Here is a 62,622-nt window from a genome sequence, read left to right on the forward strand (position 1 = left end):
CTTCTCTATCCCTAACCCTTCCCCTTCCTTCTACTTCTATTCACCCTCTTAAATCTTATTGATTTCCTCCTTTCCTATTTCTTACCACTTCCTATCATTCTCTATATTCTTGTCCTCTCTTATCCTCTCTTATCCTCTCTTATACTTTCTCCCAATTACCTTTTCAACCTAACCCTAACTCTATCACCTGTTCAATGCTTCATTCCCCTCACTCCTAACTCCTGCACTTTTATCTAAAACTTCTCTCATCTCTTTCCTATCTTCTCTTTCATTTTCTATTCTTCCTCTCTCCATCCAACTTCAATCCTCTCATCACTCTCTTACCCTAACCCTAAATACTGTTCCTTCTATCTCTACCCTTCCTAACTCCTTCTATACCAACCCTCATTACATATCTTATGAAACCCCCCTACTATATCTATATGCCCCTTACCTTTTGGAATAATCATCTTTCTATTCTTTATTGTCTTTCTTATCATCTCTTTGTCTCTATTTCACTTCTACTGACTATCTGCTTCTTTTACCCTCTACTCTCCCCTTCTTACTTTTCTTCTTCTTTACCCTTTGTTCTTTTCTTTTCCCTACTTATTAACCCTAAAACTCTCTTCTGCCTGTTCTTAACCCTAATATTCTGACATCTGCTATTATTATCCATCTCTTTTCTATTCTATATCTATCCTCCTCCATTCATCCTCATCTATCCCGCCTATTCATCCTATTTCCATCTCTTGTTTTGCCGCCTTCTGCTCTATATATACTCAAATATTCTTCTTATTATATACTCTTTACTCTATACTCTCCTTTATCTGCTGATCGTAAATATCTGCTTGATCCTCTATGCTTCTTCAATCGAACCTCTCCTTCGCTTTACATAACCCTAAAATTCTAACCACTCTCAACGTCAATCTTTCTTTACTTTGGTCTTCTATAATGAAATCTTTGTCTTGATTTCTTTCCATCCATCTCCCTCTGTTTAAACCTTACCCTCTTCACTCTTGCTATCTCTGACCTCTGTTCTCTATCCATTTCTCGCTTTTTCTCTCTATTTATTTTTAACTAATAACCTCTTATTCACCTCCAATATTTCCCTTTTGTTTCATTCATCTCTTTCTCTCTTATCTCCTCTTTCTCTTCTTAACTATTCTTCTGTTTTCTTATCTAACTCTAACCCCCTCTTCTGTTATGATCTTCCTTTTCTTTATCTCTCTTGTCCGCCTGTAACCTGAACCTAACCCTAAAACCTTTGCCTCGCTCTCTCTTTATTTATTGTTCTATCTATCAATTGTTTTTTGCTTTCGTTTCGCGTCCTTCATTGAATGCGGCTTTCAATTTCCTAAATAATAAAATGACTTTATGCTAAAAACGCGTTCTATGTATGCATTTCTATACTTGCTGTGTCTCTTGATACCTCTCTCTCTCTCTTGCTTGTATACTATTCTCTTACTGCTGTATATATTATGGTCCCTGATCTTTAAATATGTCTTTAACCCTTTTCACTTCTTAATTTATATTCACTCTTAACTATCTTTGTCTGAAATAACCTTCAATCTTCCTCTTTTATCCTCAATATCTACTTTATATCTACTTATGACGAATACCCTTCTGCCCTAACACTGACCTGTTTTCTTTAAATCTAACCCTCACCCTTGTCTTTTATCTATCCCTGACCCTTTTCTTTTATCTATCCCTGACCCTTCTCTTTCATCTATCCCTAACCTTTTTCTTCCATCTATCCCTAACCTTTTTCTTTCATCTGTCCCTAACCCTTTCCTTTGCTCTAACCCTGACCCTTTCCTTTTCTCTAACCCTCACCCTTTCCCTTCTTCTACTTCTATTTATTTTCTATCTTACTACCTGCTACTACTTTCCTCCATCTTCCATACTCCTCCACTCTCTTATACCTTCTCTCATTCACCCCTTTAACTATTTCCCCTTCTATTACCTGTTAAACCCTTCATTGCCTTCACTCTATACTCCCTCTTTTTCACCATCTTCCTCTCTACTTTCTCCTCCTTATTTCTCTATCTAACCTTAACTCTATACTCTTTCTATCTTTTTCTATCTCTTTATCACTTATCTTATACTTTCTCTCCTTCTATACCCTATTACACTGCTGACGTTATCTACATCTTCTTTACCTTTTGGAATAACTATTCTTCTATTCCCTATTATATCTAAAATTTCCTTTTATCTTGATTTTACTCTTACTTGCTATGTAACCCTGAATCCTATACTCTCTTTCCTTTTACTTTTACTTTCTCTACCTATTATCTCTGGCCTCTTCTATTTGGTCTTAACCCCAATATCCTGACCCTAACTAATTTCTCATTCTTCCTTTATTATGCCAACTACCCCCTACTATACTTCATATGCTTTTTATTATTATCTTCTCTATTCTATATCCCTCTTTTTCTCTGCTATTCGGCTTACGCTTACCTTTTGTATTTACTGTCTCATGATCCGCCCCTTTTATATCTTATATTTATACGTTTCTTTCAATACTTTTATATCTGACGTGGTAATCAACCCTGTTTATATTCTTTGTTTTGCGGTGTTTTTATCTATATGTACCTCAATCCTCCCTTAACTGTAATCTATTACTTTCATCTATGTGTACTAAAACATCCCCTTTACTATAAACTATCTACTTTACACTCTCTTTGATCTACTTATTTTGTACTTCTGTCTTATCCTCTTCCTCCTCTATGATGTGTACGAACTGAATGCTGTTTCACCTTGTGGAAATGCTTCTAACCTGACTGTTTACTGTATTACCCTGTTATGTATGTATACCTTGTTTTCCTGCTCTTTTGACTTGACCTCCCCGCCCTTTCCCTGCCCTTTTTCTTTTAACTGTTACTAATCTTTTCCCTCCATCTATCCCGAACCTGTTTGTTTGATTTTATCTCTAACCCTAACTCTGTCCGCCCCTGCCTATTTCATTCTATGTGTCCCTAACCTTTTATTTCTCATCTATCCCTTACCTGTATTTCTATCTTCTTTCTCTATCCCTAACCCTTTTCCTTTCTCTATCCCTAACCTTTTCCCTTCATCTGTCCCTAACCTTTTCCTTTCATCTGTCCCCAACCCTTTGCTTTTATCTACCCCTAACTATCTCCTTCTGCTCTATATCTTACCTTTTTCTTACATCTATCTCCACCCCTGTCCCCCCTGCCACCAACCTGACCTTTTATCTCTACTTTCTCCTCATCCCTCCTGCCTATATCGAACCTGAACTTGTCATTTAATCCCTTTTCCTCCTTCTTTGTTCCTTTTTTTGCTTATCCTTATCCCTTTCCCCCTCTCAACTCCTCCACCTATTAACCTGTTTTTCTTTCTTCTTTTCTTTTTGATTTTATTTTTCCCTTTTCCTTTTTTTTGCTTTCCTTAACTCCTATCCCTATCTTCTAAACCATAAAACCGCCCCTCTCTCTGAAATATACTCCCTAACCCTAACACCTGCCTCTCTTGCTTCCATCCTATTCTCCTACTCTTATATGTCTTATGCGTTTTGCTGTGTAATTATGTCTGCGTATACTATACTATTTACTTTGTCATTTTAACCACTTTATTTCTTCTCAACCTTTGCCCTCTTCCTTACTCTTTCCCTTATGTTCATTCTAAACCATCTTTATCCCTCTGGATTGACGCTAAATACGTCTGTTCTATCCTTAACGTTTTCTTCATATCTAACCCTAACTATCCCCTCTGCTCTATCCCTAACCTTTTCCCTTCATCTGTCCCTAACCTTGTTCTTTTCTCCGTCCTTAACCCTGTCCCTCTATTATAACCCTGACCTTCTATCTCTTTCTTCTGCATCTATCCCTAACCCTTTGCTTTTATCTTTCTTGAACCTTTGTCTTATCTCTACTTTTTCTCTAACTCTTCTGTCCATATTTGACGTGAACTTATCATGTAATCACTTTGCTTCCTTCTTTGTTTATTATTTTGCTTCCTTCCTTCCTCCTCTTAACTCTTCTACCTGTTAACCTGTTTTCGTTCTGCTTTTGTTTCTTTCTTTTCCTCTTCCTTTTTGACTGCTATTTCTATTTTCTATTGCTTTGTTTGTTTTGAACTTTTGCCCTTCTCCTTATGCTCCTTTGACTGAACCTCTTCCTTACTCTTTCCCTTATATTTATTATGAATCACCTTTCTCTGAATGAACGCTAAATACTTCTGTTCTATCTTTACCATTTCCTTTGTACTTGATCACTACTATTTCCTCTGCTCTATTTTAACCTTTTCCTCTTTCTTTTTTCTATCTAACCCTAAACCTTTTCCCTCTACCTATCCCTAATCCCTCTTCTCTTTATATTTAATTATAACTCTTTCCTTCTGCTCTCTCCCTCTACGCTTATAACCCTAACCTTTTGTTTCCAATCTTTCTCGTCTATCCCTGACCTCTCCTCTTATCTGTTCCTGACGACCTCTATCTGGATTAACGCTAAATACTTCTCTTCCATCTGTAACGTTTTCTTTCCATTTCATTCTCACCGCTCCCTCCGCTCCATCTCTACCCTTTTCCTCCTATCTATCCCTAACCTTTCCCCCCTATTTATCTCCTCTCCTGTCCTCTTTATATTGAATTGTGACTGTTTCCTTCTGCTCTCACCCTTAACCCCAAAAAAACCCTAACCTTTTGTCTCTCATCTTTCTTATGAATCCCTATCCTTTCTCTCTGCCCTATCCCTAACCTTTCTTCCCCATCTGTCCCTTCCCTATACCCCTCTCCTCTTCATATTCAATTATAACCCTAACCCTTCTGCTCCCCCCCTCTATTTTTATAACCCCAACCTTTTTCTTTTCTCTATCCCCTCCCCAATCCCTCTACTTTTTTAACCCTAACCATTTGTTTCTAATTTTCCTTGTCTATCTCTAACCTTTTCCTCTTACCTATTCCGACTTGCTTCCTCCTGCCCCAACCTTAACCCTTTTCTTTTACCTATTTCTACCTACTCCTTCTATAACAACTCTAACCTTCCCTTTCTCCCTTTTGCTTAACTCTTCTGTCTGTATTCAAACGTGAACTTACGAATAAATAACCTAACCTGCTATATCACTTGCCTCTCTCACTCACCTCATCATCTTAACTTCTTTGTGAATTGATCTTTTTTGCTCCCTACCTCTCTCTACCTTATTTCCTCTCTTCTAAAATTCCTTCTGACCCGTATCTCTGAAACCTTCCCTTATCATCCCTTATTCTCTTCCCCCTCATCGCTATCTCTACTACTCCTGTATCATTATCGTCTTACCCCTAAACTCCGTTATCTTCCGACGCATTCTACATAACCTCTGTTGTCTTCATCCCTCTGTTCACCGTTGAATTTCCTTTCCTCTCTTAATATCTGCCTTCACCCTAAACTCTATTATTCCCCTCACTCCACTTGTCCTAAACTCTTTTGACTGGAACTCTTTGCCTACCCTTTCCCTTGTACTAACCCAAACCGACTCTCATCTGAATGAACCCTCCAAATTCGCCTCTTATCCTCGACCTTTTCTTCCCATCTATTCCCTACTATTCCCCTCTGCCCTGTCCACACCCTTTTTCCTTCATCTATCCCTTCCCTTTTTCTTTTATCTGACCCTGACCCTTTTCTCTCACCTATCCCTAACCTTTTCAACCCTCTGTCCCGACCCCTCTCCCTCGTCTGTTCCTGACCATCTCCTCTAACCCTAAACCCCCACCTTTGTCTCTCCTCCATCCCCGACTCGCTCCTCCTGCGATAACCCCTACCTCCCCTCCCCTCTTTCTCTAACCCCCCCTGTTTATGTTGGACTTGGACTTGTGAATAAATTACCTTACCCGCTGAATGAATCATTCCTCTCACTTACTTCCCCGTCTTACCTACCCTGGCAACTGAACCCTTTTGGTTTTTGTTTTTTCTGTTTCTTTGTTTTGGCTTTTTTTTCTTTTCCCCTACTAACCCTCTCCATCTCCACATCCTTTCCTCCATCCCAAAACTCCTTCTGCCTGGCGACCCTGACCCGAAAAATATCCTTCATTCTCTCCCTCCTCCTCCCCTTCTTCTCCTCCCACTCTATCCTTAACCCTCTGCCCTGTTTTTCCATCTCGTCCCTCAACCTCTACTCCTAATATCCTTGTTGGGCTGTTCAATGCCCTAACTTGCCCTTTCATCTGTCCCTAACTACCTTCTTTCGCCTGTCCCTAACCTTTTCTCTCATCTGTCCCTAACCTTTTCCCTCCATCTATCCCTAACCTTCTTTTTTATCTACCTCTAATTATCCCCTTCTGCCCTGCTCCTAACCTTTTTCTTTCATCTGCCCCTTCTCTCTCCCTCTACCGTCATAACCCTGACCTTCTGTTTCCTAATAACCTTAAAATCTATCCCTAACCCTTTCCTCTTATCTATCCCTGACTACCTCCTCCTGCTCTGACCTTGACCTGTTTCTTTTGTCCGTCTCTACCTGCCCCTCTTGCGATAATCCTACCCTTCTCTCTCTCTCCTCTTTCTTTAACTCTTCCGTCCATGTTGAACGTAAACTTACCAATATATAACGTGACCTGCTATATGTAACTTCTTTGTCTTGCTCATCTCCTCGTCTTAACTGCTCTGTGTTTATTCATGACCCTAAAAACCTCCCTCTCTCCACTTGATTTCCTCCGTTCTAAAATCACTTCTGACTGGCTACTCTGAAACCTTCCTTCGTAACCCAAATTCTCTTCCCCCTCCTCGCTATCCCTGCTACTCCTATGTCATTATGGTCTTCATCTGTGGACTCCCTTATCTGCGTCGTCTTTATCCCTTCATTCACTGTTGAAATTCCTTTCTTCTGATGCTACCTCCATCATCTCACTCCTTCTTTCTTAACTTTGTACCTGCTTCACCCTATTACTCTACCTTTTATTTAACCCTGGCTTATTATCCAACTGTGGAAATTGTGAACTGTACTTCCACCCTAACCCTAAAATCTTATACCGCTATTCTGGCTGTCCTGTATTATGTAACCTTGATATGTATCTCCTAACCCTTTTTACCTGCTTGGTCTCTCTTGCTCTGTTGGACCTCTTGCTCTCCCTCCTACTCTCTCCTTCTGCCTGCCTCTGGACTTTTCAACTCTCCCGTCAATCTTCTTTCTTCACCTCCTGTGTAACATTAAACCTTGTGATGTGGAAATGCCTTATACTTTGTTCTGCTTATCTTTCTACTGTTATTATATGCTGTGTGTCGTGGTATCATGAACCCTTCATCATATGTGGACTATATATTCTCTTTGCTGCCTGTGTTTTCTGATATAACCCTAACCTGCCTATCATTCTCTTAATAACTATCATAACCTTGAAATGCGCATCAAAAATCGACCTTTGAACTATACTATTATTATTCTATTTTGACGTCCTCTCTGGCTTGGTATTGCTTCTTCTGAACCTTATGTTAAATTATATATAAACTGATGTTGCTCTTTTCCTTTTGAATATCGCCTTACTGATGATTTTGTATACAACTGTGCATATTTTGATAATATCCTAACCTAAATTTCCTCTTATTACTCTGTTATATTCAATCTTCTTTTGGCATTATACTGATGTCCCTGTTGTATTTCCCGGATGATTATGATTATCTTGGCTTTTGTGCTTATACGCTTATCGTTATGTGATTGTATATATAACTATACAATCTGACGATCTTCAATGTATAACCCTGACTTGGATGGTTGTCTCCATCTATCCTACCTTAACTTACTTATACTACGTTCTATATATGTGTGGATGTTCTGTCTCTTTGCTCCTTCTTATTGGTATGCCTCTGCCCTCATTCTGTTTGATATATCGTCTGCATCTGCTCTCAACCTCCTATCCTCTACCTTTATGTCTTTCTCCTCTTTCCTTTCTCTTCTCCTTTTCATTTTGTTGTTTTTTCATATACTCTATATATCTGGTATATATATACTGTGTCATCTTCCTTCTTTGTGATGTGTACGAACTGAATGCTATTTAACCTTTGGAAAATGCTTTGAACCCGGCTGTGCACTTTATTGCCCTATTACGTACGTACACTACATTTTTCCGCTCTTTTGACTGACATCTCTGCGCTGTCCTTGACCCTTTTCTTCCATCTATCCCTAACCTTTTCCTTCGTCTATGACTCTGACCTTTTTCCCTTCTTTTAACCCTGCTCTATCTACTTACGCCTCATATATCTACTTATTGATAAATAAATCTCCCTCCTTCTTTACTAACTTGTTGTGTTTATTTCCGTTTCCTTAGTGATTTCCCCGTCTCTTTACTAACTCTGAATTTCCTTATCCACACTCTCTCCTCTCTGTGAATCCCCGTTCTGCCTTATTGACTGAAATCTTCCTTCATCGCCCTCCATCGACCTCCATCGACCTTCATCGATCCCTATCGTCCTCTGTTGTCCTCTATCTTCTTTTCAACTTACTATCTATTTCTGCCCTCACTTGTTATGCGAACTTATCCTGTGTGAAAACGTTTGATATTCCGTTTGCTATTCTGCTTCCCTGCTCTACTTCTCTACCCCTTACTGTCTAACTACAATACTCTTATATACTACCCTTACTCGCCGGCTTTACCCTGCCCCCTCTCATCCGTCTGCTACGCCCTCCACTGCCCTCTGCCACAACTGACTCGTCAAACGGCACAACTTGCTTGACTGCACCCCTCCCCATTGGATCATCTGCCCTAACCACTCGTACACCTCCTTCTCGCTTGACGCCCACTCCTCTAAACCGTCCGCCCTACGCATCGCCCTCACCGTCTCCTCGTACACCCTCGACCCTACACCGATTGTTGCGACGGCGAACATCGCAACCATCAACCCTTGGTACTGGCATGAACCGCCCTCGACCTCCCTGAACCGCCCGCCGTCCTCGCCCAACGGCTCCCATCGCTGACACCAACCCTGCGGCAACCCGCAATGGAAACAACTGCTGAAATTCTCCATCCTCCGTCCGTCGAACATGGCCTCCTCCATCTGCCTCCTGTACTGCGCCGTCCACCCCCACGCCTGTTCCCCGCGGCCTGGGCAATCGTCCAACGTGTGCCCGTCGCTCTCTCTCCGGCGTATCCCGCAATACGTGCACCGTCCCGCCCATCGCGCCAACTGCTGCTTGAACGTCTCCCCCGTCATCTGCCCACATCACCTCCGACGCCCTCTGCTGGCACATGTCGCATGCCTCTTCACCCTCCTCGCATCCTGAACGGTCCGTCCGCCCGTCCATGACCTCGTCCAACACGATCCGCCGGCATACCTCTCCCCTGATGTATATCCTCGTCGACACCTCCCATCCCCCTCCGGCTGCCCTCCCATCTTTCGCTGCCTCCCCTGCCTCCTTCTCTTTCTCCTCCTCCTCCACGGCTGCCCTACTGCATATAACAACCGACCGGCTTGGCTGGCCGTCTCGCCCGGCACGCCCGCTCTCCTGGACGAAATCCCGTAACCGCCGCGGCATGCCCGCGTGGACCACCAACCGCACGTCCGGCACGTCGATGCCTAACCCCAACGCGTTCGTCGCCACGATGACGCCCCCATCGGCGCCGTCGCCCCTCCTCCACGCCTCCAACCTCGACGCCTTGTCCTCCGTGCTGCCGATGCTGCTGTGGAACGCCGCGCACCCCAACGCCTCGGCCATCCGCTCGACGCCCTCGATCGTGCTGCTGTACACCACCGCCTTGCCGCGTGGCTGCTGCCGCAACCAATCCCTGACCTCCTGGCAACCGCGCTCCTCTACGGCGCTCAACTCGCCGTCCTCACCCTCCCGACCTGACCATAACCCTAACCCTGACTTTGCCCGGCGGCTGCGGCTTGCCGCCCCACGACCACGACCACGACCACGACCCCCTGACCCTGACGCAACGACGACAACCCCATACCCGATATTCCTCCGCGTCGTCGCCTCGCGGAACACCCGCACCCGCTCCGGCCGGATCCCCGTCACGGCGAAAAACTCCCGCTCCTCCGCCGGCGGCAACGTCGCCGTCAAACACACCAACTGCGCCCCGAACTCCTGCACCGTCCGCCCCAACGCCCGCAACGCCGGCCGGAACCCCCTCGACCCGTCCAACACGACGTGGCACTCGTCCAACACCACCCGGTCCAACTGCTGCCGCCGCTGCAACCGCCCGACGAAATCCCGGAATCCCTGCGTGACGGCCGACTCGGGCGTCACGAACACCACCGTTGCTGCCGCCGTGTTGGCCCGCCCGCCGCCGCGCCACGTCGTCGACGCCAACCCCGACCTCGAACACCGCGCGTCCATGTCGGTGCGCAACGCCACCAACGGCGTCACGACTATCGTCACCCCATCTGGCGCGCAATACGCCGGCAACATGAACGACAAACTCTTGCCGCCGCCCGTGCCCGTCACCTGCACGATCGGGTCGTCGCCGCGCATGATCGACCGGATCACCCGCTCCTGCTGGCCGCGGAACGCCGCCTGCGGGTCCCCCATCATCTGCCGCAACTGCCCGGCGGCGTTGGCCAACTGCAACCGCGTGAACCGCCGCCGCCGCTGCCCCTCGAACTCCTCGTCCGCCGCCGTCCGCCGCCGCTTGCTGGGTGCCCCGCCGCCCCGGTCCTCCGCCCCGAACCCCAACAAACGGTGCCACTGCCGGCTGACGGCCCGGAACCTGTCCCGCAATGCCGCCGTGCCGAACGGTGCCTCCTGGTACAACCGCCCGTATATCATCCCCGCCACGTGCGTGCCGTGCCCGGCCTGCAAATCCAATGCGCTGTCCTCAACCCCCACGTCGTCGTCGTCGTTGTCGTTGGTTTTGTCGTCTGCCCGCCCGAACGCCTCGTTCAAATACCGGTTGGCGATGGCGACGGCCATGTGCCGCCACCCGCTGATGTTGATCTTGCTGCCGACCAACCGCTCGCTGTGCTGCTGCATGATCCGCCTTGCCTTGTCTGACGTCCACAACCGTTCGTCCGTCCACGGCGCCCGGCCGGGGGTGGCGTTGGCGCTCTCGTCTGTGATGGTGTTGTCACGGGCGTCGTCTGTGATGGTGTTGTCACGGGCGTCGTCTGTGATGGTGTTGTCACGGGCGTCGTCTGTGATGGTGTTGTCACGGGCGTCGTCGTCCTCGGTGTTGTCACGGGCGTCGTCGTCCTCGGTGTTGTCACGGGCGTCGTTGTCCTTGGTGTTATTGCGGCGCTCGTCGCCCCTGGTGTTATCACGGCTCGCCTCGCCCGCCGCCCTGCCCCTTACAACCACGTCGTCCGCCCATAAAAATGCGCTCTTCCGGTCCGTCTGATGGATGATGCCTCCTACCTGCTGCCAAAACGGCAACACCAACCATAAATACCACACCAACAACTCGCCGACCTCGCGCGGCAAATACCGGTGTATCACCTTGGCCGTCCCCGTCTGGCGGTAATTCTTATGATACGACGTGACGAAACAAATCATGCTGTCGTGTGCAAACACGTTCCTGACCCCGCCGTTGGCCGTGTTGCTGTGTCTGATGCCTGCTAACTCGGGCGCCCGCGCCGGCTGCCCTGCCACCATGTGCATCAACATCCACAACCGCTCCCGGAACGATTCCAACGCCTGTCTGTATGCCTGCACCGTCCTCTCGCGATATGGGTGGTGACTATTGCTGCGGTTGGACGTGGCCTCCTCCGTCCTCTCGCGGTACGGGTGGTGACTATTGCTGTGGTTGGACGTGGCCTCCTCCGCCTCTCCTGCTGCTGCTGCTGCTGCTGCTGCTGCCGTCCCTCGCGTCGGGTCTAACCACGCCCGCCGCCGTGCCTCCGACTCTGCGATGCGCCGTGCGATCCACCCCTTCCCCTTGCCCACCCACGCCTCGTTGCGGTCGTCGTGTAAAAACGAATACCCCGGCCGGTCCTGGCTGTGGTCGTCGTGCATGCTGTCCCACCTGATGGCGGGCAACGCTGCTGCCAACGCTGATCGGCCTCCATACCCATCGCCATGCTCATCGCCGTGCTCATTATCCCTGTCCCCATGCCCATCCACCACCGCCAACTGCGCCAACAACGACCGCGCCTCCTGCGCTAACCCGTGGAACATCTCGGCCAACTCGCATACCCGCACCTGCACCCGTCGGAACGATATCCGGTCGCCGCTCCAATCCACCATCCCCGGCGCCACCGTGTTGAACCGGATGTGCATCCCGTACGTCCGCGCATCGTAAATCCAATTCATCACCCGGGGCTCGTCGTCCGGCCGCCCGGGCATCCGCGTCATGAACCGCCGCACCTTGTCGCGCACCAAATGGAACACGCTGCTGGCCTCCTCGTACGCCGCCTCGGCCCCTTTGGTCGCCGTCAACTCCGCCACCTCGTCCTGCCGCTCCAACCACGCCTGGTATACGACGAACATCTTGGCCACCTTGATCACGGCCGAATAATTCGTCGTGTACTCCGTCGCCTGGTGCCAACCGCCGTCCTCGCGGATGCCCAACACCGCCAACGCGCCGATCATCGCGCTCTCCTTCTGGCTCTGCTTGTACGGGTCCTCGATGATGGCGATAATGGCGTCTAAACACATCCTCTCGACCTCCTCCGCCTGCGCGGCCTCCCTGCTGCCGACGTCCGCCTCGACACGGCTGGTGAACGCATCCCACAATGACCCCTGCCGCATGGTGAACCGGTACGGCGGCCGCTCGCGCTCCGGCCACTCGTCCATGCGGAACAATATGCTCACCATCTTACGCCAAACCTCCTTGTACCGCTGCCACGTGTCGTCCTCCATGCGGTTGTCGAACGGCCGCACTGGCTTCTGGCTGATCTCCTTCCGCTCCGCCTCAAACAACACATCATGCCCGACCTTGTGCGGTGCTGCTGTTGCGCGTGCCTTGTCCGCGACGCTGTTGAACACGGCCCACACGAACCGGAACGTCTCCTCGCCGTCCTCGATCGGTCGCGTGGCCTCCTGTAACTGCGTCTTGTTCAACCCTTCCAAATCCCTCGTCCACCCGACGCGGTACAACCACCCGTTCGGCTCCAACTTTTCGTCTACTATACTAACCTCCTCGCGCGCGTCGGCCTCGAACCGCTTCTCTTGGTTCTCGTGCAACGCGACGAACCACGCTGTGTCGTCCGTCCCCGGCCCCGATGGCTCGCTTTGAACGGCCACCCCTAACCCCCGCCCGACCTCGAACCATCCGCTCGCGGCCCGTGTTAAAAAAAAACGCTGGCATGGCACGCCTGTCGTCCACGGTAAATCTCTGACGGCCGTGGCTTTCTTGCGCACGTTGCCCCCCTTCTGCCAATCATTCGCCCACCTGTGTTCTGCCCGGCAATGCTCCTGCATGTTTCGCACGCGGCGGCACACATAACGGCACGCGTGGCAACGCAAACCGTCCGCCCGGGGCGGTGCGATATGGGCAACTGGCTCGACCGTGGGGTCTGGGTATTGAAACGACTGTAAATCGGCCTGGCTGCGGATGATGCCGGGAATGTCGCCGACTAATCCGGCGACCCTGCTCCTGGCCTCGGCGGGGATTGACCGATGGTGATTGCGTAAATGTGCTGTGACTTCGTTGGCTACGACTGCATACTTACATAACGTGCATATCAAAATGGAATACTGCGTGTCGTGAACGAATGGCTCCATCTTTGGCTATATGTATTGGTTACTTTCTTCTATCTACTGTTTCTGACTGATTCCTCCTGTCCTCTCTTTATAAACTCACCTTCCTGCCCCTTAATTCCATATACTTTCTCCTTGATCTACTTTCCTCCCTGCTTACGTTCCATCGCTCGGTCGGGCTTTCTGGCCTGGCTGGTGGCCCTGTTATGTGATTGGCTGGTTAATGCGGGGATCGGGACGACATCACAAAAATATCTACTACCCTATTTCCCTATTTCTGGACTCAAATGGCGAAACAAAACACTGAAAACTGGATTCCCGTAATGACCCGGTTTGTGGCTTCAATTGCATGCTACTTTTGTCTATTTTACTCTGGGGAATCTCTACGGCTTTGTACCCCCTCTACGTGCCGGCTTTGACCCCCCCTCTCCCTGGCCCCACTTTCAATTCTGGTGGTGGCCACAACGGCTTTGACTTCAAGCCATCGCCCACGTAATGGCAGGGTTAGGGTTAGGGTCAGGGTTCTCTTTCGGAACGCGTCGAGATTTCAATTGAAGGTGGAGACACTGAAGTCAATGCCGGCCAATCAGAGGACCCAGGGAACGCGTCGAGATTTCCAAGTCGGGCAGGGGGTGGCAAGCGGGGCTCCGGACAAGTCGGGTGTTACGACCCGTTATGCATGGATAACAGTTAACCGACCCACTCGGGCGTCGGGCGGCTAGGACAGGACATTTGTACTATGCAGGATCACGGGAACAACAGGGACTCACTCAGGAACGGAAGAACTATGGTACAGGTCACGTGATGATAAGGAATGAGCATAGATAAGGGACCCACAATGAGCGCTCAGTGGAGACTAGAATGAGCGCTCATCCCACTCTAGAATGAGCGCTCATAGTGACAAGGGGCACAGCGCTCATGAACAAGCAGAACTGTTCATATAAGACTTATATATATAGTATGACCCTGAGCCTGGCTCATGGTCAGACTTCCATAGCTCTTCAGCAATCAACTTAGTATTCATCCTCACGGATACTCTCAGCTTACCTTCACTGCGAATTACTTGTTGAGCCTAAGACTGATCACCTTAGCCTCTGACGACCGATCTACTATCAGCCTACGACCTACGACTCAGACCACGACCTCAGTGAACTGTTATAACGTGTCAATCCCCAGCTTCTGTTAGCAGACCCTACTGTCGGATAGCTGACCGTAACATCGGGCCAATGGCTGTACACGGATGGCCGTATCTCGACGCGTTCCGGCATGAAATTAACTGAGTAGTATGTCTAGTCGGCTTATGATGGAAATAACACTTTATGTTGTTGTTCTTTTCCTCAGCTTTATAACTAACTTTATTGATTCGCCTCCTGATTCGAGTGCTAAGTACACAGCTTACTTACTGCTCCTTTGCTTAGCCTCCTGCCAAAAACCTATGATAAACCCGCTAGCTAAATGACCCTCGCATCTTTAGATACAGAGACACTGCCACCTGCTGCGGCTCGAAGGCGCAAAAAAACAAGAATCACCAAAGAAGGGCGAAACATACAACACCGGGCATTCGCCGGTCGTCACCGACCCGACTACTACTCCAGCCCTCACTGGCTTGTCTATGGGAGAGCGGACGGGATCCCGAATTCTCCAGTAGGTATGGTCGTATGTGGCAGAAGGGCGGCCGGGCTGGCTCTTAATCCTAACACTACCCCATCCCGTCAACTAACTCCTCGCCTTAGGTCAAGGACTTTGAGAAATAGTTATGCGCTAGAATTACTTCAGTATGCAGTTGTAGTCGCTATAAGCCTGTTACGGTCAGCTATCCGACAGTAGGGTCTGCTAACAGAAGCTGGGGATTGACACGTTATAACAGTACACTGAGGTCGTGGTCTGGGTAGTAGGTCGTAGGCTGATAGTAGATCGGTCGTCAGAGGCTAAGGTGATCAGTCTTAGGCTCAACAAGTAATTCGCAGTGAAGGTAAGCTGAGAGTATCCGTGAGGATGAATACTAAGTTGATTGCTGAAGAGCTATGGAAGTCTGACGATGAGCCAGGCTCAGGTCATACTATATACAAGTTCTGCACAGTATCTCTTGTGGTGGCTATGTAGGATATCCGTGCTATCCAACATATCCATGGATAGCTGGGATAGCGGACATATCCAACATATCCATCTTTGCCCTGTATCCGTGCTGTTCCCGAAGTCACGTGACCTGTACCATAGTTCTTCCTTTCCCGATGGTTCCTGGTTACACCTGTGTTACTGCGTACATATGTTCTGCGTTAGCCGCCGAGATGCCAGGCGGGGCTGTTCCAACGTGTCATGCCTGTCGGGTCGTAACATGGCAACTGGTGCCCTTCATCTCGACTCATCTGAGATTGCAGTGAACAAGCCGAACCTTGACCTGTACCCTAAGAGGCACCAGGGAAGGCGTTTAGGGTTAGGGTTAGGCAGGGGGTGATAGGTGGGACAGGACGAGTTAGACCAACAGTTATACACCGACAGTCGTAGAAGATCCAGGTGGGGTCGTTAGCTTTCCTTTTGTTTCCTTTTTTTCCTTCCTTTTTTTTTTTTCCCCCTTCCCTCTTTTGCGCTGTGCGGTGAGTGTGGTTGACGTCGTCCGCGACCGGCTGCCCCGCCCCGACCGGTCGTACCACCCCGCTCGGTGCCGCCGCCGCGGCCGCGTAATCTCGGCCATACCCACTTCGGAAGCATGCGACAACGTCGTCCATAAGCATGCGCTACACAATTGAGACGCGGTGCGCCTCGCTTGCTCTGTGACCCGCCGGGTCCCCTCGCCGAGCTGGACGTACGTCGAAAAGGCCAAGTATAACAACGGTGAGAGATAGAATCCCCAGTCGAGGGCCTATCAGCTTAATCGGTCGAGCACTCCTCTAGCTAAGGAGAAGATCCGGGTTCGAGTCCCGGGTGGGCCTCTTTTTTGCCCTGATCTCAAATATCCAATCCGTTTTGTCATAGGCCTCTCCGTTGGCAAGAAATCCCTTGTTTTAGGGTTTATTTCGTTTATACTCTCAGTTCTAAGCCATCAGAGTGCGATACCTTACGTATACTTGGGAACATGTTCATGAAATTTCCTCTCCTGCAAGGAACCGCCTAGCCTCACATTATATACTATATCTTGGTCTCTCGTATCTCCAATCCCCGTTTATACTCTCCTTCCTCAGGACAATGGTCCTGTTGGCGAGATACATAACCTTTCGACACGACAGTCGACGTGTCCCCCACGTGATAGCTCAGCAAGAGAGGCTGGTGGAGAAAACGCATCACCTGGACGAAGGTGAGGTGGTCTTCGCTGTGGTCCTGGTTGTATTCATGTGCCTACCCAGCATTGGTAATCCGATCTGACCCCAACGCCTGAGATGAGACGAAAGCCGAGGCTAGAGGTATAGGTGATGGCTATGAAAACCACTGCGGACCCTCCTCCCCTCCTAGACCTTCTCTCTTTATAATTTGTCCCAGTGATTAACTTGGGGCTATGCATCCTTAAGGCTTTAGGGTGTAACGCGCTTAAGCGTTCACCTGGCTCCCATCGGATTCGCCCACCGAAATTGGAAGAAAACCCAATGCATCTGCATCTCCTACTCAATTCCCATCATCTCCCTTCCCTTCCTTTATGCGCCTATTTATTGTATTTGTATAACCCTATCGATCCTTGATGATGCTCGCGCAACGCTCCGTCCAGATGCTGTCCTGGCTGTTGAAGACCACGCCGATAAAGTCGTCTGGCCGTTTCATGGCCGACCGTAGCTCTCGGAATGTCTGGAGGAGGTCCTCTTGAGGCCGCAGCTGCAGGTCTGTGTTTCGGGGGCTGTCGCGGTTGCTTTTTGAGGTGACCCAACCCAGCTCACGCAACATCCGGTTGCTGCACCCCTTATGCTCTACAGCGCCATTAGCATCATAAGCCTCACACCATCCCTGCGTTATACTGTACCAATCTTCTTCGTCATCTCGGCTACATCATAGGCCGTCCCACTTGAACCCTTCTTCCAGGGGAAAGAGGCGGGGTAGAGGAACCACATCATCCTCGTGACCATGACGAGGGCCAGCTGGGCCGGGTCCTTCCTCTTGGCTGCGGTCCCGAATTCGCGCGACCCAGGCGCAACCTCTGGCGTTTCCGATGAGGAGCAAACGGTCAATGTGATCATCAGCATCAGGCAACAGAGGGGGTCGTCGATGTTGTTAGAGAGGCAGTTTATCGCCAGCTGATAGTGGTCTAGAACCCGTAGGTCGCCCTTGTTAGAGAAGATCGCCTTAGCCTTGAGAAAACCGTCCGTGATAAGGCTGGGGACGTTGGTGAAGGGGAAGCTGCAGCCGAAGCTGATGGTTCTGCGCGTCTGCCTGAGCGCCCGGTCGTGCGCAGCTTTCTCGTGCTTGATTTGAGCTTCCTGCGCCGCGCGCCTCAGGGAGCCTGGCGGACCGGTTACTACTACGTGCGCGACCTCTCGACCGCGCAGGCTGACGACGGTGGTTGACGTTAAGCGGCCCTTGACGGCGTCAGGCACCCACTCAACACCGGCCGCGAGGAGTCGGCCAGCTATCACGGAGACCCACTCATCAGGCTTGAGTCCGTTGCTAGCCTGGTTGCCGCTAGTCATGGCCGCCTGCAGATGGTCCGGCCATGTCGCGTTGACTGGCGCGGATGCTGCCCGCCCCTTCTCGGTAGAGATAACGCGGAGAAGCTCAGTAGCAAAGTCATGCCTGGTGCGCGTCCTCGACAAGGTTATTTTTATGCGCGAGCCGCCCGAGGTGAGACCGTCAGTTAGCCGCTGTAGCGCGATATGGGTGAAGGCGTCTGGCGCCGCTTCCCACGCCTCAACAGCCGACTTACACGCCTCTTTCTGCTCCAAGGTGATAGGTATGCTACTAGTGTCGCTACTACCTTCTTGCAGCCTGCGCCGTAGTTGGTTAGCTATGAAGAGCTTCGTCTGGGGGATCCACATCTCCCGCAGGAGTTCCGTCACATATTCTGTCACAGCTGCATGGCTCTTGAATGCGTCCCGGCCTAGCTGGCTGAACCAGATCTCGGTCTCCCGGTGGGAGGCAAGGCGGTCGCCGTAGTGGTGCTGTAGCTCGCTAATATGGAGCAGTATAAGCCTTCCCGTCTTCGCGGAGCGGGGCCACCGGCTGGTGTCCATGAAGCAGGTCGCTGCCCCGGCTGGACCGAGGTCTAGTACGGCTGGGTCGATATAGGGCCACGCCCCAGCTAGAAGGCTGTCGATGGTGCCTAGCGGCCGGAGCACCGTCTTCGGCAGGTGGCGCTCATGCCCGGTGAAGATATACCCACCAAGCCGGTCAAGTACTGCAACAGCCTCAGAGTGTGCGAGGTCTAGGCCGCGCTCGCCGCCAGCAACGTAACGCCGTTCCATCTCACAGATAGCAAGCTCAAACAGGCGGCAGTAGGCCGACATGATACGGGGGAAGATTCCGACTGGTATAGACCGAAAGATATGGACATACGACTCATGCTCTGTGAGGAAGAAGCGCATGAGTTGGAAAATGGGGCGAATGACGTTCTCGAATGTGCGCTCAACGCTGTCCATATGTCGTATGTTGAGTGATACGACCTGCTCCATCCGGTATGCTACCTCATCCTTCTCGATAGCGATGTCCAGCTGCCTGCGCTCTCGCGCAAACGGCTTAGACTCTTCGGGCTGCTCAGGCGTGAGGTCGCCACGGATACGACGTAGTAGCCTCTCCCGCCTGTCTCTTGTGTACGACATGGCGGATGTGTGTGACGTTGGGGCTGTTAGCGCTGCTGTCGCGTACCCCTTTGTCGCGAGGAGGGCGCTGGCGCTATGGCGCACGCTTCTCTTGATGTTGGAGTAGCCCTGGAAGTAGCCGAACGAAAGCACGTCTGCGCCCTCATTGCGGTCGCTCATATTCCCCTGTAGAGCGGTGTAGAGCGAGTTAAGGAAGGCGGGCGGCTGGCTGGAAGAGAAGTTTCCATACGTGGGGTGGAAGGCCTGCGGGTAGAAGGTGTAGTCGCGGTTCCCAGGGTACTCTCGCGCCACCATGTTCCGGTCGGCGAGGAGGCAGCGCGTCTGTGAGCCGCCCGACTCGCTATTGATACAGACTGCGAGGGCGTAAGATATAGCACTGATACTGCTGAGATCAAAGCGGGCGTTGAGCTCCACGATCATGCTCTGTAGGTCCCTGCTCTCTCTGAGCATCTGCTGGTACTCCCGGCCTTCCACTGTATCGCTATGTGTACTTTGTCCCTCGTTAAGAGAGAGCTCTTCGACCTCCTGCCGAGAATTTCCATCTCTGAGGCCCTCCTCCTCGGCATCCTGCTCGGCGTCCTCCACCCCCTCCTCCTCCTCCTCCTCCTCCTCCTCCTCCTCCTCCTCATAGGGTATATGTCTCTCGCGCGGCAGGTCGTAGATAGTATCGCTGACCTGGATCTCGATATTCGCGCCGTAGTCATACGCGTGAAAGGCCGGCTCGTGGCGTCGCCAGAATGAATTGGGATTGTGGGTGCTAGCCCAGGCGGCCCAACCGTCCATGAACTGCTGCTGGAAGACCTGCCACTTAGCCGAGCTTATGCGCTGGGTACTCTTTGTCCCCAACCGCCAGCAGGCCTCAACCCCCTCGCCAAGCAGTTGCGGCGACTGGAAGACGCCCACGATGTATGCGGCCAGCTCGCGGGCTAACCCGGCCGGCATCCCGCTCTTGTCCAAGGCTGTTGGTCTCTCGCGTGGGGCCCCGCCCCTGGAGGTCGGCTCGTGCGCCACGGGGTGCATGACGACGAACCAGACCTCTCGGGTACCAGCCTTAGCGACCCTGAACGTGCGCCCGGTGATATCGAACGGGATGCCGCCGATATGCTTTGCGCTGTAGGGCGCTGCGTATGACTCGAGAGAGAACTCGATGTTGTCGAAGACGGGCCCGTCGCTTTTCGTGATGGGGCTGCGTGGCTTGCCGACGATGCTGAAGAAGTCAAGGAAGAACTGCGGGAAGAAGGCGTCCGTGGCCTTCGCTGGCGCGCTGCCTCCAGCGCGGGACCCGAAGTCAATCGTGTGCTTCTCCTGCAGCATCTTGATAGCATCGGCTGGCTCGAAATCGCTTCGGAGGACCTTTTCGATAAAGCGTCTGGCTGTGGATAGGTGTGAGAGGCGTCAGCGTTTTCTTCTCGCTCCTAGTTGAATTCCTTCTACATATATACCTCGGAACCTGTGGTGCCCTGAGGAGTGGTCCACCGCCCACCTGTGGCTGGTCCGCCCGTCGTTGCCTTCGTCCTCTTGCTGGTCGTCGACGAAGAACTCGTCGCCGTCCGGGTCGGAGGCAGCACCAACGTCAGAGAAGGCTTCACCATCCACTAGCAGCATCTCAGTAGCAACATCTCCCTCGTTAGCTGTAGACATCTTAGTATGGTTATAGCGTGATAGTGGTGTAGGCCTTGCTATCCACGGTCTTAGTTGTGTGTAATCTACACGTTGGCTGAGGGATTTCCTACAAAACGCCCTCTATTTGCTATACGAAACCACCTGTGCATCCTCCGCTGGGAGGAGACCACCTACTGACCACTTATTCAGCAGGTGGTGGACAGGTTGCTGCTGATCATACCCTATTCCCTCTATAGACCTCGCCCACTATAGGCGTAGGAGGCAGATGCACAGCAGCATCTATGCATGTACGTATGCCCTCCTGGCGTGCCCGGGAGGGCATGGGATAGCAAGAAGAAAAAGCAAGCTGATGGTCGCTTAGGAATGGGTTATCAAACTATATTTGCGAGACCCACTTTGCTGTGGGAAATGAGAAACCTGATTTGTATTTGCCCGGCGGGCGCACGCATCTGCTGAGACATTTTCCATTGGCGGAATTAACTTTCTCGCATTCATTATCTGGTATGCAGGGGAACCCAGAACGTGCCAACGCCCCTACTGCCGCGCGGCGCTGGCCGGTTTCCTGGCTCTAGGCCCTAGCTTCCAGCGTGGCCCTGGTTTCTGGCTGGCGGTAGTTGCTGGCGCTGGGGGCGACGGCAGAGGGCGCCGCTGTTGATGCGGCGGCGGCGGCGAGGAGGAAGGGGGGATGCTGCTGCGGCGGCTGGGTCGTGCTACGTGCTGAGCGCCATCTTCGTCGTCGACGTCGCCGCCGCCGCCGCTGCGTTGGCGCTGGCGGGAGGACTGCCTGGCGATGACGGGCGCGTCCTGCGGCGGCTGGCTAGGGTCGTCGGGGCGGTCCGGCGCCGCCGCTGGGGAGCTGTTGGGGAACGCAAGGTACAGATAGGCGTTGACGAGCTCCTCCGCCTTCTGCTGGGCGAGCCGCATCGCCGCGGCGTCCTGCTGGCCGGCGAGCTTGAACAGGCCGGCGCAGAACCCCTGCACGAGGGTGGAGGCCTTGGCCTGGCGCTCGCACCTCCTGGTCGCGCGCTCCGTCTGCCACGATGGCCGCAGTGTATGGCCCTCCCTATCGGTCGTCTGCCGCACCAGCTTCAGCAGGCGTGCCCACGCGACGTAGTTGAAGCGCTGCCCGTATGAGCCGCCGCCCTCGTCGCTGTCCTCTCCCTCGGCGGGCGCGTCGTCGTCCAGGAGCGGGAGCAGCTCCGGCGCCCGGAACTCGGCCAGGTTGTCCCGCACGTAGTCCAGGACGCGTCTCTGCAGCTGGACAGCCGCGATCGCAGGGAAGGCCCCGGGCGCCCAGCCCCTGCTTGAGGCGAGCTCGTCTAGCGCCATCGACAGGTGCTCCCGGAGGAGGGGCTTGTTCCTCACCTTAGGCCTGATGTCGTCGACGGCCTTGGCCTGCTCTGGGCTGATCCAGCGGATCACGTGATGGAGCACGCGGACGGCCGTCTGGATCTCTAGCTTCCTGCAATGGAGGACGCGCCTCAGGTCGGGGAACGTGAGCACAAGCGATTCCGCGATGTGGTCGTGGACGAGGCGGTAGGTGCTGTCATCCAGCGTCGCGAGGAACCCGTCGACCCGCGCGGTGCGCGGCGCTTGCCCCGCCTGCTGCTCCCCAGGCGCGTAGAACACGCTTGTGACGTTGGGGGCGGCTTGGCAGGTTGAGAGCCTCTCCCAGTCGGCAGGCGTGATGTTATCCCGCTCGTCCGCGGGCAGGTCGGCCAGGACGCCGAGGACCTCGCCCAAGGCATCGATCCAGTACTCATCGATGCGGAGGCTGGCGATCCACTCAAAGTATGAGATGTTGAAGGTGTCCAGCCCTAACCTCGTGCGGCACCACTGCGTCGTGGTGGGCCGCCACCTCCGGTGGTTCCATAACGTGATGAGCCTCCGCGTTGGGAAGTGCTTGTCGCCGCCGAGGCGGAGTGCCTCAATGACGTGCGGGGCGGCGTCCTCCCCGCCCAAGCCCTCGTCCTCCCGCCCTCCTGTGAAGGCGATGGACGCGAGCTGCATCCAGATCTGCCCGTGGTTGTCGGGCAGGCTTGGGTCCCGCCGGTTAACACGCAGCTTGACGTTCAGGTCGCGCGGCAGGCGGTCTTTAGTGTTCCATGTCGTCCGTTAGCCTCTCGTGAACCATCATCCTTATGCTTTTTGTGTGGTGAACCGGATGGGAATGGCGAGGGGGGAGGGGGGGAGGGGGGAGGGTGCGCCTTCCTACCTTTATCGTAGAGCTCGCACACCCACCACAGATTGGAACCCGGCGCGCCCGTCTCCTTGACGTACTCGCGGAGCGCCTGGATGCGGTGCTGGCCGGCCATCACCTCAGCCTTGGTCCCATTGACTTCGGCCCAGCGCAGGAAGCATAGCTCGCGAGGGCCGTCCTCGTCATCCTCGTCGTCCTCATCGTCCTCGTCGTCCTCGTCGCGCTCGTCGCCGCCGTCCTGTAGCATACGCCTGACTTCCTCGGCGCTGCAGAGGACGACGATACGGTTCTCCGGCGCCCGCCTTTCCAGCCCGCCGCTCCTGAATGCGTGTACCAGCTCCTGGACGTGGGCCGCGTTGATCGGCCGATTCTTTCCGACGCTCCAGGCTGTGCTGAGCATGTCAACGGGCATCCTAGCAACAGCGAGGAGGAAAGGTTGTGCCCGTTCTCGCGCGGACGAGGTCTCTGTGAAGGGTGCGCTGGCCTCGTCTTCTCGTCTGGCCCGCACCCGCCTCCTGGACCCTGACGGCGCTGCCGTAGCCGCTTTCTTATCGTCGCTCTCGTCACGCTTCCTCTTCCGCTGGTTGGCGGGCACTCTGGTCATTGCGGTGATGTGCACTTTCTGATGGAGGAAACTATCGGGTTTTCCTGTTTTTTCCCCCTTTGTTTCCAGGGTGGTGGTTTAGGACTGGGTGGTTGAGTGGTTAAGAGGGTGCGGGAGTGCTGTTGGTGAGATGAGATATGTGGGTGTGCGTAAAAGGGAACATGGTACTCAAAAAAGGGGTACGTATTCAGCATGACTGGATGTGATTGGCTGAGACTGCTGCTTTAGGCTGCCAGGCGAGGGCGGGCCAGCCGTGGCGGCGCGGCGCGGCCAGCAGCCAGCGGCCAGCGGCCAGCGGCACGGCGACAAGCCAGCCACAACGGCTCAGGGAATTAATATGCACTTACAACTGTGAATGCCGTGGATGCTTGTACCCGCTGTTCATCGCCCTTGAACGGATAGCCGTGTTGTCTCGTACGCTCTATGCTGAGGATTAACGCCCTCTACAGGCTGCGTCTCAGGTCCTGCGAGCTTGTAGTAGGGTTTCAGCGTGCCTCTAGCATGAGACGAGCGTGGGATGGTGAGTTGGAGCCCTGTCTGGCTATACTGTATATACTCTATCCTAGGCGGACGACTGTTCTAGTAGGGAGATGTCCAGCGTGAGGTCTGTTATGAGGAGCAATACACGCTCTTCTAGCTTAACCTGGGCTGACTATCACTACACATAAGGGTATGTGTAGCCCAGCTGGTCATCTGTTTATGACGATATAAAGATTCATCATGATACTAATACAACATATCTGTTGGATGTGTATACTTATTGGGACTGGATGGCGGTTTTGTGTGGCACACACTTTTAGTGCATATCCAAATACATCTTGTGATAAAATGCAGAAAAAAAAGCGTCTCAGTGCTGCAATGAGCGATTTTGCCCGTTTCAACTCTAAATCACCTCTATATTATCTATATAAGCTATTCGATCTACTTTTTTACTAGCTACAGCATGACGCGTGGAACTATTCGCTATTTGCATCTTTTAACCCTGGGTTTCGAGGGGCGACTCGCCCAGTTGATGCTCAACAGGCTCTGACATAATCAACTACTGTGGGGCGGCCTCCGGCACGGGGTCGCAGTTGTTCCAGACTCTAAGAGCTGTCCGCTCCCGTCCAAGGGCTGTCCCCAGACCTCCCTCAGGGTCTACACCCCCCCCTCCTTCTATTTTTACATCACCCGACTATGCTACTTCGTGGACGCGTCTCCCCGTCTTTCTCATGCCTTTCTGCTGGCTATTACTCCTCTCACTTCCCTAGGCTGACCGACCAGGCCTCTCCACGCACATATAGCCCGGCCATTGCTCTATACTTGTCTCACCTGTCTAGAATAATGGACTTGATCATAGGAGCGGCTTGTCTTTCCTCTCCATACAGGGCTTGACGTGTTTATCTTGCTTCCTTCCGACGCGACGTTATGCACTAGTCCGCTTCCGGTAAGGCGCTTGCTGACTCATAGCCAAACACCCTTTCATTAAACGCGTGGATAACTCTGCTTCCTCCCCGGGGGGACGCGCTCCTGGTTTTCTCTTTCCTTCTTCATCCCATCTTCATCTCGCCATCTCTAGATGAAATACAGAGGAAAGTAACGGCGCTACGGATACATGCGTGCTGCTCAATAGCCACCTGCGGACGCTTTACTACATTATCCATCTTTCTCCCTCAATCTGAATACTCCCCGCGAAGGGAGAGAGAGGCCTGCGGCTCTCGAACAATCGACGTGATGTGCATCACCACGAAGCTCGACGGAAACCCTTACGTGGACCAGCTAGCTAGGCTTGAACATAACGTTCCTAAGGTAAGACAAGGTAAGTAGATGCGCGAACGTTAATGCGGCTTCTAGATGAAAGCTGTACGGCGGGGTTTGGTTGAGGCCTGCGAAGCCCCCAAACGCGTAAGTTGTTCTTTGGCCGCGAGGGCGTGAGTTGGACAATGTCCCCAGGCATGAGGCATCGGGCTTTTGACACTTGAAGCCCCCATACCCCCGCGGGCATACGTTGCTTCATGCCCCCAGGGGCGTCGAGCTTTCTATGCCCTCACGGGCATGCGTTGCTTCATGCCCCCAGGGGCGTCGAGCTTTCCATGCCCTCACGGGCATGCGTTGCTTCATGCCCCCAGGGGCGTCCAGCTTTCTATGCCCCCACGGGCATGCGTTGCTTCATGCCCCCAAGGGCGTGTCACTACAGCCTGCCTTACCCTGCCTAGCTAGCTACAAATAAATCTATACATCCATCTACCTATCTATCTACCTACCTACCTAGCTTAGCAGTATGCCTGCCTGCCTGTGCCTGCCTGTGCCCGCCTGTGATCCTATCCCTCTCTCTCCTCGTGCTCGTGACCTTGGATCTTGGACCTTGGACCTTTGACCTGCCTGCCCTGCCCCTGCCTGCCTGCCTGTTTTTGCTGCTTCCTAACCCTACCCTGCCCCGACCCGTGCCGTCGGGCCACGCTACTCTACGTCGTTAGTTGAATTTCCACAAGTGAGGATCTAAGGCTCTGAGGCTCTTCAAGGGACGAGAGGACCATATAACATACTCCATGGCTGTTAAGCTATGGGCAAGGGGCGGCTGCGGGGCTCGACGCTACCTTGAAATGCGACATGGACGTCTAGGCTAGGCACATCTCATGGTTATATGTAACTGACGTCCTAACCAGGGAGGCCGGACCATATCTACAGAGCCAGGTTTAGAGTATCTGGTTTTTAGAAATCACTACTAGTGGTCTTTAGAGTTATGAGCTGCTTCGCCCAGGCTCCTTCACAATGATGATAGGGGTTGGGGGGTTTAATCCGTTAAGCAAGCATTTAGAATCAGGCTCGGTCTGTGAAGAACGCAGGAAAACTGCAAATCGAGTATCATGTACCTGCCTAACCGGACGGTGTCGTAAGGACTATATCAGCAGCTACAAGAAAGAACTCCAAAGAAGGATGATTACAGTAGGAGGAAGATATCGGGGGGGGGAACAAACCAAAAGAAAAAAAGAAAGAAAAAAGAAGAAGAAAAAGAAAAGAAAACCCAAAAAGATGAGAAAAAGAAAGAGAGAAAAAAGCAAAAAAGGTATAAGGAAAATAAAGGGTTCCATCCTACTATAGGGCATTGAGTAATACGCACGTCCTAGTCCAACGTCATGCTGTAGAAAGCCTCGCTTATGCTGAAAGTTGAGGTCCATTACTAAGGTATTGTTCAGATCCCAGCGGTGTTAGGTTAAACGCTAGATACCTTAGATCAATGCCTTGGTCAAGACGCCTCTAGGTGTCTCTAATGAGAGACTTGCGATGTCGCGGTCCGGCAAGGATGCTTCTTCCAGGCTGTTTGATTGGCGTCTGGTTAGCTGCGGCGAAAAACCGCATGACTTTCTCCGAATAGCGATTTGCCGAGCCTCCCGCCCCCTTCGGCTCTGAGAATAGACAGCTGGCAGTGTCATATCAAAGAACCAACCTCTATAAAGAAGGCGTGGCGGGTGCTGCTGAGAGGCTTTGGAAGACATCCCTTGGAAGAAGGGTGTGCGTGTGTGTGCGCTATGCTTAGGGTTGCTGGTTTGAGCCTACGCCCCCGGGTGATCGCCCCTCATCTGCTCTTATAAGGCTACCTTAACTCTCCATCCTGATCTCAAGCCATTTTCTTGTCTGGCCTGGGCTAGCGGTGTTAGCTATTGCAAAGTTGGTATGCAGTCGTTGAGATGGTAAGGGGTGCGGTCATGGGCCAAGTCGAATGAGCACTTCTAATAGCCGGCTTTGGCTTTGATAGCCCCCCTCCTCTCCTCTCCTCTCCTCTCTTCCGCTCCCAGGGGCTGGGGCCTTCTTCTGGCTGTTTGGTGCTGTCTCTATACCGCGCGTCAGATGAGGTAGAGCAGCCGATTTCCTCAGAGCTCCTTTGCTGGCTGGTGTACCTATATCGGTCGCTTGTATTCGTAGGCTGGCTGGCTTAGCTGTCAAGGCCTTCAAATTTAAACAGGCCTTTCGGTTCGACTTGATAGCACAGACGTTTACCTACTACTTGTCACGATGAGTGAATGAAATCTTGCGCACATCGCCGTGGATTGAGATGTACAGGTCCAAGGCTTATTAGGTGTTATGAAGTTCGGTTGGGCCGCTATGATACCCTTGCCCTATATGCAGGCGATGCCCTGATCCTCCACTTCCCTAGACGTGCCCCAAGCCCTCCCTACCTAGTGCCTACGTCGCGAACTGCGGTCGCTCCTTCTCCTCTTCGGACACGAATACTCCCCTCTCGATTGCGGGTATGTTCTCTCGCTCGTCACAGGGCGGCCGGGCGGCCGGGCGGACGATCCGACAAGGGATCTGATGCAACGTGGATGCCTGCGTTCCATTGCGGGACGGTTTCGATTCGACTGAGATCGGTCGGTCTTTTGAGAACAGCAGGTCCATATGCGCAATTCGGGAGACCGCCTAGACCGCAAGCGACGAAGATGGCTTGATTAACCCACCCGACCCTCGCAACGGACCGTTACGGTTCGCACAGTGTTCCATTTCGTCCGCGGAGGTGAACAGGGACCGCAGCTTTGGGAATATAGTGTGGAGCTGCTTGACGACCTCCGCTACGCCCTCATCGACCGGCCCAGGCTCTCCTTCCCTTGGAATGCTGATGGAGTGGAGGGTTATCTTCATTGATTTCCCGGTGTCGTGGCGTGTCGAGTTTGGTGGTGGGGGCCGCCAGGAAGAAGATGCTGCTGGCAGCCGCAGGCTCGCGTCGAGAACCAGCTCCTCTATCTCTTGGTTGTTGCGTGCAATCGACTCCAACATGTGCTGGCGGCTTCCCTGGCCGGGCGTGAGGGCGTAGACGCCGGGGAGGCTGAGTTGGAACGTCTTGAGTTGGCTCATCCCTCTGATCGCATCCGAAGCGTTGTTGGGGGGGGAACGTCCCACGGCTCCAGAGCCCCATCCGTCCACCGCGAGACGTTCCAATCAGGCGGAGCTCCTGCAGCTGCGTCATTCTCGACAGGTACGTGAGGATTGCGGGCGAGATGCTGGCTGGCCTGAACCGTACGGTGAGCGAGTTCAGGGCTGACATGGTTGCGAGCTCTTGATACAGGGAGGTGCACTCTCTCATTGGTCTGATGTCGAGCTTGGTGAGAGATCTGAAGGGTTGACCTCGGCGCTTGTACCAATCCGCGTGGTTTGGGGGTAGGGGACTCAGAAGGCTCGAGATGGCCGGCTCTATAGTAATGCGCAGCCTGCTCAGCTCTGGGCAGTCGGACAGGGCGTGTATAATCATTGCAGACTCGTCACATCCGTACGTCAGGTTTCGGAACATGCTGGCGGACGTCAGCTTGTCCCACGCTGGCTGCACAACTGAGACTTCGTCGTGATGGTATGCCAGATGGTCGACGCGGAGTTGGGAGAGATTCGTCAGCAATGATACGAAGTCCGGGAGGGCGGACTCGACATGCCACTGGCTGACTTCCAGTCTCGTGATGGTGTTGCCATCTGCTGTGTGGAGTCTTTCGATCATTTCGGGTAACGTTGGGTCATTGAACCTCATGTGCTGTATCTGCCTCAGCTTGGGGAATGGGAGTCGGTAGATCGAGGTGAGGTCCACATGGGGAAGGAGGTATTGGCGAGGTTGTGAGTTTGGTGGGTCGTTCGCCTGGCAAAGGCCGCAGCCGCACTTCCGTCCGTCCCAGCCGGTGAGTGTCTCGATTTGTGACGCGTACAGGGCCCTCCTCTTATTGTCTATACACTCTTGTGTAATGGCCAGGAGGCACACTCTCTTCCAGACGAAGGGGACGGCGTGTTCGAACCATCGTCGACCACATCGGAGGAACGGGGCGATGTGACGCAGGCCGGTTCCAGGGCTAGCGATGTTCCGGAAGATGAGGTCGACGATCTCCGCGGGGAGCCTGTCCATGCTGGTTAGGAGGGGTAGATTGCTGATGTGAAGCGTGTCGCGCTCGTTCCTGCTGCTCCTCCTGGTCGGAACGCTCGCTCCTGTAGGGTTGGGCGATGGGGAGGTGAGGAGGTATTTCTTGGTACTAGGTAGTTTCCTGATCTCTTGCGCTGTTGACAGGTAAGCATTGAATATCTCGTGTTTGAGGCAGGTCCGCTTCAGGGAGGGTAAACTAAGCAGTCAACAGTTTTAGCATGAGAATTAAGAGGGTGATGTTTTAGGTCAGTAGGTGCTTGCCTGAGGTACCTTGCAGGTAGGTACTCAATACTGTTCGCAAGATATTAATAGGCCTTATAAGGCAGTAGTAGGAGATGCACAATAGTAGGTTTCTGATTTGCTCCAGCTCATTAGCTAGCTCCACGCTAATACAAAGGCATCAGATGTGGGAGTGTGTGAGTGTGAGTGTGGATTTAGCCTGGTGTTTAAGTAGGTGTTTCAGGCAAGTACGCAGGTAAGGGCAGGCAGTTGTAGTTAGTTATATAGTGCCTTTCCCTCCACTTTCGCTCCTGCTTGCCGAGATGCTGCTAGGTGACTTCCCGATTAGTCAGGCTCAAGTTAAATTTCCACGTTGCTGTTGACTGATAGAGGGCATTCTCACATGGCTCCCGCGTGTATGGGGAAGAATCGCTGAGGGAGGAAGGAAGAGGGCAGATGAAAAAGAAAAGAAAAGAAAAAGAAAAGGAAGAAAGGGAAAAAAGAGAAAAAAGGGAAGAGGAAGACCGAAGGAAACAAGAATTCCAACTTGATTTCAGTAGTTGACTATACTACCTTATTCAGCAGTGGGCTAGGAGCCAGAACAGCCGTAGGAGTCGCGGGCACCAGAGCCCATCCACTTCATCCATCTCCTCTAGCCATCCACGTATATGCTCGGGCCCGTTCGACAACAGACCCGACCAGTCCGACCAGCCCATCACCTCCAGGACCATTGCACCCAGAGTGCTCACGCCGGTACCAGCACCAATGCCTCCTACGATCATGCATGCTGTAACAAACCGCTGCACGGCCTTTACCCATACGCATTGTACCTCCTTATATAGTATATCCTCCCTCTCCAGCGCCTCTTGCTCATTGCCGTACCACTCGTCCATTTGTTCCCGGTAGACCGTCCGCCAACAGAGCGTTAGCGGGAACCGGCAGGCGTGGCACTGCGCCCCCTTGCCGCCGCCGCGGGCCCGGTATGACCGGAACATTGTTAACCAGCCCTGGGCTTCCGATGATTCCGCCTGATGTGAGCACCTCTTCAGCTTATGCGTCTCTGCTATCCGTCCCCGCTTATAAAAGGCGCAGAGCGCACAGCTGACATTCTTATTCTTTAGGAGGGATGTGAAGTCGCAGATCAACGGGTCGTATGCGGTGTGCGGGCGGGGTTTGAGGAGATGGGTTGGGGGAGGATGGACGGGGATAGCCGATAGACTTCGATGTATCTCAGCTGGGTCTGAGAATCTTTCCCTAAGGGGTGGCGCCAGGTCGGCGCGGGCCCTAGCTTCTTCCTCTATTAGAGATGTTCGCCCGTGTGGCACGTGGAAACGAGCCCGTCGCTTTGCTGCGCGCCGCTGCTTGGCGTTCAGGTGCGGCTGTCGCGGGCCGCACCATGCGTTCGGGAATGTTGCGAGCGGCGAGGCCTCGCTTTGAGGGCACAACCCGCTGCTGGCCCCCTCCGGCCGATACCGCGGGAGCAGTAGCCGTAAGGCCTCGCCTGTATTAGTGTCGTCCTTGGATATCGTTACTGCGTTGGGTGAGACGGTCTGAGGGCTGGCTGGCAGGTGTTCCTGGTGTTCCTGCGCGTCTGAGACGCTTTCAGATGGGTGTCTAAAGTCAGGAGCTGCCTGCTTGGGCATGCTGTAATCGATTGCTACGTATGTAATAGTGACAGTAGAGCAGTCGTCTACCCAGGTCGCAAGGTAGGCGGCTGGGACAGGATATATATACTGCAGAACTGCAGGAATAAGAGGGGCTCACCGTGGCGCTTAAGGACCTTGATGTCGAGCACGTGAGAACCAGCAGATGATAGCAATCATTTTAGGTCTACAGGGTTGCATCTGATTAGTAGGTCAATAGTATAAGGGAAGCCTGTTCTAGGAAACACCACTGCGTAGCATCTATACTGGGATCAAACCCGACTGGAACCTGTGCCTGTGGCCATTGTAAGGGATTCCTCGCAATAAGATGAGCGGATAAAGAGGAAAGGAAGAGAGAGAAAAAGAAAAAAAAAAGAAAAAGAAAAAGAAAAGAAACCCCAAAAAACGAAAAAGAAAAAGGGGGGGGGGGGGCAGAAGATAGGAATAAAAGGAAGTAAGTGAAAGGACAGAAAGCCACTTCAGGAAAAAGAAAATTGAGAAGGAAAAGAAGATATTAGCTCCTAGACTCGTCCAGCTACCCTATTACAATGGACCAGCGTTATATATAACGGCACGGTAGGTTTATTTCTACTATATTTCGTATTGCCGATGAATTCTACTAATAAGTGACTGGCGTATGAGGGCACATGACCTTCTGGCTTGTCCACCCTACCACCACACCACCTCAATCGCTATAGTATTGAGAACGAACGAGCTCCATATTACTAAACATTAAGGTAGCTAATGAACGAAACTGAAGTGGCTAACGCTGCGTAAAAGGGCAAGCTTGAGCGAAAAGGCGGGCTCTCGTGACATAATATCGGGTGGTTACAAGTTTCGCTCCGATTCCCTGCCTCCTGTTGAGGAGAATACTGCTAACGACCGTGAACGACGGGCTTTTTCATCCGCGACGAGGGCGCAGGACCTGGAGGCGTCATGACCCTACTTAGATGTAGGGCAACAGTGTCAGCACCCAGTTTTGATACTACTAGCGTCGGCATACACTTGGTTGATTACGCCCGTAACGTGAGAGTGGTGATGAACTGGTAACGTCGACTGGAGAGGCTTCAAAGGCGATGGGTACCACCGACTGTATGTAGGTGGTAGTGAGTCGGGAACATGGCCGTGGCCGGGACGTATCCTTTTCAGTAGAGGCTGAACTTGATCTCTAACCTGCCTTAGGACCAGGTGCGCGCTGAGGATCTTCTGGCTGTTATCGTCCAAGGGGTAGCTGCCGATACACGAGACAGTCGTCAAAGTTATCTTAGGTGACTGTTCCATAGTGGAATGCTTTGCTGCAGGCTCGGCGCTGTCGCTGATCCCGAGGATCAGGCGGTACGAGTCCGCGATTTTAGCAATCACCAGGTACGTCAAAAGAAGGATGTCTTGCCTTCTAGAGCATGGACAGCCTAGTAGGCTGTTAAGTCTGGCGAGTGCCTCTCTGTTTTCAGACAGTATATCGCCTATATCTTTCTGCCCGGATTTGCAGTCTCCCTCGATAGCGACGAGATGAGGTGGGCGTTGTACAACCGTTAGACAGCCGCTCGCTGACGTGTGGAGGTTTTCTAAGAGGCTCAGAGCCTCAGTGGCGCAGTCATATACACGGCGTGTTCTATCGGGATTAAGGGCGTCGCCCTTCACTTGCGGCCGTGGGCTGGCGTCCTGGATACTGTTGCCTACATCTTCGGCGGGTCGAGTATCTCCCGCAAATGGGATATCGGAGTTCCCATCAGGCTGTCTCGGATAATACTGCGGAGAGGACGGCGTGTTCTGATTGCTAGGCGAACTTAACACTATGCTATTAGTCGAAGGATCTTCGCTTGTTGCAAGCTCCAGGCTAGGCTCCAGTAAATACATAGAGGCTGTGTCAATCAGCCAGCTCCAGTTCCTGACGTCGTCAAACGAGGCTTGAGAGCGATTCGTCGGGCTTTCGGTGGAGGGATCCTCCGTCGTGCTGAGCGATAGTGACACTAGCTGAGGAGCTGCGAATGATGACAACGTTCCTGTGCTACTCCCCGGCATGTCGTACGATTCGGCTAGTCGTTGACGCTCACCTGTACGCATAGACATGCTGTACTGGCAGCACAGCCCCTTCTTCGCGCACCGGTGGCATATCGGGTGCTGTTTACCGCATCGTATTTTCTGCAGACTACAAGCGTTACACGACTGCCGGACTTGACGATGTTTGCGCTTGTAGGTTGTACGGTCTGCACTTTGCATAAGCATTGAGAATACTACTATGTATGAGTTGTTTGTGGGCTAAAGGGTGAGGCAGAAGTATTTGAAGAGTGAGAAATGGGAAAAAATAAAAAACAAAAAGAAGAAAAAAGGAAAGAAAAACAAAAGGGGGAAGTGAATAAAACCACACGCGTTAAGGTTAGCCCCTTCACAATAACAGTCCTGCCAGATCAGGGCCAGGTGGTTAGTTGCCTAGCTAGCTACTATGCAAAGAGTAGCTACACCTATGCGTTTTCCGAATGTTACGGTTGCGCGTTACTTTTACAGCTGAAACTCCAATCTATCCCATCGACTGCCATATGACGTCAGTAGATCTCGATGCGGGGTCGTAAATAATTATGGTTTCATACGATTCTGTTTCCGTCGTTCCCCTCAACTCCATACCCTTTCGAGAATAGCATGCTGAGCGAAGAGTAGGAATTGTATCTGAGGTTCCGATGTTATGCAGTAGTCAATGGGATAAGAAAGCTAAACGTGACGCGGCGGATCACATTCCTGCAGCCCAGTGTATATTGAAGCTTCTGTCAGAAAGTCCGGGATGGAATTCGGAAGTTCGCCGTGGATAACCGCTGTGGCGGTGGCCCTGATCCCCTGGGATTAAGGACAAGTTTGGCATGATGACCTTGAGAGATATTTGCCATAAAAGCGACCCTGAGAGGTATTAAGCAGAGTTTTTCCAGTCTGGACAAACCCTGATAGCTAGGGTAACTAAGCCCTACCTTGGGACATAAAAGAAGTCCTAGAAGATCCTCGGTTGAAGAAGAAGAGAAGATTTTTCATAAGACAATACACATCACTTTTCTGGTCCTATGACTTGGTGCACGATTCGACAATAACATCACCGCGCCCTCTGCATCATCCACACACCGTATGAGTTAGCAGATAATACTGGTGTTATTAATAGAAAGTATACGTCGACCGGGGCCGTAATCGATCCGTTGCGTGACCGAACAGGGCCGGAGGCGGAGCAGGATGTGTAGTAGAGGCGGAGCTGCTTGAAAAGTATTACACCCCGTAGCTAAGTATGCCTCTAGCCCTAATTCTTGACAGTCTAGGTTAGGGTTTAGTGAAAGACAGATTAGGAGATCAAAGGCTTGGACCTATTAGGAACGGGGATCTGTTTCTCCTTTTCAGCTCCCAGCTTCAGTCTCTGCTGTCACGGTCTATGGACCGATATGAAGCTTCGGCTAGACCCTCAGCTATGGAATACTTTGGAAGGTTACAGAATATCGTGGAAGGTTATGAGAACCTTGTCGGCCCATACTCAATGGAAGCTTCTGGAAGAAGACTCACATGTATTTAAAGATGAGAAGGGCACCACTCTTTCCCAAAATGGTTTTTCTTTCCTCCAGCTTGGAATGCTCGTAGTAGTAGGCTAGACCAATGGCACCGACCTTGTCCTAGACCCTTACACACATGCCTCTTTTTTTTCTCCTTCTTTTTATTTTTATTTTATTTTTTTCGTATACATATATATCATTATTTTCCCCCTTCTTGCGTTGTTTTCTTTTTTTTTTGAATTTAGTTTTTGATTCTATCTTCCCCCCCGACTGGCAAGTGCCGTTGTGTCTGGGAGCCGAGTTTTCTATATATACCCCCGTCAGGAGCGGCAGATATTCTCGCACTTACCGACCCCAGAGGTGGGGCCTTGGACTAAACGGAGTTTATCCATACTCCGTACTTAGTAAGACCACAACAGGCCTCCCCCCACCACCTGGAGCGGCGTGTTTTGTCAAATGGAGGGTTTAGCCGCCAAGCAGCAGAGCTTTCTAGAAGATTGCCGGGCCTGCCGGGCGAGTTCAGTGCGTCGTTGGACCTACTGCGGTACACCCTAGCGCCCTAACCCCTTCCGCGTCGTAGGCGCCCTGTTACTCCAGCTAGGAACCCCTCGGCCGGCAACACGCCGTTGCGATCTACTATTATGCCTGTTGTGGTCAATGTCTCTGATCTCCCGCACGGCGACCTGTTAGGCGAAGCCTTCCTTGTTCTAGAGGCCAGACCGGTAAACAGGTCGACGGAGGCGGGGAGAATATAGAAAGACATGTCCGGCAATCTACGTCTACCTATACGTACCTAATAGGTTTCAGCTAGTCTCTACCGCTGTGCGACAACCCCCTCCAAAAAGGAACTCTGTCCAATTTCGGGGCAGGCACTGCAAGTGTGTCAACGCTGCGGCCTTGATCCTCGCTAGGCGGCGCTGCTACTCTACTCTCTGTCCGCCCGCCCCCCCTCTCTTCCCCCTTTTCTATTGCTTGCCCGACAACCCTCAACGCTGGATACAACCTAAAGATCGGGTTCAAGATAAGGATAGTGAGGTGGGGTTGGGTGCGGCGAAACAAATGCCCGCAAGTGGCGTGCTCAATAATAATACTCACAATACCTACCTAGCCAGGGTTATTAGCACTGAGGGGATGGCGTGGTTGATGGCTTAACCAGGCCGACCGTCAACGTAGTACAGCACTCCGCGGTGCATGCATGCGAGCAGATACTGTCGATGACCAACGCGATAATTTCTCACGTCTTCCACCTCGGGGGCGGCGGCATGTCGCTATCGAAAGCTGGGTCCATGCCCAGGCAGCGGCGAGCGGCGAGAGTTAGACAGGCATGTGATGCCTGCCACGTCCGCAAGGTCCGGTGCGATGGGCGGCACCAATGCATCAACTGTTGCTTGTCCAGGAGCACCTGCACATATAACGCGCTCCCCAAGAAGCCAGGACCTAAGGGACCTAGGTATGGGCAGAGGCCAGGCAATCGAAGACGGACGGGTCTGACGCCGGGTCCTCGCCGTGGCAATTCGGCGTCGAGGACTCCGCGGGCGCCCACGCCCGGGCGCGTCGCCCGCCCATGCTCGACATGCGGGCTGCATCGGGACGTAGCCGGGATGGAGGAGACATTCCAGCCGTCGCCTCAACTGTCGTCTCACGTAATCAGGCAGCCTCTCGACATGTATCTGGTATTGAGGTATCCCATCACGCCCGTGATAGACAAGGCACGCGCTGAGGAGTATATGCGCAACTTCACCAAATGCCCTGGGTGCTATGGCGTTCTCGCGTCCTGTTGCGCCACTATTGCGCCGGACGGGGATGTGATATCGTCGGCCTCTGCCGATCCTCCACGGCCGTCTCCCCGGCGCAGTACACGCAGCCTCCCTGAGCCGCCGGTCGACCTCTTGATCTCGGAAGCGCTGCGCTCGAGGCGCTTCTACCGCCTGGCCGAAAATCAGTCCCTCACGCAAATCCAAACCTCCCTCCTCTTGCACTGCGCATACTCCAGCCTCGGCAACGACCCCGCGGCATGGTTCTACCTACGTGAAGCGGTGACCATGCTACAGACATTGAGATACCACGAAGAGGCCACCTATGAGGAGACATCAGACCAGTCCGTCGCGGAGGATGCCAGGCGTGCGTTCTGGGCTCTCTTTGTCGCGGAACGGGTCTTCGCAATCCAGCAATACAAGCCTCTCACGCTGCAGCCCACGATAGGCCTGCCCCGCGCCGGCCCCCCTCCAGCAGCAGACGCTGGTGCATGTGTTCTGCCCGGTTTCCGCGACCTTATATCCCTCCTGTGGCCTATCGATGCCAGTTTCGTTACCGCCTGGAACTCCTCCGCCACATGTTCGACGATGAGGCTGGTGGGGATGCCAGAGGTTGAGCGGCTGGCACGACTCCAGACAGCCTTGTCAAACTGCCTCATCAACGTGTCTGCTTACCCCGAGACACAGCAAGCCGAGCTTCTCATCACACTTGGATGGCTTAAGAACGTTGTATGGCAGCTGTGCTTGTCCGTTACAACGTTAGCAGGCTCAGACTCTCGCGAGAGTATGTCCTTGGGATACCCCCTGAGCATAGCCCGAGACATGGTCCTCGTCTTCCAACTGTTGCCCCGGACGGCCTTTGCCGCAAACAGGTTCGGCATCTTGGAGAGGGTATCCCATGTTAGACGTTCGCTAGCTAATGTGCTTTCGCTGAACGCGCCCGCTATCCTGCGGCCAATGACGCCTGTTGCGTCCACGGAACTTCTAACGGAGATGTCGAGGATTGCAAGTCGAACCCTTGGGGCGGGCTGTGAGTTCGCCGGCTTAACACTTGAAGAGTCACTCTATGAGTAGAGGGAAGCCTGGCGTTCATTTCATCTTGTGATATCCATGGCAGATCCGATTGCTCACTGCGACCCCCTACGATGCCCGTGACGGCTGCTGCTGGTGTAGTGGACCGCCCCGTAGCCAAGAGATGCTAGCCCCGCCTCAAGATGGAGCGAGTGTGGTTACTCGACAAGCTATGGAATGCGCTCCTGTCTAGCTCTGTTAACGATTGCTGTTGAGTAGATGATGTCTGGTATCATTCGCTGCGACGAGCGTTGTATGAAGTTGGCTCTCTCCTCTCTAAACAGATACGAAGGGACAGAGGTGGGCCTGCTTAGTACAGGCGACAATACGCTGTCCGGCTGTATGTGCTGCTAGACCGGACTTGCAAGTCACTCCCCTCATCCTGGGACTTATTTGGAGTTTCGTCCTGGGAGACTTGCTAAGCCCCGCCTGGGAGAATGTGGGGGTTGAGGCAGTGGTGTAGACATGCTGATGAAGCCAGGATACCTCTGGATAGCACCTTAACAACATAGCTAGGCACTTACCACTTAGTAAGGTATATGGTATGAGGTATGATCAAAGCAATGCCTTAAGTGAGTCCAGGTAGAAGGGTGCGCGGTAGCTGGATGACATGTTGCATGCCGAAACGAAGAGCTGGGTATGCCATCACAGCAGTTGATAGTGAGCTGGAAGTTGAAGCCGGGATCGCTCTGAGTGCAGTAACCCCCTCAGACTTGACAATTTACGGCATCCGACAACAGCTGGTTGTCAGTGCTCGCTCGCCCGCTTGGATACGCGGTGTTTGTGCTGGGTTCTGGCGGTGACTAACCCGTACTATCAAAGCCTTGGGGGGGGGATAGCACTTATGGAGGCTGCTGGAAGGGTTGAGTTGAGGAGAGATGAATAGCGACCAAGAATATGGTGCGCATTTCGGTCCACGGATGGCAGACAACTTAGTATTACACACGAGAAACCAGTATTGTGGACGATGCAATGCGCGGGTGGCTTAGCTATGAAGGGGTTATCATGAGGACAACGACCATAGGGAGTATTGTATAATGTATTTTTTATAACTCAGAAGTCCGCATTTGAACGTGCCCTGCCAGGCTTTATAATCAGCTCTAGGCGCTGATTTTGAAAACTAGAAGGGTGATATACACTAGACTAAACATGTGTTTCAACTCTCAGAGACGGAGGAGGGGTGCAGATTTTCTATTTTCTCGGTCTAATCACCCTTGAGGTAAAGTACCCGTGTGAGATAAAGTGGGACTGGTTATGTCCGCTGCACGTTCCCGGTCGCAGTGTGAACTAATGGAAACCCATGGAGGGACTGGAAAGAAACCATCGGCGTATTATGTTCGCCCTGGCTGCCCCGGCATGCTGCCGACGGAGGGCAGAGGGGAGGAACGCTTCGAGGCATTGGTATTTCTCTATTTGCTGCGTCCAGCCGCCTCTCTCGTCTTACGTTGTCCAGTGGGATATGGTTTTTTCTAACTTCGTTCAGGGGCCGGTTCGACGTGCGGCTCATGAGCCCATCACCATCCTCGTCCCAACCCTTAACAACCTTAGCTGTTCTTAGGGACGTGTGTTAGGTGCCAAATAGCCCTGGCCATATCTCGGGACAGTACGTCGCGTTGCCGTGTCCTATGTGTGGGCGATGGAGCACCTGAAGGCCGGAGACTACGCTGCCGGATGCTACGTAGGCCAGGCAGCAAGCAAGTGGCTGCTAGCGGTAGCACATAAGGATACCGGTGTCTCTAGGTAGCCGAATGGGGCGATCTGCATCTAACAGGCATCGCCGGCGCCTTAGCCGTTCTGTTGTCGCGCCTTACTGCTCTGGAGACACCTGAGATGAGGTATAGACGCTCGACCGGGCTGGGGATGAGGAGGAAGACGGACGGGCCAAGACACCGGCACTCAGTGAGACGTCTTGGACCGAAGAGTCGAGGAATTAGGCTTATATCGGCCGGGCAGATTTACGGTGTAGGCGTCACCACTGCTAAGTATCCGAAGTCGCGTCTGAACTTTCATGGCGTTCTCCGTACGCCGTACGGGAAAAGCAAGAGCGGGGGCGGGCAGGAGGGAGGAGAAGAAAAAGGATAAAGCGGGGAGGGTCCCCGCGCATAGGCTTCCGTCTCCGAGAACCTAACACTACTTGAGTACGAGCCAATTTATTTTCCTTACCTTGGCTACCGGTCCAAGGCGACGAACCCCCCACCCCCCTTTTGTTTTTTTTAAAAGGATTTTGTTTTAAAAAAAAAACACTCACAAACAGAATTAAAGGAAATAAGAGATTATACGTACGCCTCTTGGTTGATATTAGGCCCTGGGTCTCCAGCCCGTCTGCTGATAATGGTTGTCAACATACTAGTGGCATACATGACCCTCATAGGGAGTAGTCTTTCATTCCTAACAACCTTGGGCGCTTCGGTCTATATTGGTCTACATCGTACTCAACGCCGGTCTCTACGGCACGCCCTGATCCTTAACCTCATGGTGGCTGGTAAGGTGGTCTCCTGTCGATGTTAATGTTTGGCGGGATGAAACGCTGACGCCAACAACCATTAACATAAAGAAGTCGCGAACTCGGCCAACAACACCATCTCGGGGATCATCTACATCAGGGAACAAAGATTACAACGCGCAACAGCGTGCGTCCTGAACGGCGTGGTTGGTCAGCTCTCGGTGCAAGCATCCGACTTCTCTATCCTCGCTATCGCTATAGCTACACTTCTGGTGATAAGGCGGAAAACGAGTATGGCGGACGGCTCGTCACTTGAGAAGTTAGCCATCTGCTGCTGCGTGTGGGTTGTTCCCATTACTACCAGCGCCTTGGCGGCCAGGATGGGCGTGATGGAGCCGGTCAGCGGGAACTGGTGCTGGATCACGCAGGACCGGCCCGACCTTCGATTTGCCCTCGCCCATGTCTGGCGTCTGTGGATCATGTTCACTACCGTTTGCATCTACGCTTTCGTCTGGCGGTATCTCAGCCAACATCTTCGCGCCACCGCGAGTACATCCTGGCTTTCGTGCGATGCTGAATCATCGACAGTACGCATGACGACGGCCTTGTTCGTTACTGCAACCACCGTACCCAAGCCGCAAGGAGACAGGTCAACACAAACCGGGCTGGTTTGGGCCAAGACTATGAGGTGTTCGGAGTCGCCCCTCTCTAGTGCCTCAGAACACGCTCTATCCAGGTATTCGGGAGAATTGGATAGCAGGTGGGGTGGTACTGCTGGTGAGCAACGTGCGCAGAGGGTTGGGCAGCTGGCTCCGCATGCTCCGTCCGTGGCCGGCGTCCGCGAGGGAAAGACACCACGCACAACGGCACGCTCAGGGGCGTTGCAGCAGGACGAGAACGGTCCGGACGCGAGCAAGGTACTCGGACGGAGGGGGGCGGGCATAGGTCTTCGAGGCACCAGAGAGGGACGACAACACGTTAGGGCCGTTGGTGGACGACGTCCTCCACGGGCCACGAAGCCACTTGCGGCAAGGCTTCCTCGGTTAGTCAGGTACCGCCGAGCATTAACTAACGGGGAGGACACTACAGAATACAACAGCAGAGGCGGTGGTGCAAGCCGGTCATACACCCCTCAACCGTGGGCAGCTGCCCGCCTGCGAGGGTACGGACGGAACCCCGGCTGGGGCACCACCGTTGTAGACGACGGTGTATCGTCGGATGTCTCGGCTGCAACGATGGCCAATCTTTCCATCGAAAAGCAGACCCGGACGTTGGAGCGGCGCGCCAAGCGTATGATGCTGCTGAACTCATGTCCCATCCTCTACATCATTCTCTGGATCCCCAGCCTGCTGCACGGAATCATAGAGGCTTCTGGTGCCAAGACACATGGTTCTCTATCAGCGGCGCTGCAAATCTCCAGCCAGTTTGTTGGTTTTGCTAATGCAGTGACATACTGCTTCCGCGAGAGCGTAGCGTGTATGTCGGGAGACAGTGATGGTTATTGGCTGCACCAGAGGCTGTAGAGATAATGGATCTTTCTGTCTTCTCCCCCGTCTCTTGGTGATTTTCTTTTGTGGTCTCCCGTTGTCCTAACCAGGCAACCAACCAGTCCAGAAGCGGGACCATAACTTTATAGGCCGGGTTCATGTGATATCTTACCAACGGCACCTCACGTACAAGTCCCGAACAGGTCCCGATACGCTGTCCCATCACTCTGCGGTCGGTCCCCACGGTGGACCGCCGTGGCCTGGCTGCTCAGTCCGTTCCATTGCCTGTGGGCCCTGGTTGTTGACGCACGACTTGCCTCTAGGTTCTTCGGCCACGAGCGCGTCCCTGCAGCTCCCGTTATTCTACAACATAAACAAACGTCCTGTCCAAGCCGCCTGACGCCTGGGTAAGTCGGCCCGGCTGGTTTCCTTTGCCAAAGGTTTAGGAGATTGGGGTTGGCGTTGGCGTTGAGGCTCATGCATCGTCCAGGGCGCACCTGGTGGTGCGGAACCGGCCTTATAAGAAGCCGGGATAGGCACTCGCCGCTTGGAATCCTCGAGAGTTTAGAACCCACGGAATTATACTAGGCGAGGCGGTTGAGCTTCTGCTTCCTCGTGTACATAGTATCATCGGCCCATGGGGAGCGCGATCCACTCTTGGCCCGTGATATAACCAGCGGTCCAGCACATTGGGCTCGTAGCGGGGACGCCGACCTGCCTTTCTTCTTACAATCCTCTCAGTCTCGCCTTTGAATTATTTGTGTTGTGGTTCCACCATAATCATGACCTCTGTATAGCATAGACAGAGAAAGGTTTAGTGTCTCCTTACACAAGAGGTCTGGTACCCAAGGAGGACTCGGCACTGGACAGAACAAGGCACCTACGGTTTCATCCGCTGGACTTCGTCCCGGCCATAGTACCCATATCTGGGTCCCGGCGTCAGGGTTGTCTAATAGGCGTCTTGCGTGCGGGTTGCTGAGGTGGCTATGAATGTTCTTCTGGTGGAAGGTGGTTTTGCTGACGATGAGACCCACGTGAGGGCGACCTGTGTGGTGTTGATAGCGCACGGATGCTGCCGAGCGGGTGTCGCGCCTTTCCTTCTGGCGGGGCTATGCCTTTTTACAAGATGTAAAGTAGTGGCGTAATATGTGTTATGCCGGAGGCTTCCGACGACCTTTTCAGCCTCCATCTAAACGAGGCCTGTGATTCAATCGATCGACTGGCGATGGCTTCGTTGATTTATTTGAATAGCTAACAAAGCTAAGTAGCAACGTTCGGCAGTGTCAACAATGACGGCGAGCTCAACCACTCTTGCTTCCTACACCAGCAAAACTATCTATGAGGCTAGGGAATATCTCCCTACTGCGTAACATACCAGCTACCACCTCTAGAAGAAGGGGGCCGGGGTCTTCTACGGGCGGGCAAGCCATGCGTTGTTAGTCCTGTTTTTTAATATAGAAAGGGGGTGGGTACGAAAACACAGTGGATGGTATGAGTCTGCCACCATGAGATTGCAAGCGTTGATATCCTGGGGACTTGGGTGCTTGGGGTCTTTGAGTTTGGGGGTAATAATGACGATCAGGAGGGGATGGGCTAGGAAGGATGATGATGATGATGATGCGAGCTCCCGACTCTTAGATAAGGACACCAAGTAGGACCAAGGGAGCTCACAAGCTTACACAGGCGACGATGCTGCCTGGGACGCGGAAGTCGAGAACATCTGCATCCCACACAGCAGGGGACAAGACGGGCAAGATGAGTAGAATAAAAACGGCCCAGCTTATAGGGCAGGCATGAACGACAAGAGACGCGCGTCCCACGCGCATTTGGCGAAGAAGAAACAGCCATAGAATCAATCAATCAAAGCGTGGGTTGGAGTGGTGATAAAAAGACAATAAACTGCTTCCCTCTAATGCAGACCCCGAAACATTTCCACGGACCCCATGGGCCTTTTTCAACACCAATGGGGACGGATGCTAAACGATTCTATCTCCCTCGTCCTGGTCGATGCAGAGCGGGTCGACAGCCGTACCGCGTGCCCAGGATGGGTATACCGTACCACCCTTGCCTGACGCAGCAACGCGCAGAACCTCAGGGCCCCAGGCATTCGGCTTCGCCGCATGGAGGACCGACGTGATGGCGAAGACGTGGCAGGACTGGAGCTTGCACGTTAGCTATGGGAGAGAGGAGGGTGGGGTGAGGGACGGCTTGCAGACGCGTGGGCTTACCTTGCCGCGGGCCGTCTCGGCTTCCTTCTGTGCCCATTCATATATGTTCGTGCTGAGGGGGATAAGGGGCACAAAGGGCTTGGATTCATGATGCTCGCCGAGCCCATGTGCCTCCAGCTTGTGCCTGACATCTTCGATGTTATGGATGGCGAGAAGAATGCGGTAGTTGCGAGGAAGGCTTCACTGCAGTAGCTCCGTGTTCTTCAGAAGACGGAACAGGGTTCTGCGGGGTACTGCCCAGACCGAGGGCCAGGGGTCTGTGGACGGCTTGTTGACAGATGTGAGGGCGGCTTCGAGGATTTCGTAGACGACTGGCTCAAATTGGTCCTCGAGTACGTAGGTGGGAGTGTCGAGGGGCATTCTTGAGATGTTGACGGGGATGGGGAAGTGCATGCGCCCACCCGAGAGGGCAACAGCAGGACCGTGGGGTGCGGCGACTGCCGCATGGCGATAATGGGAGTTCTCCCGGCGGTTGTGGGGATGATCTCCTTCCATGGCGGATGCTGGCGTGAGAGGTTCGAGTTTTCAGATGGCGTCTGATGTTGTACTGTCAGCGTGCGACTGTGAGGAGGGGAAACATTGCGAGGCAAGGGGTCTGCGGGGGCAGGACGAACCTAACACCAGAGTGAACGTTTGGTATTATGAAAGGGAGGTAGAGATTAAGGTTGAAACAGCTCTTCACCGCCACTGGGGGAATGCTTTTATAGCAGTTGGAAACCTGTTGACGAGGAAAAGCTCTTGCGGTTGCAGCTTTTAGACGGTAGGAAACGGCTTATCTAGAATGATAAGGGGAGAGGCAGGTGCGATCCAACCCACGTAACAGCTATATAGTGGGACGGAATGGGTGGTTGTCAAGGCGAAGTATCGACGAAGTTTTCTCGAAGCTGGGGGAAAGAAAGAGTGAGAGGAAAGATTGAAACGAGTCAAAAATGAAAGTAAAACCCAAATTGAAAAAGAAGGAGGAAGGACCAGACCCCAATCTCACTACGTGGTTGACATGGGAAGGCAAGGTCGGGAGGGTACTGCTGCACCTTCCTCCAACCGTAGGTCAGGATCCGGTTGCTTTGGGGTTAAGCAAAAGGGACGTCGCATTCTCTGTATCATCTTCCCACTGCTCGTTTCATTCATCTATTATTCCCTTTTGTTTTCTTTTCTTCCCTTCCCCCCCAACCCCCCACCCCACATCTCCCACTCATTCTTCGCCTCTTCTACCGCACAACAACAAGCGACTTGATCAAGTGACTTAATTAAGCGACCATCCGCAGAGAAGAGGTGCCTTTGCAAGGCCTATCATTCTCCAGGCGCGCTCCTACGTTAACCAGCCTTACCACACCCGATCACTACACACCACATGACTGAGCAGGCAGGGGCTACCTCTGCCACCAATAACATGACCGCCTTTCGGAATGCGCCTCTGCCCTTCGACGTTGGGCTATGCGTGCTGGACACGACAGACATCATGCCCATCGCCCGTAACTGGCCCGCTTATGACGGGTGGGAAACGTTCCGCAGCGGGCTCTACAGGTCGCTCTTGCCGGCAGACGTTGTGCGATCATGCACTGCAAGGATTGAGAAGGCGTCTAACGAGCGGGTGCGGGGGCTGATCGCGCAAGTCTCAGCATGCGGATTCAACACCAACGGGCCGGACCGGATAGTGGGCCCGCTCCTGGTCGTTGCAGAAGCAGCAGCTATCAAGGCGCTGTACGACGGAAGCTATGGGCTGACTGACATTGGGCGCATCGAAGACCCCGAGATGGGTGAGCTTATCCGGACTGTCACAGCGTGGGACGGTGGGATAGAGCCCGTGATCTGGTCGGAAACGGAGGTTGAGGACCACTGTACATCAATGGACTACCGATATCACTACAACAACCGCAAGGCTGTCAACACGCCGTCACTTGAGGCCTCCTACCGAGAGGGTTTCAACAGGCAAATGAGAGGTGGGTGTAGTGCTGAGTTGATAAACACTGTACGTTCCTGTCCGCAGGTCACTCACGTCAGACATGTTGAGGGACTCCGAAGCTCGACGCTGGTGCTGATATCTAGCTACTAGTGGTTCGTTGAACATGCAGCAAGCATCGTGCTCATCACCAAGGGGGCGGTTGCGAAGAACCCCGAGTGGCTCAGCATGATGAAGATGGCGGAGGACACGCCAATCTAATGAATGGGCGTAGAGCTATACGCGGGAAGGTTGACAGCGAGCGACGCCTTATGGGAATCAGTACATGGTATCGAGATCCTCCATCACATACTCCGGTATTCGGAGAGCAGCTGTAGGGGACAACGCTCTAGGAGCCGGACTGCGTATGTGACCCTAACCCTCCTCCACGTCGGGGTTTGGGGTTTGGGGGGAAGGGTGTGATTGGGGTTTGATTCGGTCCCGGGAATCCCCATGGGTACCGACGGTTACCGGTGCTATGAAGCCGTTGAATTAGACTCTACACACTGGCCAGCCCTCATTAACACAACCGGACTAACTGCTACAATGACGCCTAATCCCTAACCATAACCCTAACTTCCTGACCCGTAAATGAATACGGGCCTTCGCCCGACATGTGAGCTGCTGTCAATTGATGTAAAACTGGTGATAGGGGGTAGGCCTGTGTGGCCTGGGCCCCATGATAGACACACACCGCATAAAAGGTATCCACCCAACCCTTCTCCGTGGCGGTCATTCTGCCAAGGGATGCATTGCCGACGCACGACTGTTTTCCATAACGCTAGCCTCGGCGTCATTATCGTAGATGATCAGATGGTTTGTTTCCCTTCTTGCTGTCCAAGACCACCAGGGCGGCAAAGCAGTGCCACTAGCAACAAACTGATCGTAACACTAGGTGCTCATGCTGACTGGGTAGCACGCTGGCCGAGGCATTTCGTTCTGCTGGCTCTGTTGCGGTGTACCGACATGCCTAGGCAGCAGTAGCAAAGCCCCCAAGATCTGACTTTTCAAAGCGTCAACTCAGTGCATCATCTTTCTGCTGCTGGATCTCCACCCTGTCTGGTCCGGTCATGAGGAGATCATCGGCGTCTACTGTGATTGAAAGTTTTCCACAGGTGAAGATGACACTATCTGATGCTGAAGGCTCAAATCCTATTTTGTTGAGGAACTGTGCGAGTTCAGAGTCTCATGCCAGATTCGTGGCCATTGCTCCTGCCCACGCAGCGCCTTCTTCAGCCTGCGGATACTACTGTTTCCTTCATTGGGGCCGTGTGGTCGTTCAACACACAGATCCTCAGTATCGATAGGTCCGTGAAGGAACAGCGTCTTTAAACCCATCTGTTTGTTTGGTGCCCCAGTTAAGAGCGGTTAGGGTTAAAAAGATGACATTGTAACTCACTCACAGGCTTGACCACGGACGCAGGACGTTCCGTCGTTCCTGGTGCCTTCTTTTTGTAGTTTCGCACTACAGACCAAGGCCTGGGCTGGAAAGGACCAGGATGGTGAGCGTGGCAAATTCACTGGTGTGGTAAAGGGCTAATTGAATTCCTCTATGTGTTAGGGTGAAAGGTGATGATGACGATACTGAGAGGATGTCGCTTTTCTATGGCATCTAGCTTGCGATGCGCGCGAAACTTCATGCCAACCTTGGTCCCGGACGCGGCGAACCGGACGCTGAATCCGTCGGGTCCGCCGAGCCCACCGAATCCGCCGAGCCCGCCGAGCTCGCCGAAATGCCCCACGGGGCCCCCACTCTATGCTCCGTCACCACATCTCAATTTCCTGCCCGGGAAGCCAGTATCGGTCGGAACCTTACGCGCCAAGCGGACCCGTCCCCCCCCTCCCCTCCCCCGAGCGAGCGCCGCATAGGCCTTCCGTCCCCTCATCCTTAAGGAAAGGCATGCCAGACGACCTGGAACCCACCGGCCCCCATTTTCCCTCCCGGTCGTGTGTTTTGAGAAACGGGCTGCGCGGCCTCCCCTACTACTTGTATGCCCTGCCGACAGGTCGCCGATTGCTGCTGCTTCTTGCTCGCTTTTGAGATCTATAGCTCGGGGCGGTCCGCGTGCGCTTAAGTCTTGGAACTGAGCCTTCCGGGGCAGGTGGTAACGGGAGCTCCGAGACAGCCTGCTTAAACTCGGCGGGACATTTGTTGTAGTCGGCCTCAAGGACGTGGATAAGCCTCAGCTCTTGCTATGTGGCGGGTTAGATATGTATTACAGAAGCAGAGGTAGAGAGGGAGACAATACATAAATAAGGCGCCTCAGGGTCGTCAGAGACATACTTGCTTTCCGCTTTTCTTCTCGATTCTTGAATATGGCTGTTGTGCTCTGTGTTGTCGTTGATGTAGCTGTCGAGGGTTAGCCACATCTCTGCTTCTGCGGCCATTGGTTTCAGTCTACATCGTGGTTTCATCGACGGGCGAGGCTCTCCATAGTAGACAGAGTACAGATGGTGGCTTTCGAAAAGAGAAAAGTGTCTGGTCCCCATGAGTACCGAATCGAGGTCAGCAGCTCTCTCGTACACGATGACAACTCGTGCGTTGGCGTTGGGAGGGATTGAGGGATGGTTAGGGTCGGGTCTCAGCGCGGCGCAGAGGCGTGCCGTGAGGTGAGTGCATAGGCCTCTGTTGAGGTGGTCCTCTTGGGTTGGTGTTGGGTTCTTCAGTGGTCTTCCGCGTCGGCGGATGGTCTTGACACGGATGACAAAGACGGCGGGTTGCGGGGAAGAGCGACCAACGGCGTTGTTCACATGAGGACGCGGCATGGTGAAGGTTGGGCTACTTCTGATGGGCTTGAAAGATGGCAAATATAGGTATGTATGAGGGCAGGAGCCGGCTCATTAAACAGCTTGGGGGGGTAAGAGGGCAGGTAGACGGAGGGAAGTCGAGGGAAGTCGAGGGAAGTCGAGGGAAGTCGAGGGAAGTCGAGGGAAGTCGAGGGAAACCTATTGAAAGGTGGTTGAGGGGGTGCTGGCAGATGGGGGCGAGATGGCTCTGGTAGCTGAGTTGTGGATTGTCGAAGTATGTAGTTAGGCGGGGGAGCTATAGAACGCCTGTAGATGGAAGGAGGCAGCTGATGGTGTGCGCGGGTAAGTAAGGCGGGGAATGTCCTCGACCGGAGAAAGCGTAACTAGGTGACGCTAAGTCTCCCCCTCGAGGTGAGGGTTCATAGTGGAAGTGGGAAGGTGAAGGGAAGGATAATCAAGAGGACGTAGGCATGGCCCCCGCAGCGAAATCTCTGATGTGATGCCGTTAACCGTCTGACAATGAAGGAGGGCGGGCGTGTGATGTCGTCAGTTGAAGCTTGACTCCGAGAGAGAGGTGGATGGAGGAGCGACGCAAGTCGTACTGTTAATAGCAATAACCACATAAAGATGGCGCTGTGAGGAAGGTGTTGCTTGTGTGTGCTTAGCAGATCGTCTGGTCGGCGTGATTCCCGACGTGAGGATAGGGTACTAACTCTGTTTTCCAGCCTTCAGGCACAACCCAGCCCGACTAAGGCCAGGTCTTTCCTCATACGCCACGTACGACCTGCTAATTATTACGACGGCTTGATGTCTCATAGGTCGGAGTCATCGTCCGCAAAGGCAGTAATTACATCGCGGTCGGTGGTCCGAGAAGTCCGGTTTCTTCAGGTGCGCATCAGATTCCCTCCAGCGATCCATCAATTACCAAAAGACACTCGCAGCCGGGGTCTCTATCGGGCTTATTTCTTGATAATCGTGAGGGTTCCCCCCCCCCTTCTCTCCCCTTTAAAAAAAAAAAAAAAAAACTAAAAACTACAGCACGCGTTAATCTGAATGAGCAGCTCCTGCTAAGTCGAGCGCTGGACTTTCCTGACCTACGGATTTGTCGAGCTGAAAAGGCAATTGCCGCTGATACCTTCCCCACTACATTACCTACCCCATCTCTTTCTTTTTTCCCTTTTTCGTTTTCTATCTTCCCCCCATCTTCATCACCACCACGCCTAGAAATATTGATTTCGCTATAGCAAAACACCGGATCGTTTACGTTACTTCACTTTACTACATACGATACAATATTATCTACTAGAGACCTGCACGTCGAACTATTCTCGGAACATTCGCACGCAACCCACCCATGCCTGGTGGTGACGAGGAAGGGAGGCACAACACTCGCTAATGGTCCTCACACCATTGCGAAGACAAGCGAAGTTTGATAACACACAATTTGACAACAACGTTTACAAGCATTCGAGATCAGGAACGTCGCAAGACCCCTTTTGGCTAGCACTGCTTTCAATACCGTTATCTCTTCAGTGGTTCTTGTCTTCAGCACGCTGGCGACTCTGCTGTAGAAAGCTGCGACACCAGACCTCGGAAACACAGAGCTAATTCCTCGGCTCAAGGGCCTGATGACGGATTTCTTCCAAGATTGATTGGACATCTGGGTTTGAGAAGACCACACTAGGTCCCTCCCCGAAGACCTGGAGGACATACACCACGTCCTCAACAACCCGTGGGAGAAGACGCTTTGCCGAAAACAACCACTCCGCCGATATCAGGAGGACCTGGCTTGAAGCTGGCGCGCAGCGTGTTGACGTAACCACCGAAGCTCTCACCTGGAAGCAGATGGCGAACACCCGACAGCATCCATCGTGTCTCAACTGCAACCCCCAAGAGACCCAAGGCAGCCCCGGTGTTACGACCCGTTAGGCACAACACGTTGGAACAACCCCGCCTGGGATCTCGGCGGCTAACGCGGAACAGATGTAAGCAGTGACACAGGTGTAACCAGAAACCATCGGAAAAGGAAGAACTATGGTACAGGTCACGTGACTTCGGGAACAGTACGGACACAAGACAAGGATGGATATGTTGGATATGAGCTATCCTAGCTATCCATGGATATGTTGGATATGAGCTATCCCAGCTATCCAGCATCGTAAGGAACTGTTCGGAACCTGTATATAGTATGACCCTGAGCCTGGCTCATGGTCAGACCTCCATAGCTCTTCAGCAATCAACTTAGTATTCATCCTCACGGATACTCTCAGCTTACCTTCACTGCGAATTACTTGTTGAGTCTAAGACTGATCACCTTAGCCTCTGACGACCGATCTACTATCAGCCTACGACCTACGACTCAGACCACGACCAAGTGTACTGTTGTTACGTCTCAATCCCCAGCTTCTGTTAGCAGACCCTACTGTCGGATAGCTGACCGTAACACCCGGCACCGCCTTCGAAACTAACAGGGCTCCCAACATGCCGGAGCCAGACCTCTACCTTGGAGAAATGGGCTTGCCCGACTGTGATCCCATTCCAACCGGAGGATAAACAGATGATGGCTTCTTCGCATCTATCGAGGCATATCCTTTTGACTCGGACGACGAACATGAACCTAGATTCTCGGTGGAGGAGGTGGAGGACAAGCTACAAGAGTTCGGTACGGCAGTTGCGAACCTTCCCGAAGGGATCCGCTGGGGTGCTGCAACCATGCGGTTGGCTCGGATCATGCTCGAGGAGCTTGACGTGGATATCATGCAGGGGACTCATGACTACTTTGGGTCTCTTGTGAGTCACTATGAACAACGGCAGATATCTCGACCTACCCCTCGCAGCCGGCGGCCCAGACGGCAAAGGACTCAACAACCCTCAACGACATTACACCAACAGTCGAACCTAGGAGCGGACGAGCCACCTCACGGTCTTCAAGCGCAGCATGTGGCTTTAGCGCAAGCCGCACCTTGTCCTTATCAACAATGGCCCTCTACTATTCTGTCATCTGGGCGACCGTTCTCGAGGTCCTAGGACCAGGTACTAGTACAGAACGAAGGACGAGCCCGGGGTCAAGCACCAGTCGAACGCCATATACCAGTCCAGGGCCAAGCACCGGTCCAGGACCAGACTCAGGCCCAGACTCATGTTTGGCAAGACCAAGGCGCACGCCCGGGCTTCCGCGACCCCGGCAGCCGCCCAGTGCCAAACGCATTCAGAGTCTAATACAAGACAAAAAAGATCCCACGTTTTTCCTTCTTTCTTTCTTGCATTTCCTTTTTCTTTTCCTTTTACCATTCGACCTATTTACTACCGACCAGGCCTGTAACTAATACCGAGGCGTTTTTCGCTCGCGATTCGTTTCTATTTGCTTCTTCGATTTCACAGCATGCTACGCGGCTCAGAGCGCTTCTTCTAGTGCTTCGTATTCCAGCAACCTAGCTAAGGCAGCTAGAGCTAGGTACCACCAACATTACTCACTTACATTTCTAAATCGCGATCTAATATACCAATAACACTCTCAACCCAACGAATGACCATCGCGTACTGCCAAACGACCATAAGCACGCGAGGATTCACGGGATCGTGAAAAGAAGTAGAGGAGGACTTGGGCCGGCCGGGTTGGGGGGAGGCGGTTGAAGGAAACGGGACCAAGGCTCCTCGATAGAGGGTTGGGAGGTTATCGAAGGTCTCTAAGTTGATCACAGTTGCATTTTATTAACACAGATGAGAAATCGGAATCGTAACAAACCAAGGGTTTGCTTCCCGAGGATAATATTTCGGGTCTTTTGATGTTGTGGAAGCTGGTGCGATCTTGGATCTTGGATTTCGACGGGACGGCTGACCAGGATTGCGGTACTACTCTCAACAAGGATGAGGTGGGTCGAGTGAGGTCGAGTCTATACTCCCGGGTCTCACGCCTGCCGGCGATGAATAACAATTAATGAAGCCAGGCTGAGAGGTCAGGCTTGTCTGATTGACTGACTCTTCGTCTAAAAGTTGCTTGATCTGTCTGATAGCTGTTGATTGGTCCTGACTGATCAGTCCCGTGACACTGCCCAAGTGGGTGGTCTAGTAGTTAGCGGTGCTATTTATATTTTCGGTTTGAAACGCGCCGCAAGCCCGACCTTTAATCTCAATGAGCCCTATTATCATCTCCGAGGCTGCCGGCGCGGGCGTAGGGGCCGTGGCCGGAGCCGAGACGGGATCAGCTACAGCAGCCGGATTAAATACTCGTCCGCATCACCCAGTCTCGATCAAGACTATCAAGCTGGTTGGCGTCCTGGGCTTGTCTAACTGATTCTCTGCCATGGCCTCGAATTCATTGGTTGATTGATTGATCGATTGATTGATTGACTGCTTAGGCTTGAGCACGGTGCTACGCTGACACTTGCTTCTGTAGCTATGCGGGAAGTACGGGCTGGTCTGGTCATGGGCGCCAATTCGCCCCTTTCGCTTCCCTCGTCGGCTTACGTTAATTCACTAAGGGAATACTTGACAATGCTAGATCGACATTTAATAGAAGACTTGATTCGATACACAGGCTGCCTATCTTAGGTTCCATGGTGCTGTGTATATAAGGTAAGTAGCACGCATGTCTACCAGCGTCAAGTAAGATCATTACTACTGAGGGAGGACTCAGTGGAGTTCAGCAGGTCAGGGCGGATGCAGAAAAGCAAGATGAGGGGATTGGATTAGATGAGATAGGAGAACGAAAGTACGTGGTCGTGAGATCACTCTGTTCTCGTGGATTATTACACTGCCTGCAGCGTTTTATTGTTATCAGTAGGGATGGAACGGCTCCATTTCTTCTAATTCTATCTGCGCAGCCAGGGTCGTTTAACGGCAAGCGTGGCCGACGCGGCTGCTGCTCTAGATAAATGTCGGGCCAGAAGGACCCAGCCGGAGGTAGGCTTTCGGGCCGCACCTTCTTGCAGCGGAATAGGTAACAGGGTAATTACGACACGAAAAGAATGCGCAATCAAAACTGGAAAGAACGAGGCAATGACGGGTGGAAGGAACATTCCTGACTACCCTTTTCGGGCCCGCTGCCCCTGCCTTGCTCGCCTGGACAGGTCCATTCCCGACCTGAACCCCCCCTCCCTCGACCCACCTGCTACTTCCCAGGCTGCACAACACACTTAGCGCTGTAGGTGAAATATTGACTGTCAAGTATATAAGATCACCTGATTCCAGTCTCTAAACCTCCTCCTCCTTCTTTTCTACCACACACATTTTATCGGTATTAATAACAAGCTTAACAACAACCACAACAGCAACATCGATAATAGCAACAGCTTCGTCGAACTCCTCTCTACCGAGCTCTCACTAGCTGTAAGAGAAACGAACAACCCCTTATCACTTCCTAACATACCTTACTGACTGATCCCCCCCACAGCGCTTACAACGATGGCCCAGACTCAGAATTCGGCCCTGGTGGTGGCTAACGCCCACGTGAAGCGATCCAAGACACAGACTTCAGGCCCATACCAACCATTATACACCAAGGTCCCCCACTTGGGCATCATGATGACCTGGTACGAGACGGAAGGCTTCACAACCAAGGTCGAGGAAGGCACTATCTTCAAGGTGGTCCTCAGCTCCTTCTACACAGACCGTGCATACAACATCGACGACAAGCATGTCACTAAGGGCCTTGCCGTCGACTTCGCGAAGTCCCTTGATGAGAACGACCCGAAGGTACGTTCTAGCGTTCCCTACTGTACTAACAGCTCTTCGAGTGCTCAACACTAACATGGTCCCAGACTGGAATGACTGTTATTATGGAGGAAATGCTGGATCGTAAGGGTTGATATGTCTCGTCCTGAGGGCAGCTTTAGGTATGCCGTGATGATAGTTCATCCCGCTTGTCTCTCATGCTAACGGTTTTTTTAAGGTAAGGTAGGAAGGACAGCATACCCTGGGTGGCGGGTCAGTGGCGGGAGGGATAGGGTTAACCGCGGGTTATGAGGATGGTTGCTTGCTCGTGCGGGTACATTGCATTCGGTACACTTGGGTCGCCCTTGCAAGCAGCCAGCTGCCAATTTCTTCATGATCGACTCGTTCCTCCGTAACATAGTTAGAAACCACCAGCTATAAGGACCAAATGCGTTTGTGATTTTTTTCCCCTCCCCCTCCCCCTTTTCTTTCGATTTTTTCTTTTCCTTTTTTTGTTTCTTTTTTTGTTGTGAGCGTTGTGGCTCTTGTGATGTTTGCGCGGCAGCATAGGAGACACCAGCGTCTACACCGCGAATCAATTGGTACCCGCTGCGGCTGAAACGCGAGGATCATATCCCATAACCCGAACGGCCTAACCCACATGACCCTAACTACCTAACCATAACCCTAACTGCCTAATCATGCCTCTCACGACGTCTGCTACTACACTATAAAGTCCCAGTCTGGGTCCCACGACAGCGGGGGGCTGGAGCTCGCGAAATAGAACGCTGAGCCTCTGCATATGTTGCGGTGAGGGTCTAGGGAACCACATAATCTTACGAAGCTTGCCTGTAGGGCCCGCCTTACGCTACCACCTGATACCAGCCTTATCCTGCTATAGAAAAACATAGGTGTGCATCTGACTGTCTTCTAAGGTAGGGCTATTAGAGAGTATCTATGGTGGGATGGATGGCAGTTTTCTGGACAGTCTCTGCATGATCCTTCGTCGTTTCAGTTACATCCAGACGCCTTCGCTTGTATCTCTTGTTAGGGACATCATCAGGTCCATCAGAGCCTTCTGTTGCCTGTATTCTCTCTATGACGATTCTTCATCAGGTGCTCTCAAGCGGACGAGGTGGCTATCCAAGATGCCGAGAGGAAGCCGCTTAGAAGGGTGACCAACGCGTTGGAACGATAGGTGTCACGGTCTATGGACCGGTGTTCGGCCTTCGGCAAGACCCTCAGCCACGACTCATTGGACCCACCAAATCCAATGGCGCATTTGCTAGAAGGTTCCAGGAATATCGACAAGGTCAATGGCAAGGTTATAAGAATGCCCAGGAAATAGGGAGGATATGGTTCTGTTTCCTGTTCTTCAAGAAGATTTATTGTACTCGTAGTAGTAGGCTAGACCAATGGCATCGACCTTGTCCTAGACCCTTACAATAGGTACTGCGGAGCATGGGCTAATCACACCCTGCATATGTCTGATTTATCCAAGATCAATAGACATATCTTGCCCCGGTGGCCTGAGACGCAGGTTCGTTAGTCAGCCTTTACCTCTGCAGCATTATACGCCGAAGCACTTGCGCTTGGACTAGGGCTATGAGAAGTGTGGCTAGCCTTGTTTGACCAGTGGCTGTGGTTTTGTACAGACGTTAGGTTTGAAGGCGTGGAAGGACATCTGGTCTCTATGAGTTCAATGAGTTCAGGGACACAGGTGCTGATCCTTTTGCTCGTCCTGGTCATCCATTGTCTAATATCGGACCTTAGCGAGGCGGGCTTCTGTTGAGAGATTGCTAAGTATGCCTAGGAAAACGTCTTATTCAATACCTTCGTGGTGGGTCGGTTCATGATACTAGAGGCGGATAAGAGGAGGATGGTTGACTGGTTACTTTTATAACTCCCCCTTGGGGATGCCCCAGGAAGCTCACATAGAAACTTCGAGCCCCTCTCGTACGCTTTCTATAGGCTAAGTGCAATCACTACTCAGACAGACAAAGTGAAGAGAATATTGTCGCCTTGCCATGAGTTTTCCACTTCTACCTTGAGAAGCTTTTTCTTGATGTCGAAACTCGCAATGGCGCCCTTAATGGAGGCAACAAAGATGGTCTTTCCGATCCTGGTCCAGCAAGCCTTCTGGGCGTTGGTTTTATCCGCAGCTGATACAGCGAAAGGGGCCACGGCTCCCAGCTTCATGGTCTTGCGGCAGTCTGCAAGAGCCTTTTTCATGTCGTCGTTCTGGACCATAGAGCCCTTGATTTCCTTCAGCTCGTTGGTTTTGAGACCTGTTATGGTCCAGCACTCCCTGAGAACCTCGCGCATCTTCAGACGAGGCTTGGTAAGGTCGAATGCATTCTGAGCGTTGAAGACGGTCAGGCGCTTGTTCCTGGTATCGATCTCGAGGTAGTCGAGAACCTTCCGATCACCATCCCTATCGAATTTCTTATAGCCATCCGAGTAGACAGAAAAGTCCCAAACCTTGCCGCCATGTGACCTCGTGGTGTCCACCCAGTAGGCATCATTTCCCTAGTCACATCTTCATCAGCGACCAGTCGTAGGATCACGCCAGCGTAATGCGTGAACTTACAGCAAAGGGACGTATAACTGCGGCGGTGGTCAGCGAAGCGACCGCGAGAAGAAGTGCGCAAAAGCATTGAGGAACCATGGGATTGAGTGGGTCTCTAGACTATGTATACGTCAGAGCTTTTCGGTAGTAGGCAAACCAGTAACCGGTGTTTAGAACCGTTTAAGTGTTTCTGAACAGGTAGGGATGAGGTTCGAGAAGTAGTGTTATATCCCTCCGTTATATTAGTTAGAGTAAGGTGGTAGACTTATAGAGGGTATTAGACCTAAGGGTCTTAAGGAAGAAGCTTCGATGGTGATCTACTTATCATTGTTGTTCCCCATTCCGCACTGAACCGTGACGCTGGCCAGCGCCCTGGCTGGTTGATTCATGATTGCTATAATTAGCAATGGGTGCATTCCCCCCCGCCTGCCTCCCAGCGCCTTAGTCTTCTTAGACCGGGAGTGTACTGAAATAGAAAACATGTTACAAGCTGTTTATTCAAAGTAGTGGTTGGCGGATCCGCCGTAATCGGTTCGTGGGAGGCGACTCGTCACATAAGGGGGCGGTGTATTAGTCAGGGGAAGTAGATAGTAACATATTCAGGGATATACGTATGACCCTTGAACACGTTTTGCAGAATACGAGCTGACCATGTAGAGTAAATTCTAACTCGTTTCATCCTTGTCTTATTTCTACCATGAGAAGGCGAGAACCGGTAAGGAATCCTTGAGTTAAAACAGTAGTTGATTTACTGTTCGGACAGAGCTCAAAGTATCGCGTTCTCATTATGGATTGTCCAAGATGCGGTTACAACTAAAGGTGGGTTGAGGCCTAGAGGGAATGTAGCTTAAATGGGTACTGAAAGACGAAGACTGGCGGCTGAACATTTGCTGTAGGGAGAACCAAATCTTTCCCCTTTTTGAGCGGTATATATACGCTGTTGGGATGGGTTTATGGGCCTGTGTAAGGGTCTAGGACAAGGTCGATGCCATTGGTCTAGCCTACTACTACGAGTACAATAAATCTTCTTGAAGAACAGGAAACAGAACCGTATCCTCCCTATTTCCTGGGCATTCTTATAACCTTGCCATTGACCTTGTCGATATTCCTGGAACCTTCTAGCAAATGCGCCATTGGATTTTGGTGGGTCCAATGAGTCGTGGCTGAGGGTCTTGCCGAAGGCCGAACACCGGTCCATAGACCGTGACAGCCTGAACATCTGAAAGAACTCCACTTAATAGGACATGCTCCTTGATTATAACCCGTATTAAAGTCTTCTACACATATATCGTTCGTTACTTATCGACCGTGCTCTCGAGCGCTCCTGTGAATGGCAATGGCCACTGATCTCTTCTATTGCGGAGATTTATTTTGAGGATCTATTGCGAAATATTCTCTCGTCCTTGAATCTAATGCGACCATGTTTTGCCTTCGCACGTGTCATCTCTGTTGACGCCTTCTAGCGCTGCGGGGCGACGTGGGGTCTACAGACTACAGTATGAGGTCTTGTAATACAGTAGCGTCCTTGGTTGGTTTGTAGCTTGGTCTGTTGCTTGTGGCGGTCTTAATCTATAGCTACTTGGGGACGATTGTTGTAGTCCGCCCTGCCCTTTATCTTATGAAGGAGAAACGATCGGTTCTGTTAACAACGTTGGGATGACCCTAATATACAACGCAAGTTTGCCCTACTGCTGTTAGCATGTTAGGGTGATGTCTAATAAGTAAGTGCTTATGCATAGTAGGACTAGGTGCAGGACTGGATTCAACAAACGGTGTGTGACCTGTTAACGTTCACACTGCGCTGCTCAAATAGTGCGTATACTGCTTTATTTCAAGACTTCTCCCTTTATACTTTTTTTTCTTTCCCTTCCCTTTCAGGCTCAATTCCAACTCCAACAAATCACAAGACGCTCTTAATAGTTGAAACCCATAGTCATGAAATCGGCAGGAGCTGCGGCTGCTGCAAAGTGGGTAGATGGTAAGTTAGCAGGGAAATTGCCGCAGATGTCGGCAATCTCCGAGCCGACCGGCATCACCGTGTTCGCGGGTCGAGTCATGTACTGCACTACACTTGCAGACAGCAAAGGCTGTGCTATTCCCAATAGACGGTGAGTGGGATCTCATGTGGCCGCGACGACACTGGTTCGATTGAGCTTTGCTGGCCAGATTGCTACCTCGCTAGGTTTGATGCCCTGCTGATGTCTTGGATGAAGATGCTTAGGTTCTCATTCTGGCTTCCCGGCTCACCCAGCGTTCTCGGACCGGTATTCAAAAAAAAAAAAAAAAAAAAAAAAAAAAAAAAAAAAAAAGAAAGAAAGGAGTGGGAAAAAAAAAAAGAAAAAAAAAGAAAAAAAAAAAGAAAAAAAAAAAGAAAAAAAAAGAAAAAAAAAGAAAAAAAAAAGAAAAAAGAAAGAAAAAAAAAAAATTCGTGTGTGCAGAATCGTACGAATCTTTCCTGCTGCTAATTATCGACCTGGACCAACGAAAGACTGCATGGCGGAATTCCAACGTAATCGAATTGCATGGGACAGAACTCGCATGGATTTCGGTATTCGATGTTTGGAAGATGCTATTCTACCCATTAATCATAAGAGCATGGGAGCATCTCATGTCCGGACCTTGATTTTCCCTGGAAAAACAGGTTGTTCTGTTGTTTCCTTGTTTTTTCCTTCGTTTTCCTCGGTGGCATTTGCCCCTCAGGGCGGCGAAATTCGGACTCTGCAACCTCCTCGTGGTGCCGCCTGGGAACCTATCTTTTCTAAAGGTAGAGCCAGTGCAGAGACGTTACGGCGCGCAAGTGCAAGTGGTGGCGGGCGCTGCGCACGAAGTTTTTCTGGTGCGGCGGAAGGGCGGGATCGGACCAGAAGTGAGGGATTTTGGCGTCGCACAAAAATTTTCACACGCGCCACCAACCACCAAAACACCAGCAAAATCGACAGATATCGAGAGACCGAAAACCGAAATGCGAACGCGAAGCTGCCCAATTTCGAGGGAACTAGGTAAAAACCACCCGACACTGCTTCTCGGGGCAGAGACAGGGCACCCTCACGCCTCCCAGATCTGGGAAATACCTCCAGACAGACAGACACTGAGGCGGGTTAGTCATGGGATAGATGGAGGCTACGCCGGCTGGGTAGCCCTCAGGACAGCCTAGGGCAAGACATGGTCGGCCTGCCGAAAACCAGCTGTGAGGCTGGAAGCACGGTCGGAGACGGCGGCGGGTAACGGGAAGCTGGCCCGGGGGGTTGTGCCCTCGGACAACCAGTGGGCCGTAGCAAACACATTCGAGCAGCAGGCTACAGAAAGGAAACAACCCCGACTCGCACTCGGGCTGCTGGAGGAAGGAGGGTGTTGAAGAATTGCCCCTAGGGGGACCGGTCGGATATGGTATCGCCTTAGGGCCCGGCCTCCGGGCCCGGCCCTCACTCGGATCGTACCCGGGGTATCACGGCATAACGGGAGGAACGCTTGGGTCACCGCTCGCGCCGGGATGGCGCCGCGCGCTTTGGAAGCTGGTAGGGTGTCGCTATTGTGGACTGGACGTAGGGGAGGACCTGAGAAGGGGTGTGTTTGGCTCGAGAGGACGGACGCGCATGTCGGTAGGCTTAGAGAGGGATATGCCCTTGCGGCCTGCTTAAGGTGCAAACTTCTATTTGGGTGGCTAAGGACTGGGCGGTGGCGAGCCGGTGGTCTGGACGCCCGCTAAAGGGGCTGGCTACCCCTTTGACTATTAGGACCCCTAGGTACTGAGAGGGCTCCAGTAGACTCTCTCTCCCTGTTTTGGGGAAAAGGTTAGGGATTGCGGACTGTAGGAAATAGAAGATTCTGCCCCCTCTACTTCACAAGCCTTGATGGTAGTAGGGTAGGCTTAGAATCTGAAATAGAGGAGGAGGTCCTTCTAAGGACAAAGCAAAGACTTCTCTCCTGGCGCCCAACCCGAGATAGCCCTAACCTAGCTACAGCCACGCAAAGCCTGATTATTGCCCTCCCTCAAGAGGTTAAGGAAGGCTTCCGCCTGTTTGGCCAGTCAGGCCCTGCCCGTCTGCTTCCCCCAAGGAAGCATACCCCTAAGCGACACTCTCCTGGCTGCCAGGGCTTTCACTCAAACCGCTTTTGCACCAGGCAAGCCCTCTGTGAGAACTGCGGCAAGCCCTTAGATACTCATGAGGCTGGGCTATGCCTAGCCAGATCTAAGTGTGCTAACTGCTATGGGCCCTTCCCATCAAGCCATACAGACTGCCCAGCTAGACCTTTACTAGTGAATGGGAGCCTCACTATCCCAACTCAGAAGGAACTGCGAGGGATCAGAAAAGCTGGAGAGGAAGCAACCAAGAACCTCTCTACTAGTCAGACCTGCCCCCCAGGAAGCACACAACAAGCTAAGGCTAGGCTAAGCGCTACACAGAGGCAACTGCTGTCATCAAAGCGCCCTCGCCCCCCCACACCTACACAAGACTCAATTGTTGTTGCAGATACTGCTAGCATGGCTAGAAGCAGCAGCAGTATGGATGAGGATGAAACTGAGGACTCTGATGCCCTCCTGTTACGGTCAGCTATCCGACAGTAGGGTCTGCTAACAGAAGCTGGGGATTGAGACGTAATAACAGTACACTTGGTCGTGGTCTGGGTCGTAGGTTGTAGGCTGTAGTAGATCGGTCTTCAGAGGCTAAGGTGATCAGTCTTAGACTCAACAAGTAATTCGCAGTGAAGGTAAGCTGAGAGTATCCGTGAGGATGAATACTAAGTTGATTGCTGAAGAGCTATGGAAGTCTGACCATGAGCCAGGCTCAGGGTCATACTATATACAAGTCTAATTCCGAACATGTTCCTTTGTACCTTGGGTCGATCTGGATCATTCTGATCCAGAATGATCGTTCGGCCCCCAAGTCGTGTTGGATCATATTGATCCAATATGATCGGTATCTTATCGTCACGTGACTTGGACCATAGTTCTTCCGTTTACCGAGTGAGTCCCCGTTGTTCCCGTGATCCTGCAGTACAAATGTCCTGTCCTAGCCGCCCGCTGCTTAAGTGGGTTGGTTATCTGTTATTCCTGCATATCGGGTCGTAACACCTCCCCCTAACTAACCGCCCTATCCGCCCGCTTCCAAGCAGCAGCAGAAGCCAGAGGGTAGCACAGAAGCCTGACTATAACGTTATTAATGCCTATACCCACCTCGACCTCGACTCAGAGCAGTAGGCTCAGAACGGCTACCCCACGGGTACTACGGGTCGCCCAGTGTAACGTGGGGAAGATAAGTCCAGCTCACACAGCTCTCCTAGAGCTCTGCTGGGCAGATCAGATCGATATAGTACTGATCCAGGAACCCTGGATAGGCTATAGAGATAAGATGCAAATTAACACACACCCAGGCTATAACTCATATGTGCCAATAGACTTCTGGAACAGCAGGGACACAAGGCCTAGGGTTATGACCTATACACGTAAAGGTCTAAGGCTGCAGATACAACAACAAAGACCTACCCAATCAAGGGATATCCTATGGGTTAAGGTTGGCAACTTCACTATCATAAACGTCTATAGGCCACCAGGCGAGCCTATAAACCATACAACAAGTACCCTCCTAGGCTATCAACCGCCAGCAGGAGCTCTTATTGCTGGGGACTTTAACGCGCACTGCTCATACTGGGAACCTGGCTCCCGAAGCCGGAACCGGGGAGACGACATCGCGGAATGGGCTGAAGGCCACGATCTTGAGTTTATTGGGGAGGTTGGAGCTGCTACCCACACTTATGGGCACACCCTCGACCTAACCTTCT

The 62,622-nt window shown here is 52.5% G+C and overlaps 11 protein-coding genes across 11 annotated transcripts; 3 read left to right on the forward strand and 8 right to left on the reverse strand.

The window, feature by feature from the left end:
- Positions 1-8,564: 8,564 nt before the first annotated feature.
- CGGC5_v013031 (Bloom syndrome protein-like protein) lies at positions 8,565-13,257 on the reverse strand (the record flags this gene model as incomplete). The annotated part of the gene is made up of 2 exons (XM_066152796.1): positions 8,565-8,882; positions 9,232-13,257. The coding sequence occupies 2 exons, from the start codon at positions 13,255-13,257 to the stop codon at positions 8,565-8,567; spliced, it is 4,344 nt and encodes a 1,447-aa protein (XP_066007706.1).
- Positions 13,258-17,193: 3,936 nt separating this feature from the next.
- On the reverse strand, positions 17,194-20,912 carry CGGC5_v013032 (uncharacterized protein; the record flags this gene model as incomplete). Its single annotated transcript, XM_066152797.1, has 3 exons — positions 17,194-17,429; positions 17,483-20,644; positions 20,714-20,912. 3 exons carry the CDS (start codon positions 20,910-20,912, stop codon positions 17,194-17,196), a joined length of 3,597 nt encoding a protein of 1,198 aa, XP_066007705.1.
- A 516-nt stretch (positions 20,913-21,428) lies between these two features.
- On the reverse strand, positions 21,429-23,698 carry CGGC5_v013033 (uncharacterized protein; the record flags this gene model as incomplete). Its single annotated transcript, XM_066152798.1, has 2 exons — positions 21,429-22,987; positions 23,110-23,698. The coding sequence occupies 2 exons, from the start codon at positions 23,696-23,698 to the stop codon at positions 21,429-21,431; spliced, it is 2,148 nt and encodes a 715-aa protein (XP_066007608.1).
- Positions 23,699-28,253: 4,555 nt separating this feature from the next.
- CGGC5_v013034 (uncharacterized protein) lies at positions 28,254-29,555 on the reverse strand (the record flags this gene model as incomplete). The annotated part of the gene is made up of 1 exon (XM_066152799.1): positions 28,254-29,555. One exon carries the CDS (start codon positions 29,553-29,555, stop codon positions 28,254-28,256), a length of 1,302 nt encoding a protein of 433 aa, XP_066007703.1.
- A 2,843-nt stretch (positions 29,556-32,398) lies between these two features.
- Positions 32,399-33,502, reverse strand: CGGC5_v013035 (uncharacterized protein; the record flags this gene model as incomplete). Its single annotated transcript, XM_066152800.1, has 2 exons — positions 32,399-33,218; positions 33,288-33,502. The coding sequence occupies 2 exons, from the start codon at positions 33,500-33,502 to the stop codon at positions 32,399-32,401; spliced, it is 1,035 nt and encodes a 344-aa protein (XP_066007704.1).
- Positions 33,503-36,614: 3,112 nt separating this feature from the next.
- Positions 36,615-37,778, forward strand: CGGC5_v013036 (putative sucrose utilization protein SUC1; the record flags this gene model as incomplete). Its single annotated transcript, XM_066152801.1, has 1 exon — positions 36,615-37,778. The coding sequence occupies one exon, from the start codon at positions 36,615-36,617 to the stop codon at positions 37,776-37,778; it is 1,164 nt and encodes a 387-aa protein (XP_066007701.1).
- Positions 37,779-43,681: 5,903 nt separating this feature from the next.
- CGGC5_v013037 (uncharacterized protein) lies at positions 43,682-44,428 on the reverse strand (the record flags this gene model as incomplete). Its single annotated transcript, XM_066152802.1, has 3 exons — positions 43,682-43,861; positions 43,934-44,057; positions 44,118-44,428. The coding sequence occupies 3 exons, from the start codon at positions 44,426-44,428 to the stop codon at positions 43,682-43,684; spliced, it is 615 nt and encodes a 204-aa protein (XP_066007702.1).
- Positions 44,429-45,323: 895 nt separating this feature from the next.
- On the forward strand, positions 45,324-46,094 carry CGGC5_v013038 (uncharacterized protein; the record flags this gene model as incomplete). Its single annotated transcript, XM_066152803.1, has 2 exons — positions 45,324-45,902; positions 45,987-46,094. The coding sequence occupies 2 exons, from the start codon at positions 45,324-45,326 to the stop codon at positions 46,092-46,094; spliced, it is 687 nt and encodes a 228-aa protein (XP_066007700.1).
- A 1,761-nt stretch (positions 46,095-47,855) lies between these two features.
- Positions 47,856-48,638, reverse strand: CGGC5_v013039 (uncharacterized protein; the record flags this gene model as incomplete). The annotated part of the gene is made up of 3 exons (XM_066152804.1): positions 47,856-48,065; positions 48,122-48,222; positions 48,275-48,638. The coding sequence occupies 3 exons, from the start codon at positions 48,636-48,638 to the stop codon at positions 47,856-47,858; spliced, it is 675 nt and encodes a 224-aa protein (XP_066007571.1).
- Positions 48,639-53,494: 4,856 nt separating this feature from the next.
- CGGC5_v013040 (uncharacterized protein) lies at positions 53,495-54,584 on the forward strand (the record flags this gene model as incomplete). Its single annotated transcript, XM_066152805.1, has 6 exons — positions 53,495-53,522; positions 53,937-53,948; positions 54,013-54,314; positions 54,380-54,416; positions 54,449-54,454; positions 54,511-54,584. 6 exons carry the CDS (start codon positions 53,495-53,497, stop codon positions 54,582-54,584), a joined length of 459 nt encoding a protein of 152 aa, XP_066007589.1.
- A 1,396-nt stretch (positions 54,585-55,980) lies between these two features.
- Positions 55,981-56,940, reverse strand: CGGC5_v013041 (uncharacterized protein; the record flags this gene model as incomplete). The annotated part of the gene is made up of 6 exons (XM_066152806.1): positions 55,981-56,028; positions 56,106-56,130; positions 56,272-56,706; positions 56,754-56,801; positions 56,863-56,879; positions 56,938-56,940. The coding sequence occupies 6 exons, from the start codon at positions 56,938-56,940 to the stop codon at positions 55,981-55,983; spliced, it is 576 nt and encodes a 191-aa protein (XP_066007597.1).
- Between the last annotated feature and the right edge of the window lie 5,682 nt (positions 56,941-62,622).

Source organism: Colletotrichum fructicola (assembly GCF_000319635.2).
Source record: "Colletotrichum fructicola Nara gc5 chromosome Unknown KSG_Nara_v1_contig08, whole genome shotgun sequence".
Taxonomy (NCBI): domain Eukaryota; kingdom Fungi; phylum Ascomycota; class Sordariomycetes; order Glomerellales; family Glomerellaceae; genus Colletotrichum; species Colletotrichum fructicola.